Source organism: Eschscholzia californica, unplaced genomic scaffold (assembly GCF_041429995.1).
Source record: "Eschscholzia californica isolate CP2 unplaced genomic scaffold, dmEscCali1.0.p SCAF_2, whole genome shotgun sequence".
Taxonomy (NCBI): domain Eukaryota; kingdom Viridiplantae; phylum Streptophyta; class Magnoliopsida; order Ranunculales; family Papaveraceae; genus Eschscholzia; species Eschscholzia californica.
In genome coordinates this window covers 15725636-15797724 of record NW_028238309.1, presented here as the reverse complement: position 1 = coordinate 15797724, position 72089 = coordinate 15725636, and the positions used below count along the sequence as shown (strand labels likewise).

Sequence of the window (72089 nt, the reverse complement as noted above, 5' to 3'; positions counted from 1 at the left end):
AAGAACACCTCTTGCACTTGGAGTTGGAACACAACAACACAACTTGGTAGATGCAAAAATTTGGAGAGATTGGGTCGTAATCAAGTTCGTTGGTGGCTGGTGTTGGAGGTGGTTCCGTTGAGGAGATTGGGATGTGAGTTTTATAGAGATCTAGGGTTACGGTTTGGAGGGAAGAAAAGCGGTGAAAAAAGTGAGAATCACCTTTAATCAAACTTGGTCAAACTAGTTTTACCAAATCAAAGGAGTGCGGGAGACATCAATAACACTTCTGGGGCGCACGTTCAGGGCCGGCCCTAGCTTTTCTGAGGCCCAAAGCGACTGAAAAAATCGGGGCCCTATTAAAAGAAAAAATCAAAAATCTAGTGTTTTGTACATTAGAAACTCTGTTGTAGTATATTCAGAAAAACAACAAAAATTTAGTTAAGGTATATTTGCAAAAAATGAACTAGCCTTGGTTAAAATTTTAGAGGTAGGAAGTTCCCTTCTTTGATTTAGACTTATTTCTTGATTTTTGCTCCGACTTACTTCCAAATTTACGAAAAAGGAACTTATTAGAATATACTACTTTATGATCTTTCTTGACATATATTCATTGTAAGTGTAGATGTTATTACATACATAATCGAAAAATCGTAGTAACATAATAAACATTTCAGAAGTGCGCTAGTTTAATCCATGTCAAGTTGGTGAGTAAATAATTTTTTGGAGCATGATTTGCTTAAAATAAGAAAATAATTTTAAAAACATGAGACATGGGATGTATTTATTTATTTATTTCATTTAAACTAGAAATGTTGTTGGAAAAAATGAAAAGTGGGGAATGGGGATGAGGCGATTCGAACACAGATCTAGTTGGCCTCCAAACTCGCACTTAACCATTGTGCCACAACTACTTTTATGACTAATAGTTTACCTCTTTCCATATTTATAAATTAGCTGCTAGCATACATATTGGGCCCTTTCTAGGCTTGGGGCCCAAAGCGACCGCTTTGGTCGCTTTGGCCCAAGGCCGCCCCTGCGCACGTTTTAAACTTCCCATAAAACAAAGGTGCATAAAAGATGATGTTATTGAGATGCCTTCTGAGCATTCCTTTGAGTAAAAACGACTTTGGCCTTTTTTTTGTTATCGACAGTTGATTCTACTTTCTAGGGATTCCATCGACTTCTTCACCATTTCAAAGGGCTTGTTCCAGTTATTAGTTGAGCCGCTATGCCCCATTCTTCTCTTAGAAAGTTATAATATGAAAGAAAATTTTACGCGCTAACATTGGAAAAAGATAAATAGATTATAAAATGTAACTTGGATGAAAAATGATTTGAACATATGGAATATGAAGATGGTGACAAGACGAGTGAAGAAGCAGCAAGAAGATAAGTTCAATTTATCATTAAAAATAGTATTTGTCTTCTCTCTTCTTTTTTGTCTTCTTCTTCTTGCATTTTCTATCAATCTACTCTCTTTGGCGAATCTTCTTCGCCGAAGAGAATAGAGAGAAGAAAAGAAAAAAAAAAGGAAGAGGAAAGAGAAGTAGAAGAGAGAGAAAAGTGAAGTAGAAGAAATAAACGAAAATTGGTTGAAGGTTGTTGGTCGACGACCTTCTGCTGCAGAAGATGGCTGAGGTGGAGAGAGAAATGAAGTGACAGAGACATGACATGAGTGGAAGAGAGAAAGAGACATGATGTGGTATTAATGTTACACTAATATATTTTTCAAGACTAGCTTTGTGTTGGTGGAAAACTATGCTGCAGGGCTAGGCATTGAGTTGTAATTTGATATTTGGTGTAGTACTACTACTACTGGTCAACTCTTGATATGTCTGTGCAAATGATTAAGGTTTCCATTGGCCCAGGAATGAACGAATGATTTTCGCTAGCTCAAAAAGTATAAAATCTTCGATAATCTTAGCTTCTGGTTTACGAGTGTGCTTTCCGAAGTCCTGAACATAAGGTCTTAACGCCAGATGTAAATATTACGATTTTCTTTGGAGTTTTCCAAGATAATCTTTATGATTGTTTCATAGAGCAATATCAATCTAATCCAGTGGAACTAGTGCTCTAACTTTGAATTTGTAGTTCATCATATATGTACCTCACAGATTACTTACTATATAAGAATCAATTCTAAGCATGTAACTATTATGGTGTGAATGTCTCCTCTAGAATTGAATTTTTGAGTACCCATTAGCAGCCTACACATCATTAGAGTTGGGCTATCAGAGAAATGATTTTTTCAGCACAAGTGAATTGATTTGAGATGGTGTGTTGTAACACCCCAAACCTAGATTTCCACGTCGGCCGCCATGAAAACTTAAACTTAAGGCATTTCTCCGCAGAACAGTAAACATATACGATATACTCATCAAGGAGATAAATAGTATCGAACATGAAGCTCAAAAAGTAATAATAAATCATCTAATAAAACTTTACTAAGTTTTTCAAAACTCACATGATGTCTCTGAATCCTCGACACATATGTCGAACAATATCAAATAAAAGTAACAACGAGTATTTAGGAGATACAACTCCAAATAACTACCTAAAGAAAGAAAGAAGACCACTAAAGAAACTCCTCCAAGGCTAACTATGACTCAAGCAGGTGGCACTTCCCGATTTCCTTGTCCTGAAAAATAAAAGGTTGGGTCAGACCCCAACAAGTAGATTTCGAAACCTCTAAAGCCTCAATAGACAGTTTCAAGAGCTACCAAAACAAATAGACAACCACATATCATGTGAAGATGTCCAAGTATAGTATCCGAGTTGTGACCCTTAGAAATAAAGTGTACCACATATGTAACAAACAACAAAAAGCGACATGACGAGTTGGTGTCCACCTTATGTAAGAGTGTGGTCCACAAGGTCATCCATTGTGTTAGCGCCAACACCATACGCTCCATACCTATATCACATCCGGTAGAGAGGGTCGAACCAACCACAAAACTCTTACATCCCTTCACCAACTCCATCACGTCACACATACATAATATCACACCATTTGTAATAAACAACCAAAAGCAATATGACAAGTTGGTATCCACGTTGTATGAGAGTGTGGTCCACAAGGTCATCCATTGTGTTAGCGCCGACCCCATACGCTCCATACTAATATCACATCCGGTAGAGAGGGTCGAACTCTCCACAAAACTCTCACAACTCTCCACCAACTCCATCACATCACACACATATAATAGCATCACACCACAACATACATAAATCAAAATCATATTCGTTAGCATATTACGACATACGAGTTTCATATTTATAACGTTTGCAAGTAATAAATCAATGATGATAATAGCCTAAAATTCGCATATCATGTAGACTTCTAGCACATGTTCATGTATCTATATAAAGAGTATTGTCCAATAGTGAGAGGCATCTAATTATAAGAGTTATATACTAAAATCATGGCAAATAAAGAGGTTTAGCCCTAGATATCATTGTAATATATGAATCTAGCATGAAAATGTAAATGAAGATTGTGTGGTTCCTCAAGTAGGTCATTATAGCAAATATCCTCAAAATCTAACACATAGATGAGATTCAAAGTGACCTAAAAATAAGTTTGTAGGAATATAAGTCTACTACTTCTAGTATATATATTTGTGTCAAGAATCTAGGGTTTGTAGTTTCATCTAGCATGTCTAGGTTTATCTATAAAAATGGCTATTCAAGCCCTAGAGAGATAGAAATCTACCTTAGTCCAAAGCCAAACAATGAAGAGAACCCCCACACTAAGAACCAACCAAGCAAAAGATCCCCCAACACCTTGATTCCTCCTTCCCTTTCTTGGCTTCACCCCTCCTTCAAACTTTCTCTCACCAGAACCTCATGCCTCCCCCCCCCCCCCCTCTAAAACCCACGGCTGAAAGAGAAAAGGAAAGGAAAAGAATGGTGGGTAAGTAGGGTTATTAAATAGGCATTTGGGTAGTGGTGCTAAAGGCACCTCAAACTTTGTTTAGGGGCACTACATGTGTTTTCAATACATTTTGAATGACTAGCTCGACGCATGGATGGCCTGGAGTCATATTTTCATATCGGTCGCTCTTTTCTGCATCAGTCTTGAAACCTTAACATTATACTTGGATATCCTTCTCTTTCTTATCTATTCTCCTGTTCGTGGGTATACCTTTTTAGCTCTGGATGTTATTGATGGGTCATGAAAATGTCCCGTCGGAGTTGTTTAATTTAGCCAAGTTAGTCGGTTTCGAGTCTTTATTATAATAAAATGGTTGTGCCACTTTTTAGTCTTGATATGTCGAATGTTTTTTGTCGAAACAGGTGGACAGACAAGTATCAGGTATGTTGTCTTTATCTTCATGTCTTCCTTCCCTTTATATCAAGCTTTTTCCTATTCTTAATTCTGCCATCAGACTTACTTCTATGTATCATGTGGTAAAATTTGTTTTGTTAGCTAATAGCCATGGAGTTAAGCTTGTTTTTAGCTTGTAGGAGCTGATAAGTCTTACGATAGAAATTGAAAAATCGGTTCATTCATCACGTGGAACTGGCATATCTCCATTTTCCTAGCAAAAGTTACTAAGGTGCTGTTTGTTTTTTTATTTGTGTCTGAATCTGAATTGGCTGAATCTGAATTTGCTGAACTGAATTTGTTGAATCTGAATTTGCTGAATTATATTACAAATTAGATGTTTGTTTTTTAGGTCTGAATTTTTAAATCTGAAATAAAATTTTGACAAATTTACCCCTAAGTGATATTTTGGACAAAAAGGAAAGAACCCTATCTCTTTCTCATTATTCTTAACAAAAAAAAATCCTAAAACCTATATTAGGGTTTCACTTTCTTCCTCCAACAAAAACCAATGAACACCCGTCTGCCTCCTCTCTCTCTCTCTCTCTCTCTCTCTATAATCTCTCTAGCAAAAACCCTAAAACCTATATTAGGGTTTCACTTTCTCCCTTCAAGAAAAAGTATTGAACACCCATCTGCCTCATTTTCTCTCTCGATCTCTCTCTGAATCTCTCTCTAGCCGAATCTTTCTCTAGCCGTATCTCTCTCTATCAATCTCTCTAACTGGAACTCAATAAAGGTTTCGAACAAGGAAATTAGATGACCCTCGTCAGATCCGGCGAGGGTTCATAGTCGGTCTGTTTTGGTGGTATTGTAAGTTGGTCGCCTGATTTATGGTGTGGTACTGGTGGTGGTTTGACTCTCTGGTGGTGATCTTTTGTGGTGGTGTGATCTTTTGTGGTGGTGGTGTGATCTTTTGTGGTGGTGGTGTTGGTCTATTTTGTGGTATGAGTGGTGGTGGTGTTTGGTCTATTTTGTGGTATGAGGTGGTGGTGGTGGTTTTGAGGTGGCGGTTTTATGGTGGAGGTTTTATGGTGGAGGTTTTATGGTGGAGGTTTTATGGTGGAGGTTTTGAGGTGGCTCTTTTGTGGTGGCAGTGACGGTGCTCTTGTTTTGGAGTGGTGGTGGGAAATATTTTAATGAAAAAGAGTTTTTTAAATTTAAGGGGTATAAACGTCATATGACACTTTTCAGCAGTGGAACTAGTATTTCAGACTTGTTTTGAAGTCTGAAATTTGTGGGATATTTTTCAGCCAAATTCAGACCATGGCCGATTTCAGATGGGTTTTCAGATTTTCTTGAATTGGAAAACAAACATCTGAAATCTGAATTGGATCCCAATTCAGATTTCAGATCTGAAAAAACAAAAAAACAAACAGCACCTAAGTTAGTGACGGAAAACTTCAGTATAGACTTCAAATGTGAAGTCCAAGGAAAAAATTAAGAACCCTTTAGAATGAAAAATTTTCTTAGGAACAAAATTTGCAAGTTTAAGGTTTGAAAATATTAATGTCTTATTAATTCGATTCCATTTTAGATATTTATGTTTTTATAGCCTGTAAGGTTATAGTGTGATGCTTTCTTAGGTGCTGTTTGTTTTTTTTAAGTGTCTGAATCTGAATTAGTTGAATCTGAATTGGCTGAACTGAATTGGCTGAACCTGAATTGGCTGAATTATGTCATCAGTTAGATGTTTGTTTTCCAAGTCTGAATCATCAAATCTGAATCAAGATTTGTACAAATATACCCTTAATATATTTGACCAAAAAAATAGGTTTTTTGACACTTTCTCATTGGCTGAGTAAAAAGAGATCTAGGGTTTCTTTTACTTTCTCATTGGGAGAAGAATTAGGGTTCGTTCCTTTCTCCTTCAAAAATGGAAGAACTAGGGTTTGTAAGTCTCCCTCTCTCTAACTACTGTTCTGGAGAGCAACCCCGCCAGATTGTCTGTTTCTTTCTAATCAAAGTCGTCGTATTTCTCTCTCTCTCTCTCTCTCTAACCCTCGTCAGATCTTTCTCTCTCCATAGTCTGAAAAGTTAAAGTTGTTGGATCTCTCTCTCTCGAATCGAAGATGTGGACTCGCCGGATCTATCTCCTCTTAGGAGGGTTTATGTGGTCGCGTGGGTTGTTGTGTTTGTGGCTAACTGGTTTTGATGAGGGTTTAGTTTGTTGTTGTGGTGGTGGTGGTGTTGTCGGTGGTGGTGGTGGTGGTGGTGGTGGTGGTGTTGGTGGTTGTGTTGGTGGTGTTGCAGGTGGTATTGTCAGGTGGTGGAGGTGGTGTCGCTGGTGTATTGTCAGGTGGTGGAGGTGGTGTTGCTGGTGGTGTAAGTTTTGGAAAGAAGATGGAAATTTTTAGAAACACGAGGGGCATAAACGTCATTTGCCTATTTTCAGAAATTTGAGCAATATTTCAGACTTGTTTTGAAGTCTGAAATATGTGGGATGTTTATCAGTCTATTCAGACCTCTTTCCAGTTCAGTTAAATTTTCAGATTTTTTTAAACTAAAAAGCAAACATCTGAAATCTGAATTGGATCCCAATTCAGATTTCAGATCTGAAAAAACAAAAAAACAAACAGCACCTTAGTTGGTGCTGTGCAAAACCCTCTTACCATCAAACAGAAGTTGCTATAATCACGTTTAATTATTAACAGATTAAATAATTATTCAGAAAAAAAAAAAGACAAAATTTACGTTGAACTTTGAAGTAGGTAAATATTATAGGCAGAAAAAATATTTTCCCATATAATAGATTTTGTGGAAAGACTGGTTTTTACTCATTGCTGAAATTTCTAGGTCATTTGGCAAACCGCTAGGGCGCTGTTGCAAAGTTACCCACCAACACTAACTTATCTTTATTTGTTTTATCCGAACAGACCTTATTGGAGATGTTATTTTCCAAATACTCAAGCCATCATCTATGTTATTGATTCCAGCGACACTGATAGGATTGCAATAGCAAAAGAAGAATTTCATGTGAATATTTTAGAGGTGTACATATGTTGGATTTTCATTTCCAAATTTCATGTGAAATTTTTAAGTCTTAACATTGAGATATTAGTTGTCTTCGCCTTCTGAAAATGCTTCTTATATTTGTTTTCCCGTTAAATTAGAAAACAAGAGTTTGCGAGTTCTAATTGGCAATACACATACTACATTATGATATTGGGCATTATTTACAGGAGGACGAGCTAAAAGGTGTTGTTGTCCTTATTTTTGCGAACAAGCAGGTAATTTTTGTTGCTTATTTACGTCAAGTTGAAGATCTGAAGTGGGTAAACACCGTACATTACTATCGTTAATGGATGGTTGTTTATGAGAAGAGTCTACATTTAATATATTCTTGTTGTTGAATTAATGTTATTTAATCTGGTGTGTCCATCTAGGATCTCCCGGGTGCCCTTGATGATGCTGCAGTAACTGAAGCATTAGAGTTACACAAGATTAAAAACCGTCAATGATCTATTTTCAAAGCTTCCGCCACAAAAGGTGAAGGGCTATTTGAGGGCTTGGACTGGTAAGCTCAGCTAATCTTCCCTTAAGATATCACTTTTTCAATGCATTTTGCTTGTATATGCATTTTTTGACTTAGTAAATTTTGCGGGTAGATTTGAGATGATCTCTGTTGTTTCTTGTGGTGGCATTATTGTTCATATCTGTAACTAAAAGAGTTCATACAGGCTACTAACTATAATGGTCTTACCTTTCATTTATCATCATTCATGAAGATGTATGTTTCAATCTCGAGATTGTTAGAGAAAAGTAATACTAGAGAAGGACGAAAGTCCACGAGAGAGTTGATCAATATCTTCAATGGCTTTTTATCTGTTGATTATACACACCAATATGATATTTGGTGGTGCAGGCTGAGCAATACTCTGAAATCTGGAAGTAGAGACACCAAGTTGGAATAGGATTTCCCTTATTCCTTGTTTGGGGAAAAAATAGAAACTTCTATTTTTTCAAGCCTAAAAAGGAATTCCTATTTCTATTGGTAAACCTCCTTATTTATTATTATAAATAGGGAATGAAAGGGAAGAGATTATACACAACAACTTCCAGAACAAAGAGAAGTCAGAGAAAGAGAGATTTCTGAAGTGGTTCTTTCAAGAGATTGAAAGAGCAGAATATTGGTTTGAAGAAAAGAAGATTATTAATCTTGTGAAGCAATTTAGTTTGTGGTTATCTTCTTCAACCTTTAGGAATCTAGGATTTGTTCAAATCCTGAGGAGTAAGAGATTTTATTTCTTTGTTTCTTTGTTCAGTTTATCCACCATAGGTTTGGTGAAGAGTTGTCCAAGAGTGTTTCTACACATCTTGAAGAATTGTGTAATCCATTATTTAATTATAGTGGAAGATTTCTGGACTAGGTCCCGTGGTTTTTTACCTTCTAGTTTGGAGGGGTTTTTTGCCACGTTAAATAATCTTGGTGTCTCTACTTTTACTTTCGCATCGTTTATCTTCATATTACTGAACAAGTTAATTAGGTTATTTTTCCTAACAAGTGGTATAGAGCTAAGGTTAGATTTATTGTTCAGAAATATGGAAGTGAATACTAATCGAATGATTAGTTTAGATGGAGAAAACTACTTGATGTGGAAAGCAAAAATGGAAGATTTGTTATACTGCAAAGACCTAGCTGCACCCATTGAAAATCACGGTACAAAACCGATGAAGATAGATGATGAAGACTGGAAGGTATTAGATCGTAAGGTTGTTGGATTTATTCGACAATGGGTAGAACCCAGTGTTTTTCATCATGTATCGACGGAGACTTCCGCTTATAGTCTATGGAGGAAATTAGAAGAATTGTATGATCAGAAGACAGCTGCCAAAAAGGCTTACTTGTTCAGAAAGCTAGGAAAATTACAATATAAAGAAGGAACCTCAATTGCTCAACACTTGAATGAGATGAAAAGTCTAGTAAACCAGCTTTCTGCAATGAAGTTAGTTTTGGATGATGAGTTGCAGGCCTTACTTCTTCTAAATTCTTTACCAGATAGTTGGGAGACATTGGTGGTGTCTCTTAGCAATTCTGCTCCTGATGGCATAATGCGTATGAATCACGTAACAGGTAGTTTGTTGAATGAAGAAACAAGAAGGAAATCATCGTCAGACGAGTCTCATTCAGAGGCACTTGTTACAGAAAGACGGGGGAGAGGTAAAAGTAGAAAACCTCATAACCGTGATAAGTCAAGGGGGAGATCAAAACCAAAGAAAGAAGTTAGATGTTTTGGTTGTGGAAAAATGGGTCATTACAAGAGTGATTGCAAGAAAACAAAGAAGGAAAATAAAAAGGATGATGAAAAACAAGATAATGTTGCGGCAGTTGCCTCAGGTGATGACATTATCTTACTCTCAGGTTGTGAAGAGACTTGCTTAAGTATGGCTGAGTCAGAACCAGAAACGACATGGTTGGTTGACTCAGGTGCTTCGTATCATGCTATTCCATGTAAAGATTTCTTTAACTCTTACAGAACTGGTGACCTTGGCAAAGTCAGGATGGGAAACTTAGGTTTCTCAAAAATCGTAGGAATTGGAGAAGTGAAAATTGAGACGAGCACAGGGAGTACATTGATTCTTAAGAATGTGAGGCATATACCAGATCTTCGATATAACCTAATCTCTACCGGAGTATTAGATGATGAAGGGTACCACAGTCACTTTGGTGATGGAAAGTGGAAGCTCACAAAAGGGTCAATGGTGATAGCAAGAGGGAAGAAGTGTTGTACTTTATACAGAACTCAAGTAAAACTGTGTAAAGGAGAATTGAATGCAGTTGAAAAAGATTCTTCCACTGATCTTTGGCATAGAAGACTCGGGCACATGAGCGAGAAAGGACTTCAAATCCTTGCTAAACGACAAGACTTACCGAACGTAAAAGGTATAAATTTAAACACTTGTTCTCATTGTTTAGTAGGAAAGCAACATAGAGTATCCTTTCAAAGGAATGCATCTGAAAGAAAATCCAGTGTTTTGGAGCTTGTTTATTCTGACGTTTGTGGACCTTTAAAGGTCAAAACACTTGGTGGTGCTTTGTATTTTGTTACTTTTATAGATGATGCTTCCAGGAAAGTTTGGGCATATGCCATAAAGACCAAAGATCAGGTACTTGCAGTTTTCAAGAATTTCCACAACATGGTAGAACGGGAGACAGGAAAATCATTGAAGTGCATTCGCACTGACAATGGAGGAGAATACATCGGGTCGTTTGAAGAGTATTGCAAAACCCATGGTATTCGACATGAACAGACAGTTCCCAAAACTCCACAACAAAATGGTGTAGCAGAAAGCATGAACCGCACTATTGTGGAGAGGATCAGATGTATGCTCTCAGAAGCAAAGCTGCCTAAAAGCTTCTGGGGTGAAGCAATGCGTACTGCATGTTATCTGATTAATTTATCACCTTCAGCACCATTAGATGGAGATGTAGCTGAGAGAGTGTGGGCTGGGAAAGAAGTCAGTTATGGACACCTAAGGGTGTTTGGTTGCAGGGCTTTTGTGCATATACCTAAAGATCAAAGAGCAAAGCTTGATGATAAAGCCAAGCAATGCATCTTTTTAGGATATGCAGATGAGAAATTCGGGTACAGGTTATGGGATCCAGTCGATAAGAAGATTATTAGAAGTAGAGATGTGGTCTTTCTTGAAAATCAAACTATTGAGGACTTCGGGAAAGTTGAGAAGCATGAGAATCATAGTAATGATCTCATTGATCTAGATCCACATATCTCTTCTAAGGTTATGCATGATAATGCAGGTGAAGAACAAAATCATGAAGATGAAGCTCATGAAGATGTTCCTATGGGTGATGATGTTGAGCAGGAAATGGAAGTTCAACATGAACCACCAGTTGAATTGAGAAGATCGACTAGAGATAGAGCACCATCTACCAAGTATCCTCCACACGAGTATGTGATGGTTACAGATAGTGGAGAACCACAGTGTTATGAAGAAGCCATAGATGATGAACACAAGAAGGAGTGGTTGAAAGCTATGCAAGATGAGATTGAATCATTGCATAAGAACAACACTTTTAAGTTGGTTGAAAAACCTAAGAATAAGAAAATTCTTAAAAATAAGTGGGTTTTCAAAATCAAAACCGAAGAAAGAAATTCACAACCACGGTATAAGGCACGCCTAGTGGTGAAAGGATTTGGGCAGAAGAAGGGTATTGATTTTGATGAGATTTTCTCTCCGGTGGTGAAGATGTCCTCGATACGGTTAGTATTGGGATTGGCTGCAAGTATGAACCTAGAAATTGAACAACTAGATGTCAAGACCGCTTTCCTTCATGGTGACTTGGAGGAAGATGTGTATATGGAACAACCAACTGGGTTTGAAGTTAAAGGTAAGGAACACTTGGTTTGTAAGTTAGAGAAGAGTTTATATGGGCTGAAACAAGCACCGAGACAGTGGTACAAAAAGTTTGAATCATTCATGAAGGATCAAGGGTATCACAGGACGGCTTCAGATCATTGTGTTTTCGTTCATAAATTTCCTGATGGAGATTTGATTATACTTCTACTTTATGTTGATGATATGTTGATTGTTGGTCAGGATGCTAATAAAATTAGCAGGTTAAAGAAGGAACTAAACAAGTATTTCGATATGAAAGACTTGGGTCCAGCAAAACAAATTCTTGGCATGCATATCTCTCGTGATAGGAAAGCTGGAAAACTTTGGCTATCACAAGAAAGATACATTGAGAAGGTTCTAGAAAGGTTCAGTATGGACAAGACAAAACCAGTGAGTTGTCCATTAGCCAGTCACTTCAAGTTGACTCGTGATCAGTGTCCATCGACTAGAAGTGAGAAAGAAGAAATGGAGAAAATTCCTTATGCTTCAGCTGTAGGAAGCTTGATGTATGCAATGGTGTGTACAAGACCGGACATTGCATTTGCTGTTGGAGTAGTAAGCAGATTTCTTGCTAATCCAGGCAAAGAGCATTGGTTAGCAGTGAAGTGGATTCTGAAGTATCTTAGAGGTACGTCTAAAGCTCGTATATGTTTTGGTAAAGATAAGCCAGTATTAGTCGGTTACACAGATGCAGACATGGCAGGAGATGTAGACTCTAAAAGGTCCACATCAGGCTACTTATTTACATTTTCAGGGGGAGCAGTGTCATGGCAATCTAAATTACAAAAGTGTGTAGCTTTATCTACTACAGAGGCAGAATATATTGCCATTACAGAATGTTGCAAGGAGATGTTATGGATGAAGAGACTGTTAGAAGAACTTGGTATGAAACAAGATAATTATGTTATTCATTGCGACAGTCAGAGTGCCATCCACCTCAGTAAGAATTCTAGTTTCCATTCCAAGTCCAAGCATATAAATGTGAGATACCAGTGGATCCAAGATGTTCTTGAAGAAAAGGTGTTGAAGATCGAGAAAATCCATACTGAAGACAATGGTTCAGATATGATGACAAAACCATTACCCAAAGGCAAACATGAGCTATGTAGCAGTGTTGCAGGTTTGGGGATGGTAGGTCCCTCTTCATAAGTCGGGAGGGGGAGTTTGTTGGGGTCCCTCCTTATAATTAAAGGACTCCTAGTTGGAATAGGATTTCCCTTATTCCTTGTTTGGGGAAAAAATAGAAACTTCTATTTTTTCAAGCCTAAAAAGGAATTCCTATTTCTATTGGTAAACCTCCTTATTTATTATTATAAATAGGGAATGAAAGGGAAGAGATTATACACAACAACTTCCAGAACAAAGAGAAGTCAGAGAAAGAGAGATTTCTGAAGTGGTTCTTTCAAGAGATTGAAAGAGCAGAATATTGGTTTGAAGAAAAGAAGATTATTAATCTTGTGAAGCAATTTAGTTTGTGGTTATCTTCTTCAACCTTTAGGAATCTAGGATTTGTTCAAATCCTGAGGAGTAAGAGATTTTATTTCTTTGTTTCTTTGTTCAGTTTATCCACCATAGGTTTGGTGAAGAGTTGTCCAAGAGTGTTTCTACACATCTTGAAGAATTGTGTAATCCATTATTTAATTATAGTGGAAGATTTCTGGACTAGGTCCCGTGGTTTTTTACCTTCTAGTTTGGAGGGGTTTTTTGCCACGTTAAATAATCTTGGTGTCTCTACTTTTACTTTCGCATCGTTTATCTTCATATTACTGAACAAGTTAATTAGGTTATTTTTCCTAACAGATTATACACACCAATATGATATTTGGTGGTGCAGGCTGAGCAATACTCTGAAATCTGGAAGTGGGTAACTTCATTGAAGAGAGAATACGAGAGTGAATTTCGCTAACGTCTACCCACGAGTGTGAAGGAGAAGAAGATAGTGTTACTAACTTGGCACAAACTGTTGTAGGGAGTGATGTCTTGGGGTTTGATTTTGAATTACAAAGATCAGGTTGACTTCTCATTTTCAACTAACTTTTTGTTCAACAAAAATGTCATACAGAATACTCATTATACTTGTAAAATTCTGGTTAAAGATGCAATTTTATCTCTCTTTCAATTATTCATTACAAACCAAAGTAGTGACCTGAAGACTATCAGATAAGATAGCTGCCTGAGTACTCGTAAGCAATCGAAAATCTGCAGTATAATGCTTCTGATTTTCCACCGGAATCTTCACTCGTTAGGGTACATGCCTTATTTACACTTCATACGTCTCCCTCGAAGATGCACTTCTTTGCACATAGACTGTTTGCTAACTCGACACTTATAAGCACCATTTTGGCTTCTGCGTCTAAAGGACGCTTCTCAGGAAAGGTATTTACTTTAGCAGCCAGAATCGTCCATCCTGGTCTCTCTGATCAGGGTTGTTGCTCTGTGAGGGAGCTCCCAATCAAAAATCGGCTGAGGGACGCTATTGTGAGTGGTAGCGTGAGTGATCCCACCAACCTGCTGGACTACCATCGAGTCGTAATCTAAAGCTTCGTCCATCATTTTGTACAACTCACATCAGTTCCTTCAAACACTTCCTTGTTCTTTGAATTCCAAAAACTTCAGCCACTAAATTGAATCGACTCCACTTTGAGATCGAGATTCGTAGCATTGAGCTAAAAGAGGAGAAATAAATTAGGAATTGCGCAAAAGTAATAATTTCTAAAAAGAAGATCAAAACAAACTGTGACGGTTAAGATTGTGGTCATCCAACTCAAAACCAATTGACAATAAGTAGAGAGGTCCAAGACATTATATACTTGATTACTCTTCTCTCATGTGAGAATATTCTTACACGTCTCGACATGCGTGGCGTTCTTTTGAGCCTAACACGCGTCTTTTTTTTTTCAGGTGACGTGGAGCACATGTGCCTTTTAAACCTATTACACGAGGGCCTAGTTCTGATATCATGTTAAGATTGTGATCATCCAACTCAAAACTAATTGGAAATGAGTGGATAGAGCCTAGACATTATATACTTGTTACTATATCGCCCTTCTCCCATGTGAGACTATTCTTACAGTTAAAAAAAAACTAAAATTGAAGTTGGTCAAATAGGGGAATTAGTGCTTCAAGAGCTGGGATGCGTCGTGTTTGTACAACCAACTGGGGCGTCAGTGGTGCATTCATCAGTTTAGAGGCGATCAAATTGTGGCAGATTAGGATGTCTGACTTGATGCATTTGTATACTACGTATGGTCTGAAGAGAATACTTGTATCTTTCAAGGAGAACCGAAACTGAGATCGTTTTTTCTTAAAATATCAGATGAAAACCCAATATCAGGATGGCTAGTTGGACAGCTAGAGTGGAAGAAACGGAAGAACCGACGGGCTTTGCAAAATTCGTGTATCTCTATTCATATGGGTGCTTCATGTCCAAGTGAGGGAAACGAGCAAGGTATGGAGTTATTACTCCGAACAATGAGGGAGTGACCAATCGCTGTTGAGACAGCAGAAGAGTTCCGACAAACAATATTCATACATGAATTACAGGAGGTGAAGATGGAGACAGATCTGCAACATGAGATTCAAAACAGAGTTACTCGTATTGATGTCAGTGTTGATTCTATGAACATAAGAGATCTGCTTAAAACTAAAGCAACGAATTCCATGAAGAGCAGCAAGGATTAGGGGCAAAATTAAAAGACTACAATAAAGATTCAAGGACTTCCAAGTTCCAAGTATCACATGTATACCGTGGAAGCGAACCAAATGGCCGATTAACTTTCAAAAAATGAAGATGGGTCACAGAGAGACTAATCCGAAAAATTAGTCAACATCCTTTGTTTCGATAGTCTGGGTTCAATTTGATTGAGGAAAGGATAGCCTAATAGCTCTAAACCTTTCTACTTGTTATTCCAACAAAAGTCATCACAAATGGGAAATATAGGCTGGCATATTAGTCTTCAACTCTGAGGCTCTCTCGGGACAACCCTTCACCTACCTTATTGTCCCAAGATTGACCGACTTTTTAGCTTCCATTCCCATCCCATTATTTAATAATCACTAAATGGATCTACTTTATGTAAAGTAAACCCCATCATTGAAGTAGGTGTACAATACCTTAGCAAAATGAATCATGTTAAACATTTGTAGGGTTAATTTCGTTTTGGCCCTCAATTTGACACTAATTTGTCATTTTGGCCCTTATAAGTGTCGACAATTCGTTTTGACCACCTAAATCAAATCTCTTTGTTTGGTTTTCAACAATACTGTGGTGGTATTATTGTAATTTAGAAGTGTCTAAACTATATCTAGCTCACCCCTTTTTCTCTCTCTACACGATCAAACATTTTCTTCTTCTTCTTTTTCTTTTCATTCCACCACAATCGATTACAATTTGATCAACTCAGATAATTTCAAGATAAAAAGTTTCATTGATTGATATAGGCAAACCATAATAGTAGTAGCAAAATAGTGATCGTTCACAAAATTAATAAAAAGAAAATTACATTAAATAGTTAAGGTTTGTCGATATGCTCCGACTGTTCCGCCACGATTTCATTGAGAATTTCAGTTATGGGGATCAAATCACCATAGTCAAACTTGTATAGCAAGGCATACACCTAGACTCTATCAAATTGGTCGACAGACTCTCGATTAAAAATTGCTTCATACTTTGTTGAACCTTTGAATTAGATTACGACTTCAGTTACCGCTTTTGTCTTTCGTTTTTTAAACTCTACCTTCAATTGTTGAGTTTGAAGTATAAATAAAAGGATGCCATTTCGCAGCAAGATAGTACCAAAAATATTTCGCCTTATCAGATTTCAACTAACAAAGTTGAGTAAGACGTAAAGACTGGGATCATGCTTAAGATCTATTTTACAGATCAAGAAGAAAGTCATGATAATGGAAATTGAATTAGGATTAAGTTGGCAAGGTGACAAGCCCTAATAATTTAAAACTTTCACATAGAACCCAGGAAAGGGAAAAAACAATTCCGCCTTGAAAAAGCAGAATAAAACTCAAGCCATTGATCGGAAGTTGAAAGATCTGATACTTAGAGGAAGGGCGGGAAAGCTCAAGATGTTCTGAAATGTCGTATGTAAGACGAAGGGAGGTAAGTTAATCATAGCTAACCAAACAAATATTTTCTTGGTGATCTTAACCCCGAGGAATGACTTCCATGATATCAAGAAAACGATACCTATGTGAGAGAACAAAGCAAACGAGGACTTGAGGGTTAAAGGCATAGGAAGGAAAGACAAGTATTGGAAGATGGACGAGAAGAAGACCTACTGCCAAATGCATGAAGAGTTGAGGAAATAAATAAAGGAAAAGATTCATCTAAATAATGAGAAAAGATATTTGAAAGATAAGCGACAAACTAAAGGCAGGTCACGTAGCATGATGCATGGTTCAGGGATAAACGATTAAGAAATTAAGATCACTAGATCAGGAAAAAACCTTACCTCAAGAAGATTAAACGGTGAGACCTTTGAATTCCCAGACGCTCATGGTAAACCCAGGGAAAAGCCATGTTTCAAGAACTACAAAGCACAAATCATAGTTTGGTTATGCTTATCGAAGCAACCATACCGTGTTGAATAAAGCAAAACAATGGTAAGGAAAAAAAAATAAATAACATATCTTTATTCACTTTATAAAGATCCGTTACAGAAAAAATTACAACCAAGAGAATAAGTTTATTTGTCGATTCGCTACACAAAAATCGAAAAAGACAGAAGCATGACTGGAAAGAGGGGCAACATAGGAACCCTCCCTAAAAAGTTAGAGTCCAGAAGGCGGCTAGAGGTTTGGTCGAGATCTTCACCGAAAAGAGGAAATCAGATATAGCCCTGACCTTTAGAAAAGACGAATATCTCCTCAGAATGGCATCTAGCCACCTTCAAGAGATGGATTTACAATCGGTGCACTCAACTCACGCCAATTGTTAAGAGGAACGAAAGCGCACCCAGGTGGAAGGTACACACCTAAAGGAAGAGCAAAACCACTCGAAGAAAATGAAGACATTCCTTCAGGATTATCTCACTATCATTCCACCCTAAGGATTATGGGCAGGAAAGGGAGGATGTACACTAAGGAATATCGACCATCCTATACTATCTCTCACAGGTAGGATTGGTGATGGTAAGTCTTTGCTCAACATACTTTCCCAACTCCAGTATCGTCGGAGCAAGTAGAACTTATACCGAAGGTTAGCATAACTTCCTTGGGTGGACTTAAATTTTTGCATCGAATCCTTCAATGGAAAAAACTGGCGTTTCTGTTTCCGAATTCATCACAAATCATAGGAACAATTAGATGGAGATGCTGAAAAAGAAAGGAGAATTTTACATGTAAAAATTCACAAGGTAAAGAAGGTTACTTTTAGGCATCATTAAAATGATGACAACGGACGTGAAGAAAATTATCACGCACGGGGAGCAAACTATCTTTGCACGCCACCAAGTAAATCGTGGCCTATCTCTAACCCGGGTCACAAATAAAATAAACACGGATGGTACAACTTAATGAAAAGGTTTGCAATAACGAAAACTAGGCAAATACTGTCTGTTAAAGGGAATCACGTGGCAAAAACGCGTAATCAATTAGGTAACAGTTGAGTAACCAAGAGATATTGTGATCAATAGGACGACTCACCCCTAAAAAATCAAATGATAAAACTCAGAATATTGACACATCGGAACAAAGGTCAACAACTCTGGTAAATACGCTAGAAAAGGTGATCCTCAAACAAACGATTTAGTCAGACTTAGTGCATCTCCAATGCAAAACTCAAAAAATCTCTAATCATCCTATGTGTTAAGTTCCAATTGAGATTCTCACTCCTATGCGGCGTTAATAGAGATTCTTAATTTTGTATGTCTGTAATGCAAAATTCTAAACTTATCTTATTTACTTATGCGACATTATTATTTTTGTAAATAAATAATTAGTTATTTTAGAAAATATTGAGATTCGATTTCTATTGGTTGAAAATCAAATATTGATGAGTTGGACAATTAGAGATATCTCAAGAGGACACTCTAGAAATAAAGTGTCCTCTTGAAATATCTCTATTCCATCCTCGACACGTCATCTTAGAGATTCAAATAGAGTGTTGCATCGAAGAGGATTTTTAGTCAAAAATTCAAAAAATCCTAGGTGGCACTCGAAATTTCTAAGATTGAGTGTTGCATTGGAGATGCTCTTAGCTCGTAGGTGAAGAAGAGGGTCTCTTTGAAAACAAGGGCCGACATCTTCCCCGTCTCCCATCGCTTCCTTGTATTTTCGTTCGCCCTCGTATAGCAAGTGAAGAAGACACAAATTTTGGATAGATAATAATAATATTCATCCCAGACTTAAAATTAAGTAATGTCTAAAGGACGAAACCCTAATTAGTAGCAAAATTTAATAGACCGACATATCAATTTTGTATGGGACCCACAATAAATCTCGACAGCTAAAATAGAGTAGTACTAGCTCGACTTCCAAACAGTAAACCCTGGATATTGATTTTCCACGTGTCAATAAATGACTGGTTTGCAATCCAAAGATGAAGATAAAGATATGGAAGACTTTATTACACGTCTCAACAGTTTCACAAAGAAAAAAAAGAAGAGAGAGAAAGTAGAGAGAGAAAGTGGGAAGAAAAAAATGGTGAGGGAAGAAGAGAAGTGCAGAAAAGGAGGAGGATGGAGTATCTCAGCAAAAGCCTGTGATTCATGTAAATCGGCATCAGCTTTACTATTTTGCCGAGCTGACTCAGCTTTCTTGTGTATTTCTTGCGATTCAAATATTCATACAGCTAATAAATTAGCTTCTCGCCATGAACGAGTTTGGATGTGTGAAGTTTGTGAACAAGCACCAGCTTCATTTACTTGTAAAGCTGATGCTGCTTCACTTTGTGTTACTTGTGATCGTGATATTCATTCTGCTAATCCATTAGCTCGTCGTCATGAACGATTTCCTGTTGTTCCTTTTTATGAATCGGCCGTTTTAGCTTTCAAATCTGGTTCTAATAAATCTTCTATTAATTTCTTAGTTCCTGATCATCATCATCATCATCTTCTTGTTAAAGATGATTTTAATGAAGATGAAGAAATTGAAGCTGCTTCTTGGTTACTTCAAAACCCTAATAATAAATTAATTGACTCATCAGAAACAGGAGGAATAATTATTAGTGGTGGTGGTGTTGGAGAAACTCCAGATCTGATGAAATCAACTGGTGATTATAATGATTTCTTTACTGATATTGATCCTTATCTTGATCTTGATTTTGCTCCTCCTGTTCTTAATTCCAAATTTCATCATCATCAGAATCAAAATCAAAATCAGAATTGTGCTTCTGATTCAGTTGTTCCTGTTCAAACTGAACCGATTCAAGTTTCTATGTTTCATCAAATTTCTTCAGAGACTAATAATAACTGTATCGAGTTTGATTTCTCCAGATCTAAACCTTCTTACAGTTATAACACTCAATCTCTTAGTCAAAGTGTAAGTAATTTCCAGATCGATCTCAAAATTTGTTAAATTTCAATTATAAAAAGTTTGTAATACTAATTTTGGATTTTATTTTTGAGTTTCAGGTTTCATCTTCTTCTTTAGATGTTGGAGTTGTACCAGATGGTGGAAACTGTAATTCAATGGCGGATATATCAAATCCATTTGTGACGAACTTTAATTCGGCGGTGGTGAATAATGGAAATCAGCAAGTAACACAATTGTCTAGTTTAGACAGAGAAGCTAGGGTTTTAAGATACAGAGAGAAAAGGAAGAACAGAAAATTTGAGAAAACAATTCGTTATGCATCAAGGAAAGCTTATGCTGAAACAAGACCAAGAATTAAAGGTAGATTTGCTAAACGAACTGAACTTGAAAATGAAGTTGATCAAATCTATTCTTCAAATGCTTCTGTTTCTGCTTTAATGGTTGATTCTGGTTATGGTATTGTTCCATCATTTTAATAATATGGATCTGTACTAGTACATCAAAACCCTAATCTTTATGTTTATTTAAGAGATTTTCTACTTTTTTTTTTATTTTATCAATGGAGATATTAGCCATTGATTTTGTACTGAGTTAATAAGAAATTTAGAATTTATAAAATTCTGAATCTCTTTTTCTCTCTCTAACTCTCTCTCTCTCTTTCTTTCTCTCTCTAAAAGTTCAAACTGGAATTAAGTATCTGTAATATTGTATTTTGAATCTGAATCTGTTTTTAATATGTGATTGGTTGTTTCTTCTTTGTTTTGATCTTCTTCTTTTTTTTTATTTGAAAGGGTAACTTACTATTCTTGGAAAGAATCTATTCACTTCTTCAAAGTTGAAAGTCAGAAAATCTTTCTTTGATTCTCTTGTTTAAAAAAAGGCTTAATTAAGTTAGAGCTAATGATTAGCAAACAATTAATTAATTAAGCCATATCTAGCAGTTTATTAACTTAATAAAAAATTAGTTAGAGACTTAGAGTTGGGGTATAAAGAGAAAACTCAACTAGGGGTGTTTGTTTTGTTTAGTTTTCACAGCTGAAATCTCTTAGTAGGAACTTAATCGACCTTGCTACACATTAATTAACCTCTAGTTTAGATAATTTGATTACATAGGTAGTTTGGATGACCTTTTGGAAAGACCAGCAGGGCTTTGGGGAAAGCTAAATAGTTTCCGGGGTGTGAAGACTTGGTCAAAAATTGGTCAATTTTGTTTGACAATTTTATTTAGGGGGAAAGCAAAATAGCTTCTCCACCTCATCTTCGCCGGAGTTTCTAGAGAGAGAGAGAGAGAGAGTGAGTGAAATTTTTTTTTTTTTCATGGTCGCCGACCGAAATTTTTTTCGGCCGGCGACCTATCGGAGAAAAGAGAGAGAAGATGAGGTGGAGAGAGAAGATGAGGTGGAGGGAGGTGAGGTGAGGTGGAGGGAGGTGAGGGGGAGAGTTTTTTATTTTGAACCATATTCCACATAAAATATGTTTGCCCAGAAACTTTTCAAATTTTTGCATATTCCCTTTAAAATTTCACACCCCGGAAACTATTTAGCTTTCCCCAAAGCACTGGCCTTTGGAAATCCTCGTATTATACATTTGATGCTAATTCTACAATATATATTCACTAGGGTATATCCCGGACACTTGTATCAATCAAATGTTACGAAATTTATTGTTATATTTTATTGAAAGAGAAATATTTTTATTAGTTATTATTTTTTTGTATTATTCTTTTATTTATTTTCTCTTAAATTAGGAATTATTTAATTGAGAGAGAGAGAGATTTTAATTTCTTTTTTTAACCCTTGAAATTTATTTTGTTTCTTTTTTTCTTAAATTAGATTTTTTTTTTTCTAAAAAGGAAAGGATTATTGTTTTTTAAATAGGTAACTTTATTTCTACGAAGGACTATATTTTAAATTTTGAGAAGGACTTCTAGACAATATCCTTTATTAAAGAAGGATGTTTGTCCCAGTCTTCGTTTTCCCTTCTGTTTTATTATATAGATTCATGTTCTTTTGACTAAATTATTATTTTTTTTAAAACGACATATTGAGAGAGTTCAGATCCTGAAACGAAAGGGAAAAAGACAAACAAAAATTAACTTCTTTCTTATGATCTACCCGATCTTATCTTCTTCAATGATGTTAATTAGCTGGGATTTAAATTCCGATAAAGAAACCTCTAACAAAGGTAGACTTGTCCGACAACTAGTTAAATAATCAGCCTCCTTATTTACTTTTCGATAAGTATCATCTTTGACTAAATTGTTGCAAGGCCAATTCTCGTGGAATTATACACTGACTTGCAAAATTGGCATAATGACATTGCTTCACTTAAAAAATGAGACCGAGATCAAATTGGAACAATTTACATAAGACATATGGTTAGATCATCTTAGCTTAAAACAAAGTTGGGACAAGATGCAAGCTTATTTTGCTACAAAAACATCATCCTTCGTCATATCCAAAAGTTGATTCTCTTCATGAACAGATGTGTCTAATCCATTAATTAAAACGTGTCTACCCGACAAAATACCACTATTTGAACCAAAAATTAGGCAAATTAAAAGAAGAATTAATGTAACCAACTTTCTCTTAAAAATAAACCATCAACTTATATTGTACAAGCTAGAAAGCAAATCCAATGTCAAACACCAAATTTACTCAATGAATCAGCCCATGGCTAATGAAAAAGTTTGATGACCTTTTATTTAATCATTATGTATTTTATCTTTTCTGCCTATTAAAAGTAATTGATCTCCTCTTATCATGTTTAGCCCCCTTTGAAAAACCTCTTCTACTTTTCTTTGAGAGGGGTCATGTAAAGATAAACATGTGAGTTTTAACCCTTTTAGGATAAAAAGTGGGAAGTGATGAAAATGATATGTTTGTACTTATTTGAACAACTCTTGGATGGGATGGCTCGTAGTGGGACGGTAGCATCTCTTCTTATAGTTGACTAGTTGAGTCTCTCAAAAGTCTTTTTTTTTATGTAAAAAAGACTCCTTGGGTATCTCTTAAATTGGAAGATAACTGTATTTATAATCTAAAATAATCACATTGTAGTGCCATAATTATAGAAAATTTTGATGAAAGGCTCAAATTTTGGGCCCAAATACAAAAAAAAAACCCAACAAGGTTTATTATCTCACCCCAAACCCAATAATCAAATAATAACTCATATCAAACCCAAATACACATCCCAATGTGCAATCCGGGCCCAACTCTTATCTCTAAGATTTCCTATTTTCTTCTAAACCCTCTTTTGCCCTCCTATATATATCCAACAACTCTAACAAATCATATATTTCTCTCTCAAAAATCTGATTTACTTTCTCTCTCCAAAATCTGTTTCACTTTATCTCTCTACCTAAACCGAAACACAAACCCTATTTTCCACCTTCTTCTCTCTACAGTCATCATCTCTTCGATCATCATCTTCGTTTTCACCTTTCTCTCTCTAATATTTTCATCATCTTCGTTCAGTCATCACCTACAGACACAAACCGAGATACAAACCCTCTTCTTCATTCATCATATCTATTCATCTTCTCCAGCCATCAACTTGTTCGAATCACCATCTTCTTCTCCTATAAATCCAGGTAACTGTTGATGATGAAACTTTTTTTTATGAGATTGTATGCTTTTGTTCATCCTTCTCGTCTAAAGCTTAGTTTCTGAAGTGTCCGTACAGTTCTTTCGATGTCCGTACATTCTTTTTGTTTCTGGTATAACTTTAACGTTTGTGTTAACATTTACTAAAATTTCTGAACATTTGGTTACATGTTACAAGTACTTTATCATGTGTTAACACATTTGTTTCATAGCTATTGATTTATCAGTTTGACCAACATTTGATAGAATGATCAGACATTGCTTCTTGGACCACCTGATTATACCACATATTCGAAGCATTCAGTAGAATGTTATCCATCATTTTCACATAATTTCACACATTTCATTAAATTATACGACATTCTCATTGATAACTGAACATTCATACGCATGTCCAGACATTCTCTCTGGTGCCGCGACATTACACTAGATGTTCATACATTTGTTAACCTGTTAAGACAATTAATGATACTTTCATAACATTTTATTCAATTTTGCAGTATGGAAACTGAAAGGTCACTTTCTACATCTCAAAATAATGACAAGAAGTTAGTATGTGACTCATGGGGCGACGTATTTACGGAGATTGGGCAAATATTCCCTGGTGGTGTCAAAGCTTTTCGACACGCTATTGGTCGTTATACCATTGCAACCAAGAACAACTACAAATATATCAAGAATGAACCATGTCGTGTGACTGCCGTTTGTTCCAAACCCGGATGTAATTGGAGAGTCCACGGGGTTGCACCATTGGGATGTAAATCCGTGTTTCTGTTGAAATAATACGAACCGAAACACGATTGTCTCGATGTTGTTCTCAAACCTGCGGATCCCAAACTCTCTAGTAAACTTGTTGGCAGCCTAATGGATGAAGACATCAGAAAACACCCAAATTGGAGTACTGCTGAAGTTAAAGAAAAGTTTCAAGACGATTACGGTGTTGAGTTGAGCTATTACTTTTCTTACGGTGGTAAGAAGGTAGCCATGGACAAAGTATTTGGGCAGGAGGGTGATTCCTATGCAAAGTTGAAGTGGTACGTAGATTCTTTGGCGACTACTAATCCCAATAGCATAATTGATTTGCAAATCGAACCCACTACCAATAGATTTGTCCGAGTTTTTATTGCGCTTCACGCATCTATCCTTGGGTTTCAACACTGTCGTCCTGTGATCTATATTGATGGAACATTCGCCAAAACACGTTTTAATGGCTGCATTTTAGCTGCGGTTACCAAGGACGGAAACGACGGTATGTTTTCATTTTCACATCGTACGTTAACATTCTAATGTTCCTGCTAACACTTGACAAAATTTTAAGAACATGATCTACAATGACGCTGCATCCAGTGAGATGCTGCGACATTTATTGATGTCACTCAACATTAACACGTATGTTTAGACATTTGATCAATTGCTAATGCACTATTGCTTTATGAATCAACAGCACTAATTTTGTATTATTATTTTTTTGTTAGGTCTTTTCCCCATTGCTTACGCAGTTGTGGACATTGAGAATGATCATAATTGGGATTGGTTTCTGCAAAATTTGAAATTAGTGGTGGATCCGATCAAACGTTACACCTTTATTTCGGATAGACATGCTGGATTCTAAAAGGCGTGAAGAATGTTTTTCCCACCGCTCACCACTCATTCTGTGCTTGGCACTTACGATGTAATCTAAACTTGAGAATACGTAACGGGGCGCGCCAGTCACGTTATTTTCAGAGTCTTATGTTTACGGCGGCACGTGCATTACCCGAGAGCGAGTATCACGCAACCATTGAACAAATGGTTGAGATGGGTGGAACCAATGTGGAGAGGTTTTTCCAATCCCTTAATCCGGAATCATGGGCAGATTCCTTTTTCCCCGGAGATAGGTATTTTGTTTACTCTTTTTCAGTTGAAATGTTGAAACACCATGAACCTTGTTACCCGCACACTTTAAGTTTACCTAGTTATTTTTTCACATTTAATCATAGCTTCTGTTATGAAAGGACATTCTTTTTAGTGTTTCGTCATTCGGATAAATGTTGATACATTTAGTGCACGGTTCTAACACAACATGATTTATTATAAGCATTCCGTAAAATGTTGTGACAGACGTTATAATGTTGTCTTACAAGTATGGCGCCATCACTTCCCAACTGTCTGAGAGCTTCAACAACATGGTAAAGAAAGCCCGCGTTCTCCCTATTACAGCATTGTTGGATGCCATAAGACAGAAGATTATGAACAAGATGAGAAAGCATAGAGACGCCGCTATTGGATGGAATACATTTCTTTGCCCATCCATTAACTTGGAGCAACAAGCGAAATACAAAGTTGCGGAGACTTGGAGATACGTCGAGGCAGCCCCACTTATTTATGAAGTATATTCGACTCCACGCCATTCCGTAAATCTTGGTACTCTCACATGCTCTTGTCGGCGTTGGCAAGTAGATTCGCTTCCGTGTCAACATGCAATGTTATGCATCAACAAGACTCGGGGTGATAGTACATGTTTTTACGATCCAGTCTGGACGGTGGAGGCTTACAGAAACACATACCAACATTGTGTTTACCCCGTTCCAAATTATGACGAACCCTATACTTTTGATCCATTAACCAAGACTCTTCCTCCACTAGTTAAAAGGGCACCAGGGAGACCACGTACAACACGGTTGCAGAGTTCCGGAGATGTTACCAGGAGGAAAAGAATATGTCGCAGGTGCAACCAACCCGCTTATCACAACAGTGCAACATGTCGGGCCCAACTGTAGTTCTCATTTTTCTAAATGCTTCAACATCAACGATATGTCTCAACATGTAACAGACTGTCTGTACATTGTGTTGAATGTTTTAGAAAAATCTTTTGGTATTTAGTACATATTTTGTTCTCTTCTGAAAATGTTATAACATTCTACAAAATGTTCAGTGAATGAATCCTTACATGTCTTACTATTATTTACCATATGTCAACATTATGAATTTTTTTGAATACATTCGTATTAATGAAGGAACATTATTACATATTTCTCAAACATTTGTCAATTTGTCCCAGCATTGAAAGGAATGTTCTAACATATCTGTGTATGTTCTTCCCTGAAACAAACTCATAATGGGACAATGCATGTCACACATGTTGTTGAAGAAAAATAATAATATATTCAAATTTACTTCATATTGTTTTAACATAAACATCCCATCCAAAATCATTGTATGTTGTTAACATCCCAAAATAATTTACAAACCATATTTGTTTGTAATCTAATCAAGAATGAAGTCGTTTCGGGTTTAGTGATATGAACATAACCCGTTACCTGAACAACTACTTCATTTTTTATTAAAAAAGATCCTTTACAAAAAAAACATACACAGGGTCAACTACTTCAAGCTCGGGCCATCCTCCAAGATATCGTATTCTCTTTCAAAATGCTGTGGGTTAGCTTGGCCCTCTTCCTTTGTGCTAGGGAAACCCAATCTGGGTTTTGTGTACGCTGTTTGGGTCCTGTTGTCGTGTAGTCTTCCACGAGCTCTTCAATTTCAAAATGACAAACAGACCGCAATCCGGGCTGTTAAAGACACAAACGAAATGTTAAAGCATAACCAATAATGTTTCCACAGTCACAGACAATTCTGAAACATAATGTTAAATGAGACTACATTATTAATAATTACGTGTGTTTTTATCAATTGTCTGTGGAAACATATAAGTTTTTGTTACAACATTTCCCGGAATGTTGGAACAATTTCAAACTAATTAAACCATGCATCATAATGTTGGAACAAATAAAGAGTGAGAACACTTACTTTTCTCCCTGAGTAGGGAATTCTGGCTCCCCAACGACATCTGCATATTTTTGTTGGGTTCCAAACATTGTGAATCCCAGCTCTTCCATTACATCCTCCACATATGCCGCGTACTCCCTGGCATTTTCGTAACACTCCTTGGCCATCTTCTTATCAAATGACATTGAATCATAATGGGTCCACCGATGGAGAAATACATTATATATCAATAGTGTCCAGTGCCCCCCCTTGCTGCGTCCCCCGTTGTTGGTTGGCAGATTGGTGCACACACAAATAATATCTCCGGTTTCCCAGCATTATTACTCAACGTACGATTGAGCATTTGTTCGATTGAAGCTTGGTTGACCTCGGACTTTATCATTGTCTGTCGAACAAACACAAAGTTATCAAAATGTTCACTCATATAAAAGATGACGATAGGAAAACATTCTAATCACTTAACTTACATAGATCTCTGATGGGAGGCATAGCACACACTTTTCTTTCAATTCCTTGTGATTAGTGACGAAGGAACTGGCCCAGTTGATTATTTGTGAATCGCACTCGAGATTCATCATCAACATATCGAGCTGCTTTCCACATATGTCGTTTATCCCGTCACTAAACCAGACTTTAGTACTGGAAAATTTGGAAAAAACAGTGTCACCTTTTCTAATGATATGACATATCAGGCAATGCTAGGACATTACAGTAAGCGAAAATAAATGTTACAACACCAACAAGAATGTCCAAACATTATTGTCAGTGCATGAACATTACAGTAACCTACTCGTACCTTTTGTCACTTTTCCTGAGGAATTCTTCCATCAGACCCTTTTCTTCTTCCTTGACATTCTTCCAGACTGGGCTTCTTCTCCAGTTTCCAAGCTTCTTAACTTTCTCCTCTTCTGACTTTCCGGCTCCCAACTCTATAATGTCCTCTACATTGATTGTTTTCTTTTTCTCGAGTTGCTTGGCTTTCTCGGTCAAAGTTCGGGTTCTTGGCTGAGTTTTTACCCTCTTAACCAGAGAGTTTTGTTTGTTTTTCTCTTTCGTTTGAACAACTTCAGCCATTTCAACCTGTGGCTTATTTACAAAATCGTCTTCCGAAGAACTTTCATTCTCCACGATCTCGTAGTTTTCATATACTTTGGCCACTTCACAAACCTCTGAAAAGAAAGCTGAAGGCCAAGTCAGCTGAAAGTCTTGTTCTTCCGTCGCTTTTTCACCTACATTCAAAACACTTGCAAATTGCTTTTCACCTGTCCCCACCACCACACGTTTAACTAGTCAACATTCGATAGAAAACCAAATCTTAACAAAAATCATTCTCCAATTCTTGATCAATATATATAAACGTTATCACGGATGTTCCAACATTTTACGTATTTATGCGGAGAAGAACACTTACTTGTTTGTTTCTTATTTATTACTTAGCCGACCACTCTACTGTCGTTCGTGGTAAAAGACATCGTGGGAGTACGATAGAACTCTTTTACTTACCGTTTATCAAAAAACTTGTAACGATGGCCGAACAATTTATGTTCATACCAATCATTTGACAAGTAAGTAAGAATTTCAGAGAAGATATAATGATTCCACACAAGTTAATACGTTGGTTAAAATTAAATAAACTAGAAATAAAACCAACTTAAATTTAAAAAAACAATATTCATTTCTTTTATAAACGTAAACTGATGAAAAAACATAATGTTAAATGTTGAAGCATTCTGGTATTTGCTTCAACATTTCAAACTTCTTCTCAATCAAAGACAGGAATGTCAACAGAAGTAAAGAATTGCGTGAGCATTTACTCACTTGACCCAGCAACTTGGCTATCTGTCTGCTCCTGGTTTTGCCCCTCCCCGGAAGATTGACCCTTTACCAACTCATCAGAAATTGCCTTCTTACCCTTATTGTCTATTTCTGCTGGTTCAGTTTGGGCTTCGGCATCACTTTCTTTTTCGTTGCGGGCTTCTACGTTTACTTGTTCCGGATTTTTTGGGGCTACTTCCTGCTCCACTATCTTCTCTCCACCATCTCCACTCTCCAACTCTTCTCTAACCTCCCCACCCTCCACCTCCTCTCCAACAGTCACCTCATCTCTACCAATCACCTCGTCTCGAACATCCACCTCCCCTCCGACACCAAAATCAAATTCCAATACATCATTTTTCTCTCCTCTCTCTCTCTTCATCCTCTCCAACTCCTCTTTTAATACTTCTCTCTCTCTCTCTTAACCATCTCACACTCTCTCCTAACCAACAAATTCTCTTCTCTCAACCTCTCCACTTCCTCCTTCAACTTTTCTACTTCCTCGTCATTCATCTCCACCACCACCCTCTCCGTGAACTTTAACAACTCTTCCTCTTCCACAGACTCCGCCACCAACTCCACCTTCACCTACAAGGAGGGATAAATATGGTTATTATCTCAACACCGCTTAAAAAAATGCATGCATTTAATTAAATGTGTAAACATTCATGCAAATGTTCCAACATTTGCTACAATGTCACTCAGACATCAGTTATGTTAGAACATTTATTCAAATCACAGAGACATTATAAGAAATGTTAAATCAAATTACCTGCTCCTCTGTAATGCTTTCTAGCTCTTCTTCCAGTCCTTTAAGGAAAAATGGCTCGATCATCCATCGAGCTATTCTAGGACTGACCCCTACTTCTCCAACCAGGTCCTCATGGATCCTGGTGTGCATGCAATACCATTACTGCAAAGAAATTAAACACTCTTAGGTCAGTAGTGTTTTTCTTTATCATCATAAGGAATGGAAACACATTTTATAAAATTCCCAAACATTCTGCAAAATGTTTCAGCATTAGATATCTACCCCAAGTTAATGATGAAACATATTAGAGAATGTCAGAGCAAACTAATTTGACTTTTATCATTATAAGTAATTATAAAGCATTTCAGTGCATGATCAGGAATACTTACGGGCAGAAGAGTCAGGCAGCCTGAAGCTTTGGTCGGGTCTTCCGAGTGCTTGTTGATTCTCTCCATCATGTAGGAGTAAATAGCTCTCGGCCATGAAACTCTATTTATCATTCTCTCCGTTTGGAGATTGTGATAAAAAGTCCCGACCACCGAGGAGCCGGCCGCTGAAGCAAAGAGGAAGGTTGCTGCCATGTACATGATCCAGAGTTTCAAGAACTCAATGGCAAGAGCCTTTGTTCTGGCAGCCACACTCAGTGCCCTTTCGATGCTCGGGCCCCCAAACGATGCAGACTTCCCCTCTACAATACAGTCTTTGAAATACTTGCTAAGAAACTGGTCCTTAGCCACATCTATGGTGACATTTGTGGGGAATGCTTCGTAAACCTGTCCTTCCATGGGGACTCCCAACAGCAAAGCAACATCTCCGGGAGTGAACTCAATCATCTTCCCTCCGATGTTGAAGGCTTGCCTCTGTTTGTCGTAGCAGTATAGCAAATCATAGATGGCTTTGTTAGGCTTCTCCATCACATTCTCTTTTCGGAAAGTATTACTGGTCAATGCTTTAAAGAAGGCCCCGAAGGGTGAAGCAAGCAACATCGTCTTTTGCTCGTCCGTAATATCCATCATTGATTCCCGAGCCACCTTAAAAACTGCTTTTAAATTACATTTGTAATTAAAAGCAGCTTTCTTCTTTTGCTCTTTAGCCTCTGCTGGTTTTGGTTGAGGCTCCACCTTGGCCACTCTCGTCTTTGAAGTAAACCCTCGATGCTTCACACAATCAAAAACAGATATGTCAGGACATTCAACTAAATGTTCAACACTACACTGAATGCTACATCACTTTAAACAATGGCAGATCATTTTGGAATGTGTCTACACAATAATGAAAGATAACTATTTGGAGTAACATTTTACAGAATGACAACACACAAACAAATATGCCAAACCATTATATGGAATGTCAGAGCACAAACATTAATTACAGGACATTGTCAAAGATGTGTATACAATAACATACCTTTGCTTGTTGAGGACTAGCAACTTTTTTGCCTTTTTTGCTAGGCCCAGCAGAGGATGACTCTTCAGCAGCCCTCTTCCTAGGGCTAGCCCTCACTGGCGTCTGTTGTCTTTTTTCAGGAGCATCTCCTTTCTTTGTGTTTGTTTTCACCATCTTTTTAATCTGCAAAATTTGTTATGTTTTGTATTACTCACCCACATGTTTCAAACAAACACAGAATGTATGTACACAATCAAAATGTCTTAACATATACTAATTTCTTATACACAACCATGAATGTTAAAACAAACACCAATAAATGTCAGCACAGAAACCTAAATGTTAAAACAACCCTAACCTACAAACTTGATGAAGATTCATAAACACCCAAATGACCTTTCTGTGAAGATGCATGCTTCCGGAATCACAAACAACTATCAAAATGTCTAAACATAATCTAACATTTCTTCAACACAACCCAGAATGATAGATTAAATCATTCACTTCATCAACAAAGACAGACCCCTAAAAATCAAAGACAAAGTACTAAATGTCTCCACAGAAACCTAACTTTCAGATCACAACCCTAAATGTTAAAACAAAACTAACCTAGAAGCTTGATGAAGAACCATAAACACCCAAATGCTTCCGAAATCACAAAACAACAACCAAAATGTTTTATCACAAACTTTAGAGCAACTAAACCCTAAAACTTTTTCGAAAAACAACCCAAAATGATTTATCACAGACTATAGATCAGACTACTAAACTTGAAATCATAAACCCTAATTGTTTGAAAACTCCCCCAAATTTTCAAACACCCCTAAAACTGTACCAAAAACCACAGATGTGAAACAAGAAACCCCAAAAATGTTCCAACAATCCTAATAATTTACCAACAACAGAGAGAGGATCAAGAGTTAGAGGAAGAACAGAGATGTACCTGTTTTTGAAAGAGAGAGAAATCGAGAGAGAAGCTTGAGATTCGTTGAAACAGAGCGAAATAGAGAGAAAAAAGAGTAGATCCGGTTGCTTAAATAGGTTTGGTTGAGAGAGATTCGACTGTAACGTTTGGAATGCAAGAGGCGTTAATGGCTGTGCTTTTTCGCTTGAAAAAGAGATAGAGAGAGATAGAGATGGACCGGTTTAGTTTGATCGAGATAGAGAGGAGAGATAGAGTGCAATCGGTTGAATGAAGAGAGAGAGAGATGGAGAGGGTTGTGTCTGATCGGGTTTGAATGAGGAGAGAGGAGAGATGGAGATGGAGAGAAATCGTTTGAATGAAGAGAGAGAGATGGAGTGGGTTTGTGTGGATGTGAATGAAGCAGAGGGTGGTCAGTCTCGGGTTGTGTCTGCCGGCTCCTCTCAATCAAGTCAGAAGTCAGGGAGGGGAAGATGGGAGGGTGTTTTGGGCGGGAAATGTGTGAGGGATAAGAGAGGGAACAAATTCTTTTGGAGGGATAGAGAGGTAATCTAACATTTTGGGTTTTTTTTGAAATATAATTCCCTATTGGGTTGGATTTCCTATTTGGGCTCCTTTTTTTGGCCTTAGATTTATCCTCTCATAATTATATTGGTATCAACATTTTGTTTGTAGTTGCTAGGAAAAGAACCTAACCTACAAAATACATATCAACTTATCTGAAGGATTATAAAAACACGAGGGTATAACCCGTGCTCGCCGGACACAGACAGTTCTATCAAATGCGTCACGTGAAGTTGACTGTAAAATAATTGTGGTTGATCTATACGCGCCCCACATCGCAGTTATAGACAACCTTCAAAGACTAAAGTTTTAAGAGATCCATATATAAATGGGTGCCTACAACAATAACATATCGACATGGATACTTATAAGTCTTTCTCAAAGAAAAATGAAATCTTTAAAAATATGTTCTTTCTTATAATCTCAACTCTTGAGAAATTTTAATCAAATCTAAACCCTCAAACTTTGAGAGAGTGAATCTCAACCATTAGAGGTAAACATGAGAGAGTAAATCTTGGCTATTAGAAGAAGGGGTAAAGATACCCTCTTTCTTTATTATATAGATAGTCATACTGCAAACTACAAAAATAACCAAACTAGAGAAGATTAAATATAGCACACTTAATGGCATTAATCAGTACTAGAATGTAGTTGTTGCTGTGGTACTATTGTCTTTTGATTACTCGAGCAACGCAAAGAAAATAAAGAAAACACATATACCAGAACAATTATTTCCTCGTAAAACTAAAAGCCTAATTATTCCTTTTTGTCAAAAGTCTTTTTATGCCCTTTGACAATTTCTTTTTTTTTTTAAATTATTTGTGTTGCCTTCAAAGTGAAAATGAGTACTTCTTGATCTGAATAACTCTGAGAGTTACTTTAATTGTTACAATGTAAAAACAGTTTTAGAAATCATTATTGTTAGAGTACTCATTCATACACAACTAATTATCCAAACATGGTGTAAAAGTGTTATGAATAAGGGTGTGAACGAGTCAGTTTTAGTTCAGGTATCTTACTACCAAGAATCGAAACCTTTTAAAAGTTACGAAACGGTAACAGTTCAAGGTATATAATATAGGAATCCAGAACCGTAATCTGTTACAAATATGGGTAATAGCAATACTGATACATACAGATTTATTTAAGCCTTCTTACTTAATCAATTTTATCACTAATTAAGAAGGTTATATTTATTTCAAAACCTAATTATTTTATGAATTTCATATCAACAAAAGATTAAAAAAATCCGAAAATGAGCAATAGGTCCAAAAACAGACTCCCTATTCCCATTTTACTCCTCTGCTAAATAAAATTTTGCACTAGGCCCTTAAGTCAAAGATAAATTATGCGGCCGGTCCAAATGACAACTTTTGAAAGATTGAAAGACTAAAAAGCTGCTTTGTTTGCTGTGCTCAGAGGCGGTAAGGAGCCTATGGGGGCGCATGCCCCCACATACCCACTTTGGTTCCCTCCAATTCCTAAGTTAGATTTTAAATTTTCAAATTTGGAGTTACTAATTTTAAGGAAATATGACTTAAGCCCACCAACTATAACTTATTACTTGAAAGTCCAAGTGTGTAGTGATTAATCATACTTTTTATATGGACACACATTATCTTCTAACTGCTGGATCGACTAAGACAAATATCAAGTGCTCGCTGCACACACCAGCTTTTTTTCTATTTCCCTCGACGACGTAACATCGACAACCACAATAAGCTATCTCTAACTTTTTTTTCTGCATCTATTTATGGTCGTCTCTCTCTCAACGAAACACCAACACATTCTCTTTGTCGGTCTCTTTCTTCTTTCTCTTGAACTTCTTCTTCCTCTCCCTATCAATTAATGGTGGTGGACAATGATAAAATCTCATCTAGTCTCATCTCTTACTCTCTCTCAATGGTAGGGTTTCAGTCAACGACAAGGTTGTGGTTGTGATTTTTGGATCAGGTACGCTTTTCTACCATCGATAAGAGGTAGTGGGTAACCATCGGTAGCGTCTTACCAATGAGGGTGTACAACTATAGATATATGTGTGTACTTGTCAGTGAAACGTTATGTTATAACCATCGGTAGAGTCTTACCAATGAGGGTGTACAACTACATTTGCGCATGAGGGAGAGAATATATGATATTACTTAAATCAATGTATATGATTTTATCGTGTAATTTCATTTTTTATGGGTACTATATGTGCCCCCACATACTATAAGGAGATTTAAAATAACAAGAGATTTAGAGAGATAAAAGGGAGATTTGATGTTTGGACCCCCTTTCGTATAATTGACTTGTTGTTTGGACTTTCTTTTTCTAGAGTTTCATTTTGGACTCCCTTTTTCATAAAAAAAAGTTAAATATAACAATTCAAGAGGAGAAAATACTAATTTACCCTTTACTTAACCTAACCCAAATCTCATTTATCAAACTCACATTTATACTCAAATCAATTAATATAATCCTCGTTAGCCCATCATCTTCTCTCTCTAAATTTGATTCTCTTTCCACAAAACATGTCTTCCAACCAAAATTCGTATCTCCATACATGAATTTCTGCACTTCCCTGTACTAAAATCAACTTTAGCAAACCGTGAAACATGGCTTCTAACTGTAAATTCATGGCCTTCAAAAAGTGGGATTTCAAAATTAGATGACTTTTTGTTAGGAAAAAAAACCTAATTAACTTGTTTAGGAATATGAAGATAAACGAGGTGAAAGTAAAAGTAGAGACACCAAGATTATTTAACGTGGCAAAAACCCCCTCCAAGATAGAAGGTAAAAAACCACGAGACCTAGTCTAGAAATCTTCCACTATAATAATAATAATGGGTTACACAATTCTTCATCAAACCTATGGTGGATAAACCAATTCTTCAAGATGTGTGGAAACACTTTTGAATAACAACTCTTCACCAAAAAACTATGGTGGATAAACTGAACAAAAAAACAAAGAAATAGAAATCTCTTACTCCTTATGATTAGAACAAATCCTAGATTACTAAAGGTTGAAGAAGATAATCACAAACTAAATTGCTTCACAAGATTAATATCTTCTTTTCTTCAAACCAATATTCTTCTCTTTCAATCTCTTTTGAAAGAACCACTTCAGAAATCTCTCTTTCTCTGACTTCTCTTTGTTCTGGAAGTTGTTGTGTATAATCTCTTCCATTTCATTCCTTTTTATAATGATAAATAAAGAGCTTTACCAATAGAAATAGGAATTCCTTTTAGGCTAGAGAAAATAGAAATTTCTATTTTTTCCCCAAACAAGGAATAAAGGAAATCCTATTCCAACTAGGAGTCCTTTAATTATGAGGGACCCCAACACTTTTCACTATTTTTAGAGAACCTGAAGTATTTCAAGTAAAATTTTTGAACAATATCATAACTAAGAGAAAATAATTCGGTAATTTTGGGTTAACCTTAGGGTGAGCACTCACGGAGGATTTCAAATTACCATTAAAATCAAAACGACCCACCGTTTTCAAATCATCCGAATTTGCAATCTCAATCCACTATTAATTATTGGCACAAGAAGTACCATGAATAAAATTGATTCCAATTATAAGAGAGCTGTCTTATTGTTGTAGGTCAAAGAGGAATCTTCGGCGGCTGAGTGCTTCGACTTTGGGTGGTGGTGCTGGTGGGAATTAGAATAGGATGACCAACCTCCTTCTCTCTTTCTCTAGTTTCTCTCTCTAGAGATGAGATGAGTGTTTCACACAAACTGACTAACCAAGATTGTATGGAATAAACCGAGATGGATTGATTGAATTTTACCAAATCACTGCCTTACAAGACTACATTATTTTTCACTATTAGATTTGTGTGGTGGAAGCAACTTTTTTTGCATATGAGTCTTTTCTTGATTTTTTCTTACAAAAATTTGTTCTTGAGTGTCTGATTCCATATATACCCAAGTTTTTGATAAGCACAAAAGAATCTCATATTTGTTTCGTCGTTGCTTAGACGAATGTAGTAAACATCAAATAGTGAAAGACCATTATCTCATTAGCCGTGTTTCTTGGATTAGGGTTTGTGAAGAAGAAGATGAATTAAAGATAGAAGAAGAAGATGAGTTAAACGAACTAGGGGGTCTAAAGTGCAATATAATTATATAAGGGTAAACTGGGAATTGTTTAAAGTATAACTTTAGACGGAATATTCTTGTATGATTCCGTTAAAAGGGAGTCCAAAATGCAACTCTGGGAAAAGGGAGTCCAAACTGCAAGTCAATTATATGAAAGGGGTCCAAACAGCAAACTCCCGAGATAAAATAGTTAGAGAAAGAATCTGTGAGAGAGAAATAAGGAGAGAGAAATTCAATGAAAAGGAGGGCGTGAAAAAGTTAAAATTGAGAAGAGATAAGGGAGAGAAAGGACATGTGTCACGCTTGAAATAAAAGAACGTGATTGAGTACGGGATTGTGTGAGGGGCACTTTTGTAATTTCGTGAAAAATGAAGCCTAAAATAACATCCCCACTCCCTTCTGACACGTCGGACCTGCTTCCCACTTCTCCTCTGCAATGAAACGGGCCCTTATTTTGAGAAAGTGATTGAGCGTTTTGCCCAATCCCTCAAAAAAAAATTGGAAATGGATCACAAGAGTCACCACTATAAGATGTTGATACATCATGAAGAGATAATACAAAGATACATCAAGATTTATAAATTAAATGATCACACTGGTGGTGAGACGGAGCGTGGTGCTCTTCTTAAGAGGTTAAACACCTTCCCTAGTGAGATCTTTTAAAACCGTGAGGCCCATGTGTGTCAAAGCGGACAGTATCACTAGCAGTCTAGAAGGCTGGTCCGCACCATCCTATAACAAAATTAACTTTTTAGTCGAAGTAGAAAAAACCACGGAAAGAACTTTTTTTTATTGACAGATCACCACTTCCTATTAGGGTGTCACAGTGAAAGTTGGTCATAATTTAGGGACTCAATCACGAAATAACCCAAAGGTAAAAGTAGTTTTGAAGGCTTCTTAATAGTTTATGGTTAAGGCCCTTAAGGGTTGGTCTTTGTATTAGAGCATCTCCAATGCAAGACTCAATCTTAAAATCTTAAGTGCCACCTAGGACTTTAGAGTTTTATTTTAGAAAAAATCTCTCCAATGCAAAACTCAATTGAGATCTTAAGATGATGTGGAAGCATTAAATTTTAAGATGTCTCAACTAGAAACTCTATTTTTGAGATCTCTCTTGAGAGTCTTAAGTGTCATATTCATCAAATTTAATTTTTGGACCAATAGAAAGCCTTTCTTTCTCAACTACTTTTTCCTATTAAATGTATGTGTGACATGTGTATCTATTAGAGTTTTTTAGAGTGTTGCATTGGAGAAGGACTTGAATTAGAGACACTCAAGTTAGCCACATAAGAAAGAGAACCTCAATTAAGACTCAACATATAAGCCAAATAGAATTTTTTTTAAAGTTTTACATTGGAGATGCTCTTAGGTCGTAGTTTATGGTTAAGGGTCTCTATACGTCACCTTCAAAAGCCCAATTTGCGGTTATAGCAGATTGTGTGCTTCTTCAATACTCATGTTGTATCCTGAAGTGTACCCCTATCAACAACAAAAAAACAGAGGCCAAGAGTTGGGGGAATAGTTAGACCTAAACTTGCTCTAGTACCGTTTTAGTACAAACAGTTGCGCATTTGCTCGACTTCGATGTTTCAGTCTCACTAGGACTGCTGGTTCAGGAAATGTCATGCCCAACGCTTCTTGACGAATCTCCCATTTCTTTTTTCATGGCTACAGCAAGCAAGGCATGGTGGGTTTTGTTCCGCCGATATTACTGGATTCGAGAGTTAACCAAGTCACAAACTCAACTAAAACTTGTTTAATCAGAGATGACTCTTTCAACAACAACAAAAAAAAATCAGAAATGGCATCATGACCTAAAATATGTACGCCTCGAGGCGCCTTGAGACTGCCTCGCCTCAAAAGAGTCAAGACGCGCTTCGAGGCGTACGTCTCGTCTGTTTTTTCAAACATGGTGTGCAATTATAGAAACATATTAAATTTGTCAAAGCCAAAAGCAAGAAAACCAACAAATAATAAGGATAGTTAATTTTTCTTTATACCCATATAACAGTTAGATCAACTAGAAAAAATTATGAAGAGAAAACACTAATAACAACGAAGCAAGAAAAATGTTAAAAAAGCTACACTTCCATTATAACCGTAACATCAATTGACCTTCACACAACTGTTTCAACATTACTTAAACATTGGTCTCAGAGATGGCAAAAATTTCAATAGAGAACTTTCCTACTCACAATACAAGAGGTTGAAGGCAGATCCGTTCTCGAATAAGAAGCTTACTCGAAAAAAGATTAAATATAAAACCATAGTACAAAAGAGTAACTATGAATTTCTTCTACGAAAAGAAGTAATATTTTGATTCTCCTTTTAGGTTTTGATTGATGCAGTGATGAGAGTAAAGTTCATGGTTAGAAGGGGAGGTAACAGAGATGGAATTTTACCTCCTTTTGTAAGGAGTAGTAATCTTTTCCTCCTTGAATGGTTGAGTAGATGAATCAGATAGACTGGGTAATCTTGGAACACTACCTTTCCCTTTTTTAGCATTAGGTCCCAATATTTCTATCATGTATTTCCACCCATCAATTGGCCGTCTTCGACTAAATATATGAGACTTTATAAAGCTCGCAATCTGCAAGGTACAATTTGTATCTTGTCAGAAACAAAAAGAAAATTTAACGTAACTGTAATTATCAACTACTAACATTCAGAATGAAAATAGTTGAAGGTTTTAGATTTGAGACTTTTGCCCCGAAGGTCGTTAAGAATCCGTTTTTGTGATCTCTATTGACGATGACATCAGTATGGATCTAGGAGATCTGCCAGAGGAAAAGGTGTACTTTCTAAATTCAAATAAAGATATTTACTTCATGTTTCTCTTTACAATCTCAGCCTCCATATCGAAGATACTTAAAGCAAAAAATCAGAAACTCCCTTTGGGATAACAATATGGAGGAAAAATGTATTCATTGGGTAGCTTGGGAGCAAGTTTGTAAACCCTTGGAGGAAGACGGACTAGGAGTCAAGAACTTATGGGCAACTAATGAAGCTCTACTATTATAATGGCTTTGGAGATTTGAGGTATAGAAGCCAGCCCTTCGGAGAAAGATTATTGTAGAAAAGTAGGGTACTGAAGAAGGATGTATAGGAACTAAGAGGCCTATGGAAGCATACGGGTGGTCAATGTGGAGAGGTATCTATCTATAACTAGTAGGAAAAATTCGAAAAAAATCACTGTCTAGAGTTATAAATCGAGAGGCAACGGAATTCTGGCAGGAGGCTTGGTGCTCCCCGACCCCTCTGAAGGATCTTCGCTGTAACCTTTTTGCCATAGCTACAAAGGAAGGAGGATTGAAGAGACCTAACAAGTGCAGTCTATGTAAGAAAGAGGCAGCGAATGAAGATCACTTGTTTATACATTGTGGGCAGTTACCCACGTTATATTGCCACTGAATAGGATATGGTCGTTAGCTTAAACCATGAATCGAACACATTAATTTCTTCTCACATTATCTTACGTCAATAGTACCAAGGTTGGTCAGGCAAAAAGGACTGGTACTTCAGTACATACTTGTCAAGCTCACTACTATGAATTTCATCATAAATTGGATATATCAGTGTTCAAAAGGACAGGTACTTAGTAAATACACCAAACACTCTTTATATTCAGAGACTACAAGTGTAGCTTAACCTACGCTCTTCGAAACAAACCCTCGGAAGACAACTCCAATGTTATATTCAATGTGCTTACGATAGGGTCAATCACTTAAACCCGTCAATTTTGGAATAAATTGTTTGCTTGACATGTCGAACGGCCAGAGGTTTATCCTGTAGCATACATAATATAATAAATTCCTGAGATGTGGTCAGAATGGGAAAATCCCAAACGCGATGAGTTTTTTTCAAACTAATAGATAAAGTTACTCGTCTTTTAGATAGGTGTTCCTACATGCTCTCTCAACTGTCTACTACTTGATTGAATAGTTTTCCAGTAAAGCAAAAAAATCAGTACATAGTCTGGAGTGATTCGTCATAAGTTTGCCTTCATGGACATAAATGAACACATAATAGAATAGATACAAGTAGCATACCTGGAATTTACTGAATGCAATTCGACGTTCAAATTCTTGAAGAAGGATATCCTCCTCTCTTTGAGATACCTCCCAGATGTTCCCATCTTGAGCTTTGGATGTTGTTTCCCAGCCATCTGGTTTGGTTTTGAACTCAGATGTGCTTGCGGTTTTAGGATCATTTAGGTCATCAGGTGTAGAGTCAAAAATCCTGCATTAGGTGTGCAAGTTAATGAAATAGAGAAGGTAGTCAGTCATCTTAACGCAACTATTAAGTTTCCACACAAGAAAATTTCAGATATTAATCAGAAGAGTTTAAAACTCGAACAATAAGATTACCTATGAGACTACTTTTCTCTTTTATAGCAATTCTTTTGTTGTGTCAAATTTCAGGATAATGGTGTAAGAAACTCGAATAATTTTGTCAGATACTCCAGTCAATTCATTGAGTAGGATTACTACAATGTGTGATTTCGTAGAGTCATTGGGTAAAGTTGCACATAATCGTCATATAATGACAAATAGCAAATCTAGGTTAACGTCTTTGTGTGTAACGCTTGGATGCATACCTAGTACCCACCTGCTTCCACTCACGGCATCTGACACATCGCATCGATGTAAATGCTCATGGGTTCAACCACTATCTACAATCCAATAACCATCCTATTAAGCTAATCAACTAGGGAAAGTCCCATGATATAACCTATTCTTAGATGAACTATGAGCTCCCACATCAAAGATTGTTTTCTACATGAGAAAACGCAATTCAACTGAAAACACCCAAAATGGTGATCCACAGATTGCTTCAGGTAAAAACAAAATCAACTACCCACACAGTTTTTAGTTTGATTTCAAACCCTAATATACAAACCCAATTGAGGTATAATAATCAAAAGAAGTACAAACATCCTAAAATTAGAAAACAAACACAGTGGTATATGTACATATAGAGAGAGAGAGAGAGTGAGAGTGATATATCTAGAGAGAGAGAGAGGACATACTCAGAACAGCTATCAAGCAATCTTTCAATATCCTCACCACCACCAATACCACCACCAAGCTTAGCTTCTTCTTGCTTTTCAATCTCTTTCATCCACAACCCAGCATGAATCCTTTGTTTCTTCAACCTATAATCCTTCTTCATACTCTCCACACTATAAAGATTACCCTCTCTTTTTTCTTTATGTTCTTGTTGTTTTTGTAATTGATTATTATTAACTTGTGGGGGGGTTCTTTTTCTTCTTTCATTCCAATTATCAGTCATATCTTCAACAAATGCTTTTGTTTCAGGATCAACATCTGATGGTAAAACTACACTTGTCTCTGCAGATGAAAAATGAACATCAGTTTCCCATGGAGCTCTGTTCTTTGCTGAAAGATCTTCAGGTAACCATGCTGTTTCCCAAGCATCATTCCAATCTTCATCTCCGTTTCTTTTTGTGGATTTAGACCTTAATTGGGTATTGCTGAAAAGGGTTTTTGTAATTTTAGATGAGAGATTATGAAATTGTAGAGAACTTTTTATGAGGCGATTTAGATTCTGCATTTTTTTGTGGGTCTAACAAAAGAGAGGTTTTCTGTTGCAAGGAACAAATTCGACCTAGGAATATAAAGATGGGTTTTACACTAGGGAAATTTTATATACACGCAAATTCTGGTTGACTTAGTCAATTTACCTTGACCAAGTCAAATTTCACTCACACTCACAACCAAGGGAATATTGGTCAAGATGATTAACAAAATACCTAATATCTTCTACCATTCCCACAACCTAGGAGTTCCCCAAACCCTGGGTGGTCCTAGTTTAAGAGATTGGACCTTTGATTGATACGGTAGTTGGGATACAAAAGATTTATCGTGCCCTTTTCAAGACGAGTTCATTACTTTTTATAGAATTGTTTAGCCAACTGTGTTGAGTGGCTAAGATGAGGCGATTGAAATCCACCATATTATATTGAAACTATTATTTCGTAGTCTCAAGATATTAGGATTCTTCTTTGGGAACATTATGTATACTTGATAGATGTTAAGTTTTCTTAGTCAAGGAGATACCGTAGTTAGGATAGACCGAATTTTCAATCGCGTAGATTCTATGGGGAAAGTCTCCTCCCCGCTGGAATCTTGTATTTCAAGTTATTGAATACTTAAGATCCTCGCCGACTGAGATCTTAGATAGAATTCGAGATTAAGTCGGTAAAGCATTAGGCACGCTTCTACCTCCCATGTTTCGTGATTTAGTTATCGACCCCACCTGCGCGGACCCCCTGATCTTCTGTGAAACCCAGGGCAGACCAAATTTTATTTGAGTCAGAACAGAGCTTAGGCACCTAGGACAATCATACTGACCCCTCTATTTTGGGCTTGAGTGGGAGACCCTTTTTAGATTCAACCTCCTTGTTGGCTTGATACGGATTGACCCGTTTGATTTTTGGCCTTTACTTGACTTATTGACTGTAGTCAGCTGATGACAATTTTTTGGATCATCACCAAGGACAGACACGGTTAGCGGCACATCACAAAAACAAGATTTTTACGAAGGCGTAGATAAATTTTGTCGGATGACCACCACCACCATCTTCTTCCCAAATGTTGGTAAGTATCTTCACCTATGTATTTTTCTATGTATATCGCTGCACAATTCTCTCTTTTTCCGTATGTTTATCTAACAAAAACCCTAGATCTACTCTCTAAACATCTGATTCTCCCTTTCTCTAACTCTTGAAGTATTCGTCTTCATCCCTGACGGAGCCAACAATGAACCCTAGCTTGCCCATGAATAAGGAAAACTGCATTAAAGAAACCCTAGCTTGTCCACGAAAAGTTCGTGTAAAGCGCACCAATAGCATAGGTTTCTTCACTAGTTCAAGAAAGGGTCATAAGTATTCATCCAATAATAGTCATAGAGGGCAGCTCCAATGAGAACCATGGAAAAGAACCAAACTCCATGGGGCATATACGAGGAAAATTTAAAAAAAGAAAAAAGAAAAGAAAGAAAGAACGAAAATGAAACAACCTAGAGAATTTATAAGAAAATGATCCCCGCCTTCCGAGGTGCCTGTTTAGTGAAGTAACTGCTGCATCAGGAAGATGTGATGGACCCAACAAGAACATTAAGCACAAATATACAATATCTATCCCGAGGCAGATCCCTGATTGACAAGTATATAATTTGATGTGTTGGATTATAGATATAGAGATCTGCTCTACAGAGAAGCTAACATGTAGATTGCTAGACACTCGATTCTGTTGAAAAAAATTGGCCTTACAAGCAACAGAGCCGCAACAACGTCAAAAGAAGATCTGCTAAAAGGTTTTTGGGTTTGAGAGACTAAAGAAAAGTATTCTGCCTTGAGAAAGCTTGCTGACAAAGCATATGCTTTACCCCTAAGAAGATCGAGGACAGACTCGTAGAGCAACGCCTCTTGCTCTGCCTTAAGTATGATATACCCCTTTAATTGTTTAGACTTGACAAGTCAAAGAAGTCAATTGATTGACCTGAGCAACACATGTCGGATCCCTGAATACTATTACTAAAAATCGTGTTTGTATGTGTTCACGGGCTTTTGTTTTTCCTTGTTGTTGTTATTGCGTTCATTAAATGTAGAAAACATTATATAGCAAAAAAATGTAAGACTAAAACAAGTTGCAAGTGTTGTCAATGTGGCAGGGAGGTGTGTTGAGGCACCTAACGTCCCTCTGTTCAAATATCTCTACGCACACTAATTATTTAAATTTGTCTCACATTTTATCTTTATTATTTAATTTTGTCTCAAATTTTATCTTTGGGCACCCCATGCTGTTTGGGTCAGGTCCTTTGTTCTAGATTAACTTAGTAATTAGTATATTCTTAGGGTTGTTTGGGTGAGGTCCTTTGTTCTAAATTAACATAGTAATTAGTATATTCTTATGGCAGCTTTTCGATATCAAAACTATTAATCCCACAATGTATAGACATCTCTTTTAAAACAATCATGGGGTGTCTATTGCACATATCAAGATCAACTCTCTCATGAAATTTGGGTTTAAACCCACTTAATAAATCTTAAATTTATACAATTTTGGTTGGTGTTGAGAAACACTGTCAATCCGTAGAAGAGTTTAAACAAATAATTATTGTAAACACAAATTTTTCTCAATAACTTATAGATTTATTATTTTAGTTTTGAAATATATATTTCTATCTTTATTTCTTTGTAAGTATTCATGCAAAAAATATCTTTTTTTATTTTTATGTCTCAATGAATCACATATCTATTTAGTTATGCCAATGCTTCTCGAAATTCGTAGTTTATTCAATTACGTTATTGTTATTGTCTATTGTAGCATTCTAGCAAGGAATTGTACTTTTGATACATAATTGCTTTATAATATTTCAAATTTTTAAAAATAAATTAGTTATACAAATAATACATTTATGCATAAATTCTTGCATAATACTTTTTTGTATGATGTCGTTATAGATATTATGGTCAAACTGTTTCGTAATTTAAATATCATGTCTTTCGAGTTTTCCTTTTTCATTTCATTTTGTTAAGGGCTCCGATCAAAATATCGCATCGGTCCCCAAAATATTAGCCACGCCACTTACAATTATCTTGATATTATAGGCTTTCTATTAAAAAGAAATTTTGCATTTGAAAATGTTATCTCATTATGTTTCATTCAGCATATGGATTTTATGTTCTTTTGTTGCATATCTATCTCTCTCTACAATAAAAGAAACAAAATTTTTAAACAAGAGTATATTGTAATTGCATTGGGTTCATCAAAGAACTAGTACAGAAGATCAACACAACTAACAAACCTCAAGAAAAAGATCAACAACTAACAACCTAAAGAAAAAAAACAAAATTACAGTTCTTCGATCCACTAGTTATAGCAAACACTAAGAACTCTTCAAGAAAGGCAAAGACTAATCAAAGAAAGATTCAGAAACCCAAAACAAAAACACTTAGAAATTCAATATGAACTCTTGAAACCCCCAAACTAGCTATATCCTTCAAAGGCACAGCAAAAAGATAAGCTCAACCCAGTTTAATTCACTTTCTTATGTCTGATGAGATTTGATGAACTCATACCCCCCATAGCTCACGTCTCCCCACATTATAATGGTAGATAATAACCAAGATAATAACGTACATACGACAGAGTTGCCAAAAAAGACTGATCATGAGGCGAAGTATCTCTTGATGCTGAACAATCCAATCAATATTCAAAACTAAGATCAGGCCACAGACCAATACAAGAGGTGGCAAAATTTTCTTCATATCTGATGTCTGATACGGTGTACTTGGAATTGAATCTTGATGGCCTTTATGATCAATAATAATATCAATCTCACCACCACCATAAACAGAGTAATTGAAAAGAGACCCAATTCCATGAACACTAATTACTCCATTATTATAAAGATCAGGATGAGTTATTTCAGAGTTGTCAAGTGTGTAATTTGATACTGAGTTGTTTGTGACAAGAATTGTATTGTTTGGGAGAAGGGTTGGGATTCTTGAACCAATTTTGAATGATTGGAGGAGAGAGAAAGTGAGTTTCTGTTGAATTACATGGTAAGCAAAAACTGATGAATTCCATTGAAGAGATGTGATATTAGTGAGAGCATTATCAGTTGGAATGAAGATAGTTGCAGTGAGAGGGAATGTTCTTGAATTATTAGTTTCAGATAGGATTTCTGCCCATTTTCTGAAATCTTTCTTGCTGGATATTGCATTCATGATGGTTTCAAGGTTTTCTTGAGATGGGTTTTTGATGGGTTTGAAAGAAATTGGAGGATGGGTAGGTGATGAATTTGATGATTCAGAGTTGATTTTGGTGAAAGCGGAGATGAATAGGAGGAAGAAGATAAAAAGGTAATGGGGTTTGGTGTTGGCCATTGATGAACGCAGACAAAGCTCTGAGAATTGTAGAGAGAGAAAGAGAAAACGAGATGGTTTCTTGCTTTCTTGATTTTGTTTTCAGAAGATGAGAAATTCTAGAGAGAGAAGAAAGATGACAGGGAGAGAATAGTTGGGATGAAAACAGAGCAATGGTGAGATTGAGTTCAATGTGTAGTCAGAGTATATATAGAAAGATAGAGACGCTGAGGGGTGCAACTAACTACTATAACTTAAAAAAAACTGTGTGAAAATAGAAACTAGCTAAACAAAATTGGATAATTTCGTTTTAACCATCAATTTGTGACGAACTCACCGTTTTGACCCCTTATATAAGCGACTGGTATGTAAGAAAGTTGTCATCTTCAATGTCGTGGTGTAATTTGTGCACATTACTCCTAACCCAACCCGTCCAAACTAAACAAAATGCATCTTTCGCCCAAATAGATTGTAAAATGCAATCCTACACCAACCTAATAGCCCTAGAGGCCAGAAGTGTTTAGAAGCCAACATAGGAATCGTCTGTGGGCAGCTCGTATTGCTTGATTCAAACCACTAATGGGCCTAATCTTATCAAATTTACCCATATTAATGGTGATCATTTAGTGTAAATTACTCACTCGTCCATCTTGTGCAAATTAAGTAGGGGACGTAAAGGAGTTTACTGAATCTTGCTTGAAATTGAAGCACGTAACATTTCGAGGTCGCGACTTTGGACAAACACAGACATTTTTTGGGGATTTCAAATTTTTTGTGGGAAATCTTATTTTTCAGCTGAAACTCTACATGAGGGTTTTACGGAACAGTGATGATAGATATAAAAAAAAAGAATAAACAAAGATAAGGGGATGGAGTAAAGAGAGGAAGGAGAGAGCGAGAATAATGGTGTCCAAACGTGGTGGTGGTGATGGTGGTGGCGGTTAGAGGTGATGGTTGTGGATGGTTAGAAGTGGAATAATAAGATTATTTGAATTTCTTTTTTCAAATGGTTGCGGGGCGATGACAGTTCGCCAACGACTTTTTCCATCATAAAGATTAAAACAAAACGTTTTTCCACCAAAGCTTTGTTCCTCGATATATTTCATTGTTCCCTCAAAGCGACTTCCTATTTTGAGGCATTTTTTCCACCCAAGTCTATAGGCGCATCCCAAAATTTCTCTTAGGACCTCTGTATCTAGGCGCACCTCGTACGACTCAAGAGGCACCCCCCGAGCATCCTCCCTCCATCTCTTACTTCTCTTCTTCATTTTGTTTCTTCAAGGAAGCCAATATATAGACAATCAAATATATTATGTGAACAACAATTTTATATGGACAAAAGATAAAATCAGAAATTTTATATGGACAATAATCTTTAGGGGGACATTACTCTAACACATTCCACTCAAGTCCTCTAAAATTTAGACTTTTTATTTTAAGTATTCTATAAACCTTAGGCGCATTCTTCATCACCAACAACTAATTTGTAGAGAGAGAAGTTGTGGAAAGACTGTCTATTATGGCTAAACCAAAATAATCAACATCATCGACATAATAGTAAAGCTTCTGATTCACTTCGTCTCCCTCTTTACATCACAAATGGAGTTTCTTTGCTTGCTTTTCTTTTGATTTGGATTTCTTTCAGTCATTCATCGTCCGAACTTCTAACTATAAATCATGGGAAATTGACGACGACAAACATGAAATTCAACCTGAATTAATTATCAAACAAGGTTCACAAATTCAGTTTCAATTCCAAGTCTTTGTGTTGGTGGTTGTGGTGATCAATATTCACAACCTAAGAAAATGATCATTGATTTAGTAATTACTCTATTAATCACTATTTGTATGTGTTAAAGAACAAAGTTAGGATGGGGAGATACCGGGTGAAGTTTGTTATATGAAACTAGAAATGAGAAAACCATTGTTAAATTGAAAGGAGAAAAATTGAGAACTAAGAACATCAGAATAAAATGAACTAAAGAAGTAGAAAATAGTGATGAAGATAATTTTACCTTCATCTGGTATGAAGAATTTTATTTTAATGTAGAAAGGTTTTTTTTTGTATAGATTGTATAGAGAGAGAGAGAGGGTTTGGGGATTTTTAGAGAGAGAGACCTTGAGAGAGGATTGGAGATGGGAAAACCCACCTTATTCACTTGAATCTAAACTTAGGTGATTGTAAAAGAGATGCTTCAATTCGCCATGAAGCTTTACAGAGACTGACATGAAGATCTGTGGAAGTCTTAATGGATTATCATTTGATGGATTTGATTATGAATCAATTTTAGGGCAGTGTTGTGACTTGTGAGATACCTGTTGTGTTTATTTAAATTAATTTCAATTGGATTAGTTGGTCCTCTATTGGTTAAAGAAGAAGAATAATTGCACTTTGTCGTTAAATAGTAGTTCTCCGGTGAAGATGAACAATGACAGTTTTCTAGTATTTTAATTTACTATCCTTTTGAGGTCCTCAAATTAATTAGTTTTTAATATTAAAGGCCTTATAGAGTTGTCCCTCTAATAAATCGAAGTCAACAAGGCGAAGCATAGTTGACTTGTACTGGGCCAAAAAATAATTGTCCACATAAAATAATTGGTTGTCCATATATTGGCCACCTTTTTCAATTGTCAATGTGCCTCGAACACTTGACCTCTAAGGTGGAAGACTAGACTTCTTACCACTCCAACAAGAGTTGTTGGCATTCTCTTCTTTAATAGTTTTTCTTTCTCTCCCTACTTTATGTCTCTTCAAAGATCTTGCAACAAAAACCTATAGATCTTGATCTGAAGAAGAAGAAGAAGAAGAAGAGTTTATCTAAAGTCAAAGATCCTTGATCAAAGCTCGAAAAGGGATTTAACCTAAACAACTTTGATGATCCAAAAAATGGGCATCAGATGACTACGGTTCATAATCAAGAAAATACCAAAAGCCCAACGGGTCAACCCGTGTCAAGTCAACATGGAGGTTGAATTTAAAATCGCTCTACTACTCAAGCCCATTATTGGGGGGTCGGTACAATTGTCTTAGGAACCTAAGCCCTACTCTGGCTCAAACATAATTAGGTCTGCCCTGAGGTTTCAGAGAAAATAAAGAGGGTCCGCATAAGTGGGTCTTATACTTCAATCCCAAAACATGGGGGAGGAAGCGTGCGTAATGCTTTACCTACTTAATCTAGAATCCTATCTAAGATCTCAAACGGCGAGGATCTTAAGTATTCAAATAACTTGGGACACAAGAGTTCAACGACCAGGAAGGAAACTTTCCTCATAGAATCTACACGATCGTAGGTTCGATCTATCCTAAATACGGTATATCCTTAAATAAGAAAACTTAACATTTATGAAATATGGGGGATGTTCCTAAAGAGAAAACTTAATATCTCAAGACTACAAAAGAGTGATTTCAATACAATACGGTGGATCTCAACCGCCTCATCTGGGCCACTCAACACAGTCACCTAAACAAGTCTATAAAAGGTATTAAGCTCGCCTTGAAAAAGGCATGATGAATACAAACGATCCCTACTACGGTTGATGATACATAAAATGGTCAACCGTTGACTGACGTCAAGCTCAGGAATAGACGGGAAGCCCAACGGGTCAACCCGTCTGAAGGCAATCAAAGAGAGATCTGCCACCTAAGCCCAAACTAGGAGGTCGGTCAAATCATCTAAGGAGCTCCAGTCCTGTTTCGCCTAAAACACAACCAGTTCTGCCTTTGGATTCGCAAGAAGTATGGGGGGTCAATGGACGTCAGGAGCGCGTCACACGATTACCCACTTAATCCTGAATCTTCTTAAAGATCTCAGTCGATTACGATCCTAAGTGTTTAATTAACTTGGGCTTCAACAGTCTCAAAAGGAGGAAACATCTCCTACAAGATCTATCAACTCGACATGATATCTATGAAGTATCCTTGAACAGAGGAACTTATAATTATCCTATATACGAGATGAACTCAAAAGGAAACCCTAACTACTGAAGAGTAGTCTCAATCCTGAATAGCTGATCAAAACCGCTTCATCCACACCGTCTGTCACAATCGGTCCTAAGCAGCCTATTTTTCTTTCTTTGAGAAATCGACTACGATCTACGTTAGTCGTTACAAGGCATTGATACATCATGAAGACGTGATGAGCACAATAACCGCCTAATTTAAACCATAATGAAATAGGCCTAAAGCCCGACAACATGAAAGAGGCCTAAAGCCCGACCCCTGCACAAAGGATGGTGGCAAACTACTTCCACCGGGACTCGATCTCACGACTTCATAGGCTTAAGAGGGGTGTCAAACCCCTGCACAAAGGATGGTGGACTCCTAAGCAGCCTATAAAAGGTCACCTCATCACCTTCACTAAGGTAAGGTCATCACGTTCCACAAGGATCACTCAATACTCAATACTTTAACTGCAAAGGAAAATCTCATTGTCTTGAGCGTAAGAGAGGCTTCCGAACTCTTTGCAGGTTTTCCCCCCAGGTTTATAAGAGTAAAGAGGGAAAATTAGAGGAAGCAGTATCGTTCATCCACCCAGAATTCCATTCAATCAGATGATCCAGCATCAAGGTCTCTATTTCTTGACTGATAACCGGAGGTGACATTTTTCGACATCAGCAATTAGCTCTAGAAGGAAGGTTGAACTCTAGCAATATCATCAATTTGGTAACCAGAATCCCTACCTTTTCAGAATCACTTTATTAATTTTAGTAGTAATGTCTTCACAAGAATATACTCCCAACAAGCACGAGACTCGGCGTGCCCCTCTGGAGGAATTGATGGTCGAAGTGGAATGGCTCAAAGCAGAGCTCCGTAGAGACGAGGAAACACAGAGCCTTCGAGAAGACCTTCGCAAAGCTAAGGAGGATGTGGATTCAGTTCGGAAAGAACGAGTGGCGGGGGCAAAGATGGAAAAAGTAAAGAATCTCTCCCATAAACTCATCTCCACACCAGCAGCGCCTTTACGGCACGACGGGATACGGATTGAACGGAGGCTCTCAGACAACTACACAAGGAAAGAGAGCTAGACCAAGCGAGAATGTTGGACCCGCATCGACCATATATCTCGGAACCCATAGGAGGTAAGTCAGAAGTCACGGCCCAATCATGGCTTATGTACTCCTGCACCAAGTGGCAGAGCTGACCAGACTCTACGGAGAAAAAGAGGCTTCGGCGAAGGCAACGTTAAGTCTCCCGCCACTGAGTGTTGAAATACTTGAGGCCTCGAAGCAGGATCAATACACAGTCCTAAAGGGACCAGCGCAGGCATGGTATCAAGCCCTAGAAGCAGGATCCATACACTCCTTTGACGAATTGGCACATGCCTTCTGCGCGGCCTTCCGAGGAAGCTACTTGGTGAAAAAAACAACTGAAGACATGTTTAATGTCGTCCAGGGAAGGGAGAATCCCTCGCTCACTATTGGCGAAGATACTGAAACCTTATGGTGCAAGTCCTCGACCTCGATCATAAGCTCGCTCATATATCCCTAAAAAGGCATAAGTCGGGACGTATGCGAAATCTCAAACGATAAGCCATGTAACCACGGGGAATTTATAGAGAAAGTCCAGCGCATCATAAGATGAGAGAATAACTGCAGAAAGATGAAGGAGTCGCCAAAAAATCTTATGAGAATGACTTACCTAAAAAGAAGGAACGAGAAGAAACCAGACCTTTCAAGGAACGGGATCGAAGCAGACGTGGGAGGTCCATGTACGCTTCCTATACCCCCCCCCCCCCCCCCCCCCCCCCCCCCCCCCCCCCCCCCCCCCCCCCCCCCCCCCCCGTAACTCGGAAAAGGGAGGAGATTTTACAGATCCTTGTAAAAAAAAAGACAAGGTAGAGCTGCCCAATCCCAACGATGACAAGGAAGACTTTGGACCCAGGGACATGACAGCGGGGTGTGCCTTCCACGGAGGGTAAGGCCACAAAACTGAGAGTTGTCGACGCCTCAAGAATTTGATATAAGAACTCGTGAGATAGGGACAGCTCGAAAAATACGTCAAGCATGAATACCAGTCCCCTAAATACAAAGTAAAGAATCCCTCCGGGAAATAACGAGTTGGGTTTGGGCTCGACACGAACACCCACTCCACCTCGACCAAGAAGCCCGAGAAGGAAAGAGAATCCGAAGAAAACACGGAAGTGATAGGTAACATCAACACTATTGTTGGGGGTCTGGCCCTTAGCAAAGACAAAAAGGGCGCTCGACGCAGATACGTCAACGAGACAAAAGCGTCGCCAACCCTGTTTACTAAGCCTGCAGCAGAAACTTCACCTTTAATCTATACAAATCAAGACCTAATAGGAGTAATTACATCGCACATTGACCCTTTGGTGATAGCAATAGTAATAGCCAGTTAGAACGTTGGCCGGATCCTGGTCGATACAGGGACCTCGGCCGAAGTCATGAGCAGGGCATGTTTTCGGAAACTCGGGATAAGCTCTTAATACTTAAAATCTTACAAATCTTATCTGACGGGTTTTGGGGATAACCAGGTCTTGATCGATTGGATCATATCGTTGCCCATGGCGATCGGAGACGGGACAGCGAACAGGGTGATCATGGTGAATTTCACCATAGTTGAAAAGCTCAACGCTTATAACGTCATCGTAGGAAGAAACTTCCAAAGAGGAATCAAGGGTCGTCCTCTGCATAAACCACTTGATGATGAAATTCCAAACCCCAGGAACAAACCTGGTATGAACAGTCAGGGAAAATCAGGAAGTAGCCCGGAATGCTACTTAGTTTCAATCTGAAACTGTAAAAGAGAATAGCTCAAACCTGTGGAAACCTGTGGAAGCTCTGGAAAATGAATCTCAATACGAGGACACCACAGCAAACATGCATGAATAATAAACTCGTCCAGGTACGATGATGACTTTACAACTATGTCATCTTAGTTTCTTTTATAATAAAAGTGTCGCCTGTAACATAGCGTTCGAGCTACAATAACTATAAATCAAGAATACTTTTAAAAACAAGTATTGTCAAGAAGAAGTCCTAGTCGAAACTAGTTGTGCTCAAACCAGTGACCAACCCTGATAGCCCAAGCTACGACCAGGGGTCAAGGAGAAGTCTCCAGCGACCAGCTCAAGCTACAACAAAGGGTCAAGGAAAAGTCTTTGCTGAAACTAGTTGTTCTCAAGCCATCGACCAGCCCTGATAGCCCAAGCTACGACCAGGGATCAAGGAGAAGTCCTAGTCGAAACTAGTTGTTCTCAAGCCAGCAACCATCCCTGATAGCCCAAGCTAAGACCAGGCGTGAAGGAGGAAGTCCTAGTCAAAACTAGCTTTACTCAAGCAAGCGAACCAACCCTGATAGCGAAAGCAACGACCAGGGGTCAAGGGGGATCCCTACTCTAACCTCGAATTAAAAAATCAAGGGGGAGCCCTAGTCTAACCTCAAATTAAAATCAAGAGGGAACCCTAGTCTAACCTCAAATCAAAGGGGGGGCCCGAACCTCACAAACAGCTCTGGCCACGCCAATGCCAAACAACACAAAAAACACTACGAACTGGTACACAGGTTTGACTAAGGTTTTGTTTTGCAGAAAATCGGCAATCATCTCGGAAGTTAGTAATTTAGGTTACAAGCATTAGTAAGAATACATCTGGCTAAGCTTTTGTTTTACAGAAAAAACACATTCGTTCCGGATGTAGTAAGTTAGGAAAACAAAATTAGTAAGCCAAGGATTATGCTAACAAGATAAGAAGTTTTCCTCGTGTTTTTATATCTAGGAACAAGTTGAAAAGAAAAATAGTTCATTCGATAAGCAAGGGGAAGTACAAGGACACATAAAAAAAGGGAAAAAAAACAAAAAGGTCCTCAGAACCGCCAGAAGCTTTAGAGTTCCTCTTTGGGGGGGGGGGGGGGGGGGGGGGGGAAGGGTAATCAGGAACATCAGAATGACGCTGATGAACATAAAAAGTATAGCCTTCATCAAAATCTTTGTCCACCCTAATCACGGAATCAGCAATCTTATCGTCTCATTCGTCGTCACTGTTCTTCCATATCAAGGCCGAATAGTCTTAGTTTGGGAGCTCGCATCACATGACTTGCTTCAATACAATATGGTGGATCTAAACCGCCTCATCTGAGTCACTCAACACAATCGGCTAAACAAGTCTATAAAAGATAATGAAGTCGCCTTGAACAAAGCACGATGAATACAAACAATTACAACTACGGTATCAATCAAAGGTCTAATCTCCTAAATTCAGATCACTCAATATTCATTACTTTTACTGCAAGAACGCCTAACTGCTCAATCGAAAAGATTTTCGAGTTCTTTTAAGTTTTCACCCCCCAGTTCGCGAGGAGAAAGTTCGAGATTAAACGAAACAGTCTCGCATCCTGAATGACAGCGGAAGGACAAATTTTGACGTCATCATATGGTAAAACTGGTTGTGCCCCTGACACTTCTAAAAAACTATCTAAAGGAGTAAGGCCTTCTCTCCCACGTAAAAAAGTAACCACCATCCCTTCACATAACTAAATGTGATAACTCCTAGACTATGTTTGGCTCGTGAGAAATGAATATGATTATCTAAATAACAATCCCTAATTTGATTAGTAATCACAATAGTTTGTGGAACTGTCTAATTTGATAGGATCTCAATTTGGGGTTTCCCCTTTAGGAGAATCTAATCCCATCCAACCCTCTGAGTTTGGGATTTCCCCTCTAGAAAAAATCTTAATTTGCTAGGATCTCAATTTCTTCTTCATTTTCGTGTACCAATCACCATTTCCTTCTCGTGCGCCAAACATAATCTTAAATGTTCAAGTCAAACTTAAACCAAATCTATTCCAACAAGTCTAGTGAGGAAGAAAAAAAAAATTCTTTAGTTTGATCCGACTAGGTTAGAGTTGAGGTCCATTTTTCCCATCCAAATCACCTGTACCAAATCTCTGCTGTGTTCTCTCTCTCTCTCTCTAGAATTCATTCATCTCATTTCAGTTAAAATAATAACAGAAAAAGTTAGTTATAGTTAGTTGCATCCATCAGCCTCTCTATCTACTATATATACTCTGACTACAGAGTTAACTCAATCTCACCATTGCTCTGTTTCCATCCCAACTATTCCCTCCCTGTCCTCTTTCTCTCTCTCTAGAATTTCTCATCTTCTGAAACTAAATCAAGAAAGCAAGAAACTATCTCGTTTTCTCTTTCTCTCTCTACAATTCTCAGAGCTTTGTCTGCATTCATCAATGGCCAATACCAAACCCCATTACCTTTTTATCTTCTTCCTCCTATTCATCTCCACTTTCACCAAAATCAACTCTGAATCATCAAATTCATCACCTACCCATCCTCCAATTTCTTTCAAACCCATCAAAAACCCATCTGAAGAAAACCTTGAAACCATCATGAATGTAATATCCAGCAAGAAAGATTTCAGAAAATGGGCAGAAATTCTATCTGAAACTAATAATTCAAGAACATTCCCTCTCACTGCAACTATCTTCATTCCAACTGATAATGCTCTCACTAATATCACATCTCTTCAATGGAATTCATCAGTTTTTGCTTACCATGTAATTCAACAGAAACTCACTTTCTCTCTCCTCCAATCATTCAAAATTGGTTCAAGAATCCCAACCCTTCTTCCAAACAATACAATTCTTGTCACAAACAACTCAGTATCAAATTACACACTTGACAACTCTGAAATAACTCATCCTGATCTTTATAATAATGGAGTAATTAGTGTTCATGGAATTGGGTCTCTTTTCAATTACTCTGTTTATGGTGGTGGTGAGATTGATATTATTATTGATCATAAAGGCCATCAAGATTCAATTCCAAGTACACCTTATCAGACATCGGATATGAGGCAATTCTTACCACATTTTGTCTTGGTCTTTGGTGTGATCTTAATTACGCACAATCATTTGATTCTTCAGCATCAAGATCTATTTCGCGACATAATCGTTCTTTCTTTTAAAGTCTACCCTCACTTCTTTATTATCTGTTTCTTCGTGATGAAATTTTTTGAACATATTAATCATGAAGAAGATTGATCTATGGAGGATATCAGTTCATCAAATCTAATCAGATATAAGAATGCAAATTAAACTGGATTGTGCTTATATTTTCCTGTGCCTTTAAAGGATCTAGTCTTTGTCTTTCTTGAAGATTTATCAGATTTTGCTGCCTCTAGTCCATTGAAGAACTGTAATTTTGTTTTTTCTTTAGGTTGTTTTGTTAATTGTGTTGATCTTCTGTATTACTTCTTTGATGAACTCAATGCAAAAACAGTACTTCTTGTTCAAGAATTTTGTTTCTTCTTAACCATCTTCTATTGTGTGTGTGTGTAGAGAGAGAGAGAGAGAGAGAGAGAGAGAGAGAGAGGTGCAACAACAGAACATAAAATCCAAATGCTGAATGAAACATAATGAGATAACATTTTCAAATACAACATTTCTTTTCAATAGATCATAATACTCGAAAAATAACGAAAAGGCTTATAATAGAAAGCCTATAATATCAAGATGATTAGGGTTTTACATTTTACAAACCCAACAACGACAACAACGAAAAACAAAAGGCCGTGAACAGACGCAAACACGAACGAGGCAATGCCACCACCTACTATATAAATTCAGAACAAATGCAAATTTCCCCTGGCCTTATATAAAACCTTATTTCCATAGCAGGGCGGCGATCTTTAGTAGTAGCAGCAGTAGTAGTTGTAGTAGTAGTAGTAGTAATATGTCTAAATTACTTAACCATCAAGCAGAAAGAGTATTGAAATTACCCGGATTTCATGAAACGAGAATTAGAATGATCATAGATCGAGGAAGACGAATTCTTCGACAGCTTGAACCTCTCCAATACGCTTAAGAGTATCCTTATCGGGTTCTTCGTCTACTCCAATTGCCATAATAGCTTGTTTCCTTGCACCAACTCTACCAACACTCATGAAATTCACATTAACATTTTGTTCACCAAGAATACTTCCAACTTGTCCAATCATACCAGGTTGATCCACTTGCCTACACAAAATTAGGTTTCCTTCTAGACTTACGTCGACACTGAATGATCCAACACAAGTCAAGTGTGGCTTTCCTCCTTTTACTTTTCCCTCGATGGTTATCTCACCATTTTCCAAATTAGCGCTAGCAAATTTGGATTCAACATTTGAGATTCGGACTTGAATTGTGTCAACTGGAAACTCGGGTGGTGAGTCGACCATTACTCTTTCTTCGCTAATCCGGAGACCCTTTTCTTTCGCTATGAAATCAGCATTGACAAGGTTGACGAAAGTGGTTGAGATTGGTTCGATTATACCTTTAGTGATCATGGCTCGGAGAAGTCTGGTGTCTAAATCATCTGGGTCTCTAGCTGATTTGTAAACCACTTTGACAGACTTAATACCACTTCCTCCAGCTACTAATTGTACTGCCAGCCTTCCTAGCTTCTCTGCCAAAACGACGTATGGGGCAAGTTCTGATAGAACCTGCAAATTACGAATACTTCTTGTGTCAGAATAGCAGAACAAGAGTCGATAATAAATTCATACACCTCCGGTAGTGTAAGATAATAAAGAGTAGTGTTAAAAGGCCGATCCTATCTAACCATATCACATGCTTATGTGTAAATGTCATCTTAACGATATGACCACTGGAACCATACAAGTTGCCATATAATTAGATGACACGGCAAAGTCACATCTTCGTCTTACCTCGGGAGGAACCATGGGAGCATTCACAGCGGTTGCAGAAAGCTCCCCGTTAAGTGCTCCAACCACAGCCTCGGCAATTTCGATTGCAACGCCTTCCTGGAAAATTTATGTTCGATGGTAACAGGAATTAAGAGTCAGACTCAGGAAAAAAAACTATATGGAGATTCTCGAGTTATGATCATGTAAAAATTGACAGGTATACAAACCTGAGCTTCTTTCGTGCTAGCACCAAGGTGAGGTGTGACTGTTACATTTTCATGTTGCACTAACTTGCTATCTTGGGGTGGGGGTTCCACCGTGAACACATCAAGAGCAGCCTGTTCACAATCATAAACATCTATCCTTATTATTGCATAGCAAAAGAAGCGGTTCCACTAGTACGAAACCAATTGTGGTTATGATTTTTGCTATTTAATGGAACCCAAAGAGTAGCCAAAAAGAACGAATTCAGATTGCCTTCAAATTATGTTTCATTTGGTCTTTCTATAGCTATGACATTGTTAGGGAATCTAGAATGTCTAAACCGAGATCTGATTTTGAATCCATCTTAGTCGCCCGTAAAATAAGTCTTGAGTTAGAACCCATACTTTGAAGCAAACTGAAATTACTATTTTCCCCTAATAAAAACAAGTGAAATTGAGATATGTCCACTTGAATTCAGAAAAATCCAACTTAGGCAAGTCAGTTTTAGACAAAGAAACACTCAGAGAATCTAAATACCAAACAATACCTGAGCGACGATTCCACTATCAAGTGCCCTGACAAGAGCATCTTCGTCTATAACTCCACCTCTTGCCACATTAACAATTCGAACTCCCTTCTTCATCTTTGCAAAATTTTCGTCATTGAAGACCTTTGAAGTAGTAGGAGTAAGTGGCATATGGAGAGAGACAAAATCTGCTGTTGAGATGGCCTTGTCAAAAGAGACCAACTCCACACCCACAGCACGAGCTCTATCAGCAGGTGCATATGGATCGTGAGCAATAACGTGCATCCCTAAACCTTTTGCACGTCTAGCAACTTCGGATCCAACTTTCCCAAACCCCATAACAGCCAGTGTCTTCCCAACCAGTGAAACACCGACGTATTTGTTTCTTTCCCATTTCCCTATAAAATGTATCAAACAATTTTTATGTTATTCTGCCTCAAGTAAACAATTCAAACATGTTATAAAAGTATCAATTCGAGTCCAACAACACAAAGATAAGATAACTTTATCAAGAAACTTCTGGAAATCTAAATTTTCCACAACAACTATTAAAAAAGTATAAACATTAATAGCCGATGAAATAAATTACTTCCAATTTAGATCGAGTTAGATAAAGTTTGAAACTTTAATAAGTTCTCTGAGTTTAGATCCAGAACAAGAAATCAAGCCACATATAGGCTTCAAAACTTTGGTTGATCTAGCATGATCAACATTTATATTGTGGATCCGCTGAAGAACTTGTAAACATGTGTTTCTTACTTGACGGCAACGTGCAATGAATAGAAAAATATACGAGATCAGAACCTAGTTGCATTTTGATTGACTGATCTGATATTAAGAGATTCCAAATTGAGCTATTTAAAAAGATTATATGAATCTGAAGTAGTATTTAAGTAGTAGTTCCTGAAACGTGTAATTTTTTTCAAATCACAGATTTCTTTGGTAGGTGAATTTTGCACATGACAAGATCAAATTTGTTATATATAATAAGTTGCAGATCTAAAAAGGAAGAACTTCCAAAATGACCCTAATTTAAACTTATATAAATTACCTTCCATAGATATCATAAATTCCTATTTCTATTGTTTTAGATTTCTCACCCAACAAAATCAAATGCTAGGAGGGGACCAACCATTCTCACAATTTTTAGGGCACAGGAAACTGTATACAAACAAATTCTGCAAAAAATCTCCATGAATAAGGTAAATAGGAGAAGAAGAAAACAAATACTAACTTGTTTTAACAGATCTTTTAGATTTAGGGCATGAATAACATAAATCAAACTTCATGAACTCTAATACCTTTTTAAAATCAATTTAATCAAATACTTTTGTTAGAATATAAACGGAAAAAATTAAACAAATCAAGATTATAAACAAAATTGAAACGAATTCCTTCAAGAAAACAGATCTAAGTTATAATTTCCAAAAGTTTACCAGATTTCATTGAAGCATCAGATTGAGCTACATTTCGAGCCATTGAAGAAAGAAGAGCAATTCCATGTTCAGCAGCGGCAATAGTATTAGCTGTAGGAGCATTAACAACAAGACAACCGAATTCAGTAGCAGCTTGAAGATCAACATTATCTATTCCAACTCCAGCTCTTCCAACAACCTTCAAACGACCTTTCGCCGCTTCAAAAACTTCTCTAGTAACTTTCGTACCACTTCTAACAATCAAAGCATCACAAAGCGAAATCTTCGAACAAAGTTCTTCAGGAGAAAGATTATATGAACAATCAATATTACCAAAGCTTCGTAAAAGTTGTAATCCAGCTTCACCAAGTTTTTCAGAAACAAGTATAGTAGGTTTTGAATCTGAAGAAGTTAGTTCAGATTTTTCTCCTTTAGAAACTGAAATATCTCGAGATTCTATTGTTTGAATCGCATTTTTAACGACGAGACATGGAGATCTAATCCGAGAAGAAGAAGAAGAAGATTTCAATGAAATTGTTGTTGAAGATGATTTGAAAATAGGTATTAAAGAAGAAGAAGAATAAGATCGATCTGAAACTGATGAATTAGATGAAGAAATTCTAGGAGTAACAATTATTTTAGATGAAGCTAACGCCATTAAAGATATTCTTCTAGAGAGAGAAATTCAGACAAGAATTTAGAGAGAGAAAGAAAGAAGAGAAAAGACAGAGAATGCGAGAGACTTGGAGCAGAGAGTTTCGTGGAACAAAATCAGTCTTTATAAGTGCAATTTGTGCACAGAAAAAGTTGTTTTTTTTTGGGTAAATAGTAAAAAAACCGATTTTACTTATAAAATTCGTGTCGTAGATTCTATTAGCCCTACTACCACACAAGAGTATATAAATCTTAGCGGCTAAAAAGTAGGAAGAAAATGTTTATTTTAATGAATGGTGGTCTTCTTCCTAGTGGAAAGCCCCACGCTTTGAAAAGCATAAACATTAACCTTATATATAAAGATGACCACATGAAAGGAAGCCCACTAAATAGAAGTCACTTGGATAGTTGGATGTAGTAGAAATAAAGATAACTACGCAATTAATCTTCAACTATCTACCTATCGAACTCGAAGTGAATGTGACTGAAATGAGAAGATTGATATTGCACAAAACTCTTTCAAAGTAGCTCTCTAGCTATGTGAAGGAGATGTATCCAACAATTTAAGATTATGTACTCTACTACTCTGCATAGTTATGTATTGTATTCTGCATAGTTATATAAGCCACTTAGAATGAGACTATTGTATGGAAAAAAAAATTCAAACGACCATCCGATGATCTATCATAGAAACATTCGAGTTGTCTCGGTGGCAGAATCAAAGATGAATATTTTCGTTAAGATGATGATTAAATCATAAATATCTATACTAGAAAAATTATCTAAACTTTTTGATGCCTTTGAATCTCGACGTAAAAAGTGGAAACTCTGTACCCCATAGATATTTGATAAAATGGTGTCTGATAAATTCCCAAAGCTAGTTATCAATATGGTTTTCTTTATTGAAATATCACCGTGGGTTACTTAACATTGTCGTAATGAATTGATGGTTTTGTTATATATCTCTATTTTGAGAAGGAAAATGCGGATACAACTTACGATAGATAAGGCCAAAAGTTGTAACTATAATTGATATTATGTCGTCAAATTTTCAAAAAGTTTTAAATTAGAGATTAACTTACATAATCAAGTGATAACAAAAGTGAATTACTAAAGCAATACACGTAAAGATGTTCTATCCATAATGTCAAACAACTATTTGCTATTGTTGTTACGTGTCTCTTTTTTTTTGTTGAAAGTAGTGAAATCTATCCTATTAAAACAAACGTAAATACTTATTTTTCGTAAGGAGATGAAGTAAGATGAAAGATTCTTTATTATGTTAAACTTTGTTGGCTCTCCTAAAACTAGAGGATTAGCAACTAACCAGTTAATTTTTATTTTTATTGGAGCTATTCGGGGATCCATGCGTTAGGAGTTGTTACAAATTTATTCAATTTAGTGGTTTTCGAGAATCCGAAGTCCCCCATCCCCACCTTCTAAAATTGAAATAGACTATTACTTAATTACCACTAGTGACTGAACCCTAAAACATATTTGCAACAAAAAAAATAAAAAATAAATTCAACTTTCGGAGTTTCAACCCAACTGCTGGGTGCTTCAACCAGAGAGCTCTGAGACTGGACTCCTTTCCCCTCGAGCTTCTATTTGAGAGTCCGAACGAGATGGGCTCCTAATCCCAATATGACTGGGGGGGGGGGGGGGGGGGGGGGGGGTCCCAAAAGTCACATTTAGGCGGGTCACCTAAAGAAAAGGGATCCACTTCATTTTCTTTTCTTTTTATTTATTTTTTAAATCTGATTTGTTTCATTTATTTTAAATCTTCTTTTTATTCTTTCTCTTATTTTTTGTTTATCTTTTTAAATTTCTCTCTTTAAAATAATATCAAATTTAAAACATTTGAAATTAATAATTTATAGTATTTGGAAAGTGAAATCAAAGTCTCCCACACGTATATCCACACACATACGTGACCTGGGATCATGAACTTCTGTCGGGAAGCCGACATTTGAATTGGAAAAGTCAAGAGTTCCCAAAATTCAAGGACTCGCGATAGCCCAAACCCAATTAATTGTAGATGATCTGATTCAAGAGATTGAGTAGTGACGGAATTGTCACTTATGTCATTGAAGGGTTATATTACAACATCTTTTGAGCTTGAGGAAGACATCTTTTAAGCTTAACCAGGTTAGTAAAGTTATACTTCTCTTTTAACTCACAATAATCTGAACGATTAAATGATATTAGTATCATTATAATATAAGGAATGAGATTTGGTTTGTGCTTTGAGTAAAATAAAAATGCTAATTAACTAATATATTAAATAGAAGAAAAATGATTAGAGGTTCCGAAAGAACATGACTGGAATAAGGGCTAGTTTCGAGTAACGACAAGATGATTGAAATTGTACGGAGTAGCATTATTTTAGAGGGCCGGTTGTACCGGATCATCATGAGTTTGATTTACCTTTTCTTTTCATATTTCCTTTTTTATTGGAGCACATAACTTGTGGGGGAAAGGGTGGGGTTCTCTTTTGCTGCTTTTCGAGTGACTATAAATATTCCATCAGACTGTAAAATAACCTTAATGACCCTCACCTACTAATTTTGAAGTCCATTAATGACAAAGTTGCCCTTATATTTTTGGGGTTACAAAGTTTTATATTGGAGGGAGACTCTGAATTTTTTTTAAAGTGTCTATCAACGGCTGGCTATCGGTAACCTACGTGAACCGCTGCGATCTTTTCAAGTATCCATACATGTCTGCCCTAGATCTTGCAACTCGGTGGCGCATGACCTTACCCATTTGAATATAGCCCTTGACGACGGATAATTTGGTTGTTTAGTCCTCGAAGTTATTAACTTTCACTTTGTTTTTTCTTTTTTGTTGATGTACTAGAACTAGTGTATCTTTTTCTATTAATGGTAATGAACTTCATCCCAAAAAAATAATAATAACACTTATAAGTGCTTAAGGGAAGTTTTATAGGCAATGCTCTCTATTGTTAAGGACAATGGTGTTAAAAACATCCTGTTTATACCATATCTAGGTTAGAGGCAATGTAGGTAAACTTGTCCTTTATATAGTAAATCTAGGTCATCCATCTTTTTAAGGTATTTGGAATATATAAGAGAGGAAAGGAAGAAGGACGATGAATTCATTATTTCTCTAAGATTCATTCACCAGATTCATCGTTAATGTCTTTTATGATTATATCAACACTCTTTGACCAGTCTGCTACACATATTGGAACAACGATATGTCGTCCATTGAAGATAAATTGAAGTTGGAGTTACTTAGGGTGTGTTTGATATCTCCAATTTCCATGGAAATAAAAGAATTTCCATGGAAATAGGTATTTCCACCGTTTGATACGAAGTGTAATTCCATGGCTTTAATTCCTTGGGGAATCTATTTTCATGAAATAGTCCACTTTTAATTCCTTGGCCCCCCTCGGAATTAATTTCTGTAGAAAGCCAAAAATCAAAATAAAAATATTTTAATGTATTCGGATACTTGAAACCTAATTTTATCTCCATATATGTTCAAAATGATATTTTTACCCATAAAATTTAACAAAATAACTTTTTTACTTATACATTGGGCAAATGACATTTTTGTCTTTTTTACGAAATGACATGTTTACAAAGTTGTCAAAATTACATTTTGGATTTTTATAGCCAAAATTACATTCTTACGCTTTTATAATATGAAATTGACATTTTACCTTATGTTGTCAAAATGACATTTTTACCCTCGTATAATATCAAAATGACATTTTTACCCAGAAATTAGTAAAGTGACCCAAGGTTAAATAATTTTGCAACATAGGGGTAAAAATATAATTTTGAAAACATGAGGGTAAAAATGTAATTTAGACAACATAAGGATGAAAATGTATTTTTTGCAAAAGTATCATTTAGACTACATAAAGAGTAAATAAAAACTCTTAATTGAATATTATATTCGTAAAAGTTAGTTGTCAACCAAATAACAGATTTCGTAATTCCACGGAATAATAAATGACTGCCAAACGAAAGAATTCTTATTTCCACGGAGTAAATTCCGTGGAAGACTTTCCATGGAACTCTTGTATTTACATGGAATTGTTTCCCTGATATCAAACACAACCTTAATTCAAATTCTCATTTATAGGATGTGTCATCAATTTTAACCATTAGGGTCTGAGCATCTCCTTTGTTTTTGATCTTTCCTCTCTAATTAATTAGTAAGATGGTAAAGGGTTTGCTGTGACATTATTTCTCTTATTCCTCATACGTCTCAACTCTAAGACTCTTCATTACAAACCCTAATTTGAGATTTGGAATAAGGTAGTTTCTACTATCACTCATCATCCTTAGATCCCTAATTTCCTTCACTTTACATCTCCGACAAGGCGTTCAGACATGCGAGATAAGCCGAGACATGTCAAAGGAGTTGTTTTGCAGACGAAATCAGCATTGGCCGGTGATATGCAATATTGAGTTTGGATATCATACTTCATATATAATATAGAATAAGCATAATAATATTCACGACCTTCAAGGTCTCCTTAGTGATCTTTAGAATCTTTAATTTGTGACCTTTAGGGCCTTTTTTATTTTATTCTTGCAATCTTGTATTTCTCTCCCTTCATGTTGTCTTTACTTTGGCAAGTTTCATGTTGTTATTTACTTTAGTCAATCCATGTTGTACTCAAAGGAGTCAAAACTATCAAAACCATGTAATTTGTTAGATTGTATTCAATCTATGAATAAAATTCTGGTTTATCTCAACAAAAAAAACACTGGCAATTAAATGCTTAGGGGAAGTTTTATATGCAACGCTCTCTGTTGTTAAAGACAATGTTGTTAAAAACATCAAATTTATTAGGGTTATTTCCCTAATGGCCCCCAACTTTGTGACCAGCTTCCTGCCTTGCCCCCTACTTTACAAGAAATACCCATATGGCCCCCTTCCGTTATAACACCGTTACTCTCTCTCTTCCATTTCTTTTCTCTCTCCTCCAGCATGTGTTCTCTCTCTGCCACCTCGTTAAACCAGCCACATCATCGTCTTCACCGGCCGGCGACCTTCAAACTTTTTTTTTTCTCTCTCTCTCTCTAAAAAAAAAAAAATTTTTTTTATAAAAATTCTCTCTCTCTAACTCCGGCGAAGGGAAACCTTCGCCGGAGCTAGGTCTGTTCATCACGAACAGACCAGATCAGGGTCTGTTCGTGATGAACAGACCCAGATCGCCGGAGTTAGAGAGAGAGGTGAGAGAATTTTTATAAATTTTTTTTTTTTAGAGAGAGAGAGAAAAAAAAAGTTTGAAGGTCGCCGGTCGGAAATTTGGCCGGCCGGCGACCCTGCCGGTGAAGACGATGATGTGGCTGGTTTAACGAGGTGGCAGAGAGAGAAAACATGCTGGAGGAGAGAGAAAAGAAATGGAAGAGAGAGAGTAACGGTGTTATAACGGAAGGGGGCCATATGGGTATTTCTTGTAAAGTAGGGGGTCAGGCAGGAAGCTGGTCACAAAGTTGGGGGCCATTAGGGAAATAACCCAATTTATAACATATCTAGGTTAGACGTAATGTAGGTAAACTTGTCCTTGTATTTTTATATAGGGAATTGTGTCGTTAGGTCAATGGTTAAATCAAATTTGACATAACCGACCTTCCTTTGCTGGCAAAAGGTTACAGACCGTCGACTTTCAACCAAATTTATTTATTTATTCATCTTTTTCTGTTTCTTCCTTCTTCTTCTTCTTTTTTCCCTGCAAAGTATAGAGAGTAAAGTAGAAGAAGATGAAGAGAGAAAAATGAGGCAGAAATTAAAAAATTAACTACGGTTGCTGTCGTGAGACTGCCATTAAGTGATGAGGTGGCGAGAGGGAGAGAGAAAGCAGAAGTGGGTGATCAATACCTTAAAAAATGAGGGATAAAAGAATTGCCTCCTATAATACGTGGTCAACTTGTTTTGGCTAAGTCTTGGGTGAAAATCACACCGCCTTTAACAAATATAAGCATACCCTACAAAAGTTTTCAATCAAAACATTTTTTAGACTAATACCACGAGAGGTTCCCAAATCATAAAACCTCCTCCAACTTTCGGAGCTTTTAAATTTTTGGGAGCCTTTGGGATTAACTCAAATAAAGGCCTCCCAACTCAAATCTGTTTTTGTTGTGCATGCGCAATATATGTGCACGAGACCTTTATTACAAATTTCAAATATACAATTATTGGCTCCAAATTTAGAATTTATAAATACGACTACTCATCCGTAAAATTTTCTACACTCACTTATCCATTAAATTTTTTATATTTTTCTTCAATACTAAATTTATTTTCATTATTTTTTTCTTCTTTTATTTAACAAAAATTTATTTTTATTGTGTCTTTTTTTCTTGATTGAGATAATATGTAGCACCCTCACTTTAGACAGGTGCCGCTAACAAAAAAATAGGGGCCCAAATAACAAAACCCTTATAATTCTAAAACCCTTTCCAACTCCTTGTTTTCTCCTTTTGTTTGTTGCAGCCCGTGAGAGCATTTTAGAGTGAGAAGTGAGGTTTTAGAGAGAAAGTGAAGAAGAAGAAGAAGGAGCATCAAATGGCCTTTGTTGGTGGTTGGATTTCTCCTTGTTTGTGCTACAAATCAGGTAGGTTTCTTCTTCCCTATAGTTTACATAGCCCTCTTCAATTTCAGACCTAGTTTTGAATAGTTAGAACTATAATAGCTTTAAACTATCAATGTTTGCTAGGTTATCATCAACTTAGACTAAATTAATGATACAATAGACATCTAGTATGATTATAAGTTATTTCCAACAACGATACAATAACGCTGGACCATTATAGTTATACTAATGAAGTGTATATATACACCCGGACAACAACCTAAACTATTAGGGGTATACAAATAGAGTATAAATACCCCCGGACAGCAGCCTAGATGCTAAGAATTACTTGTGTTTATGTTATTGATGCTGACAATTGATGTTTGAGATCTAGATGATGTAGTATTTTGCATCTCTAGACGTACTTATGAAAGTAAACCCATTGTAATAGGTTATAGTGATATTATAACCAATACTTATCATGTCTGTCTCGTTTGGTTTTATGAGATGATATGTCTAAGAATCGGAACATGATTGCTATGAATATTTATGTGTATTATATTGCTTTAGGTTGTTAACCTGGAAAGCATAGGCTAGTCGAAACTAAGAATAGTTGACTCGACATTTAGGTCAATTGCAAACACTAGTTATTGATGTGATATTGGATAACTTAGTGGACCATGGTCTTGAATTTTATTAATGGATTGAAGTAAGACTGGTTGGCTCGACATGTGGGTCGATGCAAACAGGGGTTTGCCAATGTGATATTGGATAACCAGTGGATCAAGGTCTTGAGTTCTAATATGGATTGACAGTTGTAATCCATAATTAATCAGTGGTTGTCTCGACATGGTGATCGTTGCAAACACAATTTCATTCTTGTGGACCGCATACTTCTAGTTTTGAGAAGTAATTTACCAACTAGAGGTTGGCTCGCCTCTTGCATAATTGTGATGTGCGGTGACCGAGAGGTCGCATGGTTTACTAGAAAATATTAAGTCGATGGAAAGACGATGACAAGTGAAGTCATCTCGTAGGTCCCTAAATTGGTCACAACCCTTTAAAAAAGTTGTATTGTACGATTCTCTTTAACCATGTAACAGGTGGCTTTAGTCGTGTTGGCTTGAAAGTGGTAAAACATTAGACTATGTTATTGTCTTTATCTATTCGACACTTTGTTTGTTGTTGGATTGATCTATTTAGACCGTAGGTACTTGAAAATCAACTAGCTGGGTTCTGACCCAGCCTACTATTTTTCAGGTGACAGAAACAGGGAATCGCCACCAGTTTGATCTCAGCTCGTCAGTTCAGAGCTTCTTTCGTAGTTTTTCCCTTTCGAGGGTATTTTTTTTCAGACAAGTTTATCAATTGATGTAACTGGATACTCCAAAGATTATTATTCAATTTATTCTTCATTAGTTTGGTTTATGATTTCTTGTGAGCTCCATGATATATATTTGTTGGTCATTATTTGGCTTTCATAATTACTATGTTGTGATTCCGTGGCAGAATGCCCTATATCTTGGTTTTCGTAGCGGCCAACGTGGAAACTGAGGCTTGGGGAGTTACATTATATGATATTCTATTTGGTTCATCTTCTCCTTGTAATCTCTCTTGTAGTGAAGGGTGTCACTCTCAAAAAAATTGGAGAGACTCAGAAGAAGTCGGAATAAGGACCATGACCCCTCATCAAATACGAGACCACGAAAAGTCTTTGCACATTTACTCTGTGACACTTTGATACATCTGGTCAATAGTAAACCATATGACTTGATTTTACACTAAGATGGCTTACACACATGACTTCACATATGTTAGAATTTTCCAACATAAAATATTAATGTTGTTGCATGTGTTGCGACAATTAAAGATTCTTAACATAATATTCTGTTAACACACTACTCTCGAGAATCAAGACCGACCCTAGCTCAAAGCCATCAAAGCGGTGGCTATGAGCCTCCACTTTTATAGGGCATCCTGACGAAATATTTAAGTTTATTTTATTTTCTGTTCAATATTTAGCACAAAAGTGGAATTAGTAGATTGGTCCATGCACTTGTTTGCAACACAACTGACCAAAGTCCGATTCCTCACAAATTCATTTTAGTTCATGTTTAAGGTTTATGTTGGAGAGAGTTTTCGTAGAAACTCTATGTTCACTAAAATTGTTAAGGAGAACATTTTAAATATTGAATCCAAAATTTTTTTTTTTGAGATTAAGAGCATCTCCAATGGGGCACTCAATCTCTAACACTTAGAGTGTCACATATGACTTTTTAGAGTTTTTGTTAAAAAACCATCTCCAATGGGGCACTTTGTTAGACACTCTATTGCGAGGTAGACACATTTATTATAAAGTGTCTAGAGAGAGAAACTCTAAAACTAGAGTGTCTCTTTGAGGCTCTCTAAGTGTCACTTTAAAATTTAAACCAATGGAAACCTTTGGATTTTGGTATAGGAAGAGCATTTTTTAGCAAAGGCAGTGCATTAGATAAAGAGAACACTCTTTTTAGAATAGGGAGGGATAACCATTTTTTTTAAATATCCCAAATTTATACTTTGGTCCCTCCCATCCAACTCTTTTGCACCAAAAGAGAGAGAAGAGAGAATTTGATTCGACCTAAAACCTTTGATCAAATCAAAGAGATATAAGAGAGATAAACATCCTGGAAAAAGAGAAAAGCCCTAAATTTGTTTGATTCTATTAAAAAGAGAGATATAGAGATAGAAACCTAAACCCTAGATGACTAACACAACACTCATCTCCATAGAGAGTTTGTAATTCTTGTTATTGCTTGATTTCTTTATAGATTTTTAGGATTTTAATACTAATTAAAGTAATTTTTGAAGATTTCAAGTATCAATATTGCAATGAAGAATACAAAAAAGGATGTAACTCGAAAAATATATAAGCGACATTTACATAAAAAAAATTCCGCTTAGCATAAATAAGAATTCATGAATACTAACTGAAAATTTTAAAAAAAATTCGGCCAGAGAGGTTGAAAAAACAGACTAATTTCAGCCATCTCAGCCGAAATTTGGAGGACTATTTTCAGCGGGCCGGCCGAAATTTATTATCTTTTTCAATCGACCCAACCGAAATTTGTCATCTTTTTCAGCCGCTACGATCGAAATTTGTTGTTTTTTTCACCCAACCCCACCGGAATTTGTTGTTTTTTTCAGTCGGTCCAACCGAAAATTCTTTACGAGAAAAAACAACCTAAAATCCTAAAACGTTTGTTCAACCATAGAGGAAGACAAAAATGATATTGCTTTACCTGATACATATTTCTTCATTATATATGTCTTTGTTTAAGTCCATAACTTCGTTTAAGTTTATGTCCTTGTTTAAGTCGATGGTTTCGTTGAAGTCGATGTTTACGTTTAAGTCAAAGGAATCTTCTTTCTTGATGTAGGTTGCCTCCTTCATTAACGGTGGTTCCTCATCCATGAGATATTGAGGCATCATTAAAAGCTCGAAACTCAGACTATAGTGATGGTAAACTTTGCAAGTTTTTTTTTTATACTAATGGTGATGTTGATAGTAGTGACGATATTAGGGTTTTGGTTGTTTATGTGAGAGAAACTACAAGTGAATAAAATATTAGATTTATTATTAATTTTCATCTAAGTATTTCTATTTTGGCACTATTTATTAAATGATCCTTATAACGCTCTCCTTAAACTAATTTGGTAAAGGAATAGGAAATACATAAATTGACCTTTCTAACGCACTGCCTTTACTAAATAATGATCTTCCTGTACCAAACGCCAAACTTCTTCTTTTCAACTACTTTTTCCCTATTCAATTTAAGAGTGACATGTGTATTAAGTGGAGAGATTTTAGAAATTTCCATTGGAGACAAAAAAATCTAGAGTGTCTCTACATTGACGCTTAGAAAAGAAAATTATTATTTGACACTTGACAACTAGACTTTTAGAGTCTTTGTCAAAGTGTCCCATTGGAGATGCTCTAAGGAAAATGTTTCATTGATTTGTTCGAAATTAGGGTTTAATCTGTAATTTGGCAGCAGTAGATGACTAAGCACGTACTTCACGTGTATAACTGACTTCACACATGTTGAGTGGGTGACAAAGCGTGAGGGCAGC

General features: G+C 36.8%; 4 protein-coding genes and 2 long non-coding RNA genes across 6 annotated transcripts; 2 read left to right on the top strand and 4 right to left on the bottom strand.

Moving 5' to 3' along the window:
• The first annotated feature begins 7453 nt into the window (after positions 1-7453).
• On the top strand, positions 7454-15807 carry LOC147556507 (uncharacterized). The gene is made up of 6 exons (XR_015235422.1): positions 7454-7539; positions 7696-8174; positions 13503-13757; positions 13838-14104; positions 14158-14283; positions 14389-15807. It is a non-coding gene; the product is annotated as an uncharacterized LOC147556507 (long non-coding RNA).
• A 3444-nt stretch (positions 15808-19251) lies between these two features.
• LOC147556506 (zinc finger protein CONSTANS-LIKE 4-like) lies at positions 19252-20891 on the top strand. The gene is made up of 2 exons (XM_086664506.1): positions 19252-20161; positions 20254-20891. The coding sequence occupies exons 1-2, from the start codon at positions 19322-19324 to the stop codon at positions 20629-20631; spliced, it is 1218 nt and encodes a 405-aa protein (XP_086520632.1). The 5' UTR covers positions 19252-19321; the 3' UTR covers positions 20632-20891.
• A 6401-nt stretch (positions 20892-27292) lies between these two features.
• Positions 27293-28390, bottom strand: LOC147556505 (uncharacterized). The gene is made up of 4 exons (XR_015235216.1): positions 28328-28390; positions 27999-28170; positions 27553-27916; positions 27293-27314 (listed from the first exon to the last, which is right to left on the bottom strand). It is a non-coding gene; the product is annotated as an uncharacterized LOC147556505 (long non-coding RNA).
• Positions 28391-39108: 10718 nt separating this feature from the next.
• Positions 39109-42681, bottom strand: LOC147556504 (mucin-like protein). Its single transcript, XM_086664505.1, has 3 exons — positions 42089-42681; positions 41109-41298; positions 39109-39649 (listed from the first exon to the last, which is right to left on the bottom strand). The coding sequence occupies exons 1-3, from the start codon at positions 42631-42633 to the stop codon at positions 39458-39460; spliced, it is 927 nt and encodes a 308-aa protein (XP_086520631.1). The 5' UTR covers positions 42634-42681; the 3' UTR covers positions 39109-39457.
• Positions 42682-46159: 3478 nt separating this feature from the next.
• LOC147556503 (uncharacterized) lies at positions 46160-46975 on the bottom strand. The gene has a single exon (XM_086658650.1). It carries the CDS (start codon positions 46973-46975, stop codon positions 46160-46162), a length of 816 nt encoding a protein of 271 aa, XP_086514776.1.
• A 10385-nt stretch (positions 46976-57360) lies between these two features.
• LOC147556502 (D-3-phosphoglycerate dehydrogenase 1, chloroplastic-like) lies at positions 57361-61513 on the bottom strand. Its single transcript, XM_086664504.1, has 5 exons — positions 60785-61513; positions 59370-59746; positions 58846-58956; positions 58640-58735; positions 57361-58414 (listed from the first exon to the last, which is right to left on the bottom strand). The coding sequence occupies exons 1-5, from the start codon at positions 61419-61421 to the stop codon at positions 57743-57745; spliced, it is 1893 nt and encodes a 630-aa protein (XP_086520630.1). The 5' UTR covers positions 61422-61513; the 3' UTR covers positions 57361-57742.
• Positions 61514-72089: the final 10576 nt, after the last annotated feature.

Bases quoted from the DNA above. Each gene is read 5' to 3' on its own strand.
- LOC147556506 (XM_086664506.1), top strand. From the start codon at position 19,322: ATGGTGAGGGAAGAAGAGAAGTGCAGAAAAGGAGGAGGATGGAGTATC. The intron at 20,162-20,253 runs GTAAGTAATTTC...TTTGAGTTTCAG, and splicing joins CTCAATCTCTTAGTCAAAGT to GTTTCATCTTCTTCTTTAGA.
- LOC147556504 (XM_086664505.1), bottom strand. From the start codon at position 42,633: ATGCAGAATCTAAATCGCCTCATAAAAAGTTCTCTACAATTTCATAAT. The intron at 41,299-42,088 runs GTATGTCCTCTC...CACCTAATGCAG, and splicing joins TTGCTTGATAGCTGTTCTGA to GATTTTTGACTCTACACCTG. The intron at 39,650-41,108 runs GTATGCTACTTG...TGTACCTTGCAG, and splicing joins TTGCATTCAGTAAATTCCAG to ATTGCGAGCTTTATAAAGTC.
- LOC147556503 (XM_086658650.1), bottom strand. From the start codon at position 46,975: ATGGCCAACACCAAACCCCATTACCTTTTTATCTTCTTCCTCCTATTC.
- LOC147556502 (XM_086664504.1), bottom strand. From the start codon at position 61,421: ATGGCGTTAGCTTCATCTAAAATAATTGTTACTCCTAGAATTTCTTCA. The intron at 59,747-60,784 runs GTAAACTTTTGG...TACATTTTATAG, and splicing joins TGATGCTTCAATGAAATCTG to GGAAATGGGAAAGAAACAAA. The intron at 58,415-58,639 runs GTAAGACGAAGA...CGTAATTTGCAG, and splicing joins CTCCCATGGTTCCTCCCGAG to GTTCTATCAGAACTTGCCCC.